General features: G+C 25.8%; 3 protein-coding genes across 6 annotated transcripts; 1 reads left to right on the top strand and 2 right to left on the bottom strand.

Annotated features, from left to right (window-relative positions):
- Positions 1–23,344: 23,344 nt before the first annotated feature.
- On the bottom strand, positions 23,345–33,390 carry LOC112598731 (synaptic functional regulator FMR1). Of its 4 annotated transcripts, XM_025345310.1 has the most exons (12): positions 33,094–33,381; positions 32,685–32,999; positions 30,907–30,959; positions 29,189–29,509; positions 28,722–29,109; positions 28,530–28,667; positions 27,891–28,034; positions 27,704–27,828; positions 26,079–26,203; positions 25,754–26,011; positions 24,351–24,491; positions 23,345–23,668 (listed from the first exon to the last, which is right to left on the bottom strand). In XM_025345310.1, exons 2-12 carry the CDS (start codon positions 32,733–32,735, stop codon positions 23,418–23,420), a joined length of 1,995 nt encoding a protein of 664 aa, XP_025201095.1. In that variant the 5' UTR covers positions 32,736–32,999; positions 33,094–33,381; the 3' UTR covers positions 23,345–23,417. The 4 variants fall into 4 exon arrangements, with proteins under 4 accessions (XP_025201095.1, XP_025201096.1, XP_025201094.1 ...); XM_025345311.1 differs by having other exon boundaries at positions 24,408–24,491; positions 32,685–33,384; XM_025345309.1 differs by having other exon boundaries at positions 32,685–33,381.
- Positions 33,391–40,408: 7,018 nt separating this feature from the next.
- Positions 40,409–43,999, bottom strand: LOC112598982 (ER membrane protein complex subunit 2-like). Its single transcript, XM_025345665.1, has 8 exons — positions 43,984–43,999; positions 43,793–43,906; positions 42,426–42,576; positions 42,157–42,300; positions 41,942–42,098; positions 41,618–41,713; positions 41,047–41,150; positions 40,409–40,979 (listed from the first exon to the last, which is right to left on the bottom strand). The coding sequence occupies exons 1-8, from the start codon at positions 43,997–43,999 to the stop codon at positions 40,898–40,900; spliced, it is 864 nt and encodes a 287-aa protein (XP_025201450.1). The 3' UTR covers positions 40,409–40,897.
- A 417-nt stretch (positions 44,000–44,416) lies between these two features.
- Positions 44,417–46,964, top strand: LOC112598981 (cell cycle checkpoint control protein RAD9A). The gene is made up of 6 exons (XM_025345664.1): positions 44,417–44,758; positions 44,975–45,186; positions 45,257–45,418; positions 45,562–45,715; positions 46,108–46,279; positions 46,358–46,964. Exons 1-6 carry the CDS (start codon positions 44,725–44,727, stop codon positions 46,920–46,922), a joined length of 1,299 nt encoding a protein of 432 aa, XP_025201449.1. The 5' UTR covers positions 44,417–44,724; the 3' UTR covers positions 46,923–46,964.
- The last annotated feature ends 25,125 nt before the right edge of the window (positions 46,965–72,089 follow it).

Here is a 72,089-nt window from a genome sequence, read left to right as displayed (position 1 = left end):
GAATTATGCATATTGTAATACTCTATTGAGTAATCAGTTCGTGAAAACAGTTTCTAAGATTATAAGCAATTTCAATTTTATTTATTTTTTTAGAAAGTTGTAAACAGTAAAATTTAAAAGTATTTATTTTAACAATGCTTACGATGTTGTATAATGTATTTTAATGTTATTTTGTGCTGTAAATCATAAATTTTTAATATTATTTGCAGCGTAAATAATAAATCATTGAATTTCTAATTTAAAATCTTGAAAATGGATATCTGATCGTCAACAAAAATGATATTATGTGAAAAGCTTAAATTTCCTACTCAGTCGTACTATAACGGCATCCATCTAAATACAGCGATTTCCCACTTGGGGATAATTACCCTCAAGAGATGAAACGGGATTTTTTGATGAGTAAATACAAGACAACTTTTTCGATTACTTTCTTATTGATTATAAAAACATTTTTTTTTTTATTCTAAATTAATAAATAGTCTCAAAAATGTTGGGAACCGCTGATCTAAAACTTACTGCAATTATTATATTAAATTAAATTCTGCAATATTAATGTATATAAAAGTAACGCCATATTAAATTCGATTGCTTTTATAGTAAACTTATAAATAGATAAAAATACTATATCTATATCCACATAAATCCGTATTATTATATTATATTATTTGAAAGAGTGAAAACAAAAACGTAACATCGATATTTACAATGAATCCAATACGGTGTAGATTTTCTATGCCTTTCCTTATCGACAACACTATCATATTGTTACAACTATACTTATATGTATATAATAAGATAAACCCATTTTTTCTTCAATACTAATAACTTGAAAAGTGTCCTGTGGAAATAAAAGCTACTGTTTTTCAAATTTATTATTGGAAGAATAGTTCAACTATAATTCATATAAGATCTAATGTTACATTCATATTATATTATTAAACAAACATTTTTTAAGGCTATTATCCTTGGTTTAAACATTTTGAGAAACTGCTCATTTGAATTTAGAATTAAATACTTACTTCAAAATGTATTAAAAAAAAAAATTATACTAAAAAAATATGTTATTTATTTTAAAAATAGAAGATTGTAGCACCACCCACTTTCTTAAAAAGTACAAAAAATCTAAAGAATTTTAAAATATGGTCTATAAGTTTGTTTAAAAAAATTAGGATTTGAATAAATGTATTATTAAAGCAGAAGTGGGGTTTGGCATGCTTAGTGAATCGTCCTGTATAATATGTATCTACATACGTCATTTGATTTAAATACGATGCCAAATTAAAACCACAGACGAAAGTCGTATAGTATAATAACAATGTTATTATTTTTGAACTATTTAATATTTCTCTTTCACGAAAAATAATATACATTTAATGGGCTCTAGTAGATATAGAAGTAGGTATAATAGGTACAGAACAGCTGCATATAATATAATTACAACGCAACGAGATGAAAAACAATGCACGTCGGTATATACCTAGTACCTACCTAGCTATACTATACGCATGCTATTTGTCGTAATATGCAACACACATATTCATAATATATACTATTAAATTTTATATAGATATATATGCAGTTCGTATATACATTACGGGTCATAGTAAACGGTACACTTATTAATTACCTATACGCCGTAATTATATTTGAAAATAATATTTTTGAATTTTAAATAATGAGACTCGTCGCTCCAGGTACCTGCGAATCGCGATTATGGTATAATAATATATAATAAATATTATAATGATATGTGTATATACTCGCAATGCTGTGTGTCTGAAGTTAATGATTGCACTAAATATTTTTTTCTAGAATAACCTTCAATCTGGATTCCGTATACCTATATGTGCATACGAAAATTTTTTTTTTATTTTAAATACATCGTCAATTTTAAGTAACTCTAATCACTGCTTAAAACACATTAACATTATATATAATTTAGATGTATATATTGAACGTTTTAATACTTAAATTTTTAATTTATAAACAACAATAATTTTTTACGAAATTTCCAATTTAAATTCTAAAACTGCTGACAAATAGCAGGTCGAAGTTTTAGCCCACAATTACTGATTGAGACTTTATAATACATATTAATAACATTTTCAATTTTTTTTTTCGATGCAAAAACCTAATTAAAGGTTTTTAAGCTCTAACGCATTGTCAACAATATTGGTAAAGACTTACACATTTATTTTCGCATGGAGTTAGACGCCCATCTAATAAAAATAAAATAATTTCCCAAGACGCGCATACATATATAACAAGTAGGTATATAAAAATCATGTTTAGTAGTAATAGTATTTCATTGACTTCGTACACGCGCTTAGACTTGATGCTCTCTTCTAATCGACCACCCCATAGCCAGATATTGGGGAGAGAGTTAACCCTCAAGATGTTTTGAAACATAAAAAATATTTTCAAAAATGTTAATAATTTTTGAAATAGTGTTATGTTGAATAGATCGTCTAGTCGGATACCTACATATTGTGGCTTCCATATTTATTTTGTTTATTTTAATTGCATTTAATATTCACCTATTACCTATACGTCGTGTTTGGTAGGCAAAATTTAATCAGTAAGTTGAAGACTGAAGCCTGCTTAATTTAGATAATGGATAAAAATGTCATTACAATCATCACACACACGTTCGACCGACTATTCATCAATCGACCACGACATGTCGGCGGGACAACATTATTTATTTTTGACTTTTTACCCGGAATCGCGATCAACCGACTGTAATAATATAACCGGTTGTACCAAATTATTCGATCGGACGTCAGCTTAACGCAAAATATACGCATATAGTTATAGGTGTTATAAATTTAATATATTTTTTTTTTATATTAACTACAGATATACAACATATACATGTACAGTATACACAATATTATATTTATCACTGATCGTCGACAAGAATCTAGCAGTACTGCACAATTCCGGGGTAAATACCGTTGTGTAGTGAAATCATAAGTTGACCTCGTGTTGGCCCCAACCCCATTTATCCAAGAAAACTACGTGGGATTAGTTTATTATTAGCGTTAGGTACTCAAAAGCACTATACTTGGAGATTTTCTGCAAAGTCTCCAAAAATTCAGTTATTTGTTACCCTGTTATAAAAAATTATTATTAAGTTTTTTTGTTTTTTAAGTTTATTTAATATTTTTAATACATAGTCTCACTATGACGGTCACGTTGTTATCAACAACATCAACTCTATTAAAATTAAATATTGCGACGATTATCTATTGTGACTGTAAGTGTAGACCCAATTTAAAGTACCTATTATCAAATCACTATACGAACACAATTCATGTTTAATCTAAGTAAGAGTCTCCAACTAGAGTTTTTTTAAATTTTATTATATTATACCTACTATATTATTTATTTACCATATAACTCTAAAGCTCTGAACACCGATTAACTGCAGATAACAATAATAATAATAATAATGATATATATATATATATAATACGATATTCACGTATTTTTGATTATAAGGGATGCGCAAAATAAAATATTTCGTATTTTCGAGGTATATGGACTTCGAAAAAGATAGCAATCATGTGAGATTGTTTTTATTATTGTACGTAAGACACGACGATAGTTTTACGCGCGTCGGCGTAGTCCTATGTAAGTATCTTAGACTTATAAGTAATATTATCATTATAGGCTTATTAAATAAATAAAACCAGTTCCCATATTGCCACATGTACGAATGCCATCGAGTTAACGTCTATATAATATTATTATTATATTCGCGTACAAACTCTCTCTCTCTCACACACACACATACACACACACATGTATGTCGGCATGTCGCCGTATATTTAATACTATGTCTTTTGTATTAGTATATAGTATTATATTGTAACCGCCCCACAGAATATCCATCAGACCGACTCGGAGAGCTTACTTATCCACATCAAACGTCGGCAATATTATTTCATGCGATTATAGTCGGGTACTCACGTTAGTGTATCGAAACGAAAAAAGTATACGAACTCGTCTGGTGTACGAGAATTTGAACGCCAAATATTTAAATCATTATCAATTATTTTTATTACATACTAATATAATATTATTATATTACATAGGTACACACTTGCATCTATATCAGCATACCTTATACATAGGAGGAAATCGGGTCAAATTATTAATGGCGGTGCCAATATTTATTAATACCAGAACTGGTACAAAAAAAAAAAAAAACATTCTCGGCTCTCTCGAAAAATTCAACATCGACATCATAACACGTGATGGAAATCCGATTAATTTTCAGGTAGATCTAATATTATAATATTAATAGCATCGATTAGAAACGTGTAAAGTATTACATACATCCTCGATAACTTAGTCTAGGCTATACAGCAGGGGTGGTCAACTAGAGATTCGTGTCTTATTCATAAAATCAAAATTTACTTTTAATTATTATGAATGTTCATTTTTTTAGTATACGTTTATAAAAATGTATACATTATGTAAAACTTATTTATAAAGATATTGACACTCGGTATCATATATATATATATAATATATATATATATATATATATATTTATTTATCCACGTATCTCACAATCATATTCATGCTGACTAACTCAGATGTTGTATAAGATATCTAGTTTGTAAGTTTCAACTTTTTAAAATACATTTTTGAAGTGTCGTTAGTGAACGGCTGCCTCCTCAAGTTTTTATGTGTATTTTATTTTTATTCCTCGTAGCTATAAAATTTGATTATTGTTTTAATTTAACAGATTGTAAATAACATTTAAATAAATAAAAAAAAATTATAAATTTGTAACTTAATCAGAGGAATCGATTAAAAAAAATACTTGTTGTGAAAACAACTATTTTATTTTTTATAAAATTCTAAACATATTTTCAATTACAAGACAACATTTTGAAAAATGTATATCAAGATTATAACCTAGACTCTAGATTAAATTCCACCCACCGTAATTCGCTTAGGTATATGAGTTAACTATAAAAATTATATTTTACTTATCACAGATAGATATTAAGTTTAAGTACTATAGTGTACTGATATCCAAACTTTTACCACTTGCAATCGTAAGACAGCTACCGTCGTTTTTGATATACTAATAATATACAATAAAATATAATGACTTTATTTTAAACACGGGGTTACAGTTTTGCTACATAACTGCAATTGTATACCTTGTCGGTTAGTTTTAAATTGTTTTCACTAATTTGTTTCATTCAATAATATAATATCTGCTTGAAACATTAATTAAGGCCAAACAACAATCTACCAAAAAAAAAAAATTCTAAAAGGTCATGGTGTAAGTGTATAACGCGTGTCGCGTATACTATAGAAGCTATCTATATATAATTTATATTATAGTAGCTACAATGCTATAGATATATGAATTAATACAACAGACGATTGAACCTGTTTGGATGCATTTGACGTATATAAATAGACCTACAAAATAATCTGAAAAACTCACAAATCTGTCTAAATAAGTTCTTGTAGCAAATATTTATATAAACACAAACATGCCTATTTAGGACAAATATCTTTTAGGCCGACTCCAACGCATATAGATAATAATACCTTATACGAGCATCTCTTAAAAATAGTACATTTTTTAAACTTTTTTTTAAGTTATGTGAGAGAGTGACAACCAGATAACCAATTAAAATGCAATTCCAGGTTTATTTTATAATAAAAAAACTGTATTCCTAAACAAAATAAAAACGTGTATTTAAATCAAAAACAGACAAAGATTCATTACCCGAAAATATTATGTTTGAAAACGAATTTCTTCACCAACCGGTTACTATAAATGTATATGTATTAAAAACTCTTACCAGGAGGTAATGACCTATTAAATCATCATATATTATTACCATTGTTATTTTCAAAAATTTAAAATTTCCACAAATATCAAAAACGATTTTTTCGGGACTCTGATCGCATTCTCCGATACAACACACACAGTACATGTATACTATAATTTTTACGTTAAAAAAAGGTCGATAAAAATATCATTCTGTAATATCATTCATTCTTAATATTTATAAACAATGATGATATTTATAGTCATTCAAACTTTAAAACGTTTGAGTATTCAATCACGTTCTCTTATATTTTTTAAAGTGTTAAAAATATTAACTATTTTGTATACACAAGACATTATTCAAAAATAGCTTTTTCTATCCGTGATTCCATCATCTGGACATACATTAATATTAATATATTTTTGCATACATTCTCAAAAATAATGTAATATGCAAGTTGTATTTAACATACAAAACTTTTCATATCTATTTAATAAAATAATAAAATAAATAATAAATTTTTTTAAATAAGCTATAAAGCTTTAATGTCATAGGTGGGTGTGTCATAAATCTTAAAAATATAAAAAAAATTAAATTTTTGGTCTAAAAAAAAGTAATTATAAATCATAAGTTTGGGTAGATGGATCCCTAAATTTTTGTCCACAATTTAAAAGCACACCACTGCAGATCGATATTGATGTAAGTTCAGTTGTTAGTTTCTACCAAGAATCACTGTTAGATCCAGAACGACCATAAAAAGCTTAGAAAAAAGTCATACAATTAAACAATTGCACTTCGATCGAATCATTGGCTATATTGTTTAACCATGTAGTATAATTTAAATCTTATTAATTATTCAGTTTCTTTTTGTATTTTTTAGAAATATATATATATATGCAAAATGTTTAACCATGAATCATAAGAAATTAAATTTTTTGCAAAATTATGAATTCAATCATATATGCATACCATCATATAATTATAATATACTTGATAAGCACTTAATTTTTATTGCGTTATAATTCATTATCAATACTATGAACAGAGGCACTGGCAAAAAAAGGTTATTTAAAAATTTTAAATAATTGATATTAAGTATAAAATTATGTTTTAGTAGAAGTCGAAGACTGCTGTCTATTCTTATTTTTAAACCCAATAATTAAACAACTATTAAATTAATTAATGAGTGACTCAGAGATCATGTAATATATGGCTACTGGTAAAAGTATATAAAATAAATTACAGAGAATAAAAAATAAAAATAAAATTGATGAAAGAAACGCTTCCGGGAACAAATATATTTTAAGCATCAAAAACATAAACTAAAACATATTATGTTGAAATAGAAGCTAAAAATTGTAATCTATATTTTGATATCTAAATCCAATAACATAACTATTATTTAATTATTCAAAATGATGGGACTTGAGGTTCGCCAAATTTCCAATTTGAACTTCAAATTTTTATAGAAAAAAAATGGTACATATTTATTGTAAATGGTTACTAGTTAAATATTATATGACTTATAAGATTATGAATTTGAATCCTAGTATAATAATATATCATATATGATTAGAATGATGATGTTTAACTTTTCATAAATTAAACAATTACGCAATCATAACTTTTCAGCAACAATAAAAATTTATTTCTTATGACTTATGATTTATAATGTACATTTCGTGAAAGTAGGAAAAAAAATTCCATTCTAAAGACTAAAATTCGTTTATTAACAGTCAAATATATAATTATATTTAATGGTTTTTATCTTAAAAAAAGATATTTTTTATCTTTTTTTCATATACGTAGGTAATAATATAATGTTATAGTATCTTTTAAAAATTAAATAACCTTTTATAATTTAAATTCACATTTTAGTTACCATGTGTTATTTATGTCATTATAATGTATTAGTGTCCAACAACATTTCTCAAGTATAACTTAATATATCATAATGAGTGTCGCTGAATTTCTCACGGTTACTATAAAATATGATTAAAATTTCGATTTTTAACATTTAAACTTTGATGCGAAACAGGTTACCACAATAAATTTCACGTAGTTTTGTTTCAAACCTAAACAAGTATACATTCACTACAGCACATGCCACTCGGTAAATGGCATCGCCTTTCGACAATATTGAAAAATTTAATACCGATGAAAATATTACACAAAATCTGAATAATTACTTTAAAACCAACATTGTTAAAAAACTTTCAATTTATATTCATAAATTTTTTATTTCAAGCAACAGCTTTTGAAGAGGCTTCAATTACCTTCGCTATGCATCTCGCGTGTCTTCTTATGTATGTTACGTCTATCTTATAAAAATATTTATAATATCTACAGTATGCAGACAACAGCAAAAGTATACTACAATTTATATTACATTAAATCCATTTAAAAGTATCTTAATAATATTTATATAAAGAGTTAGAATAGGAGATATATCTAATAATTATTGCACCATGGTACAAGGTAAAAGTGCAAAAAAATAAACAGTACCTATATTGTTTCAATCTGATATTCAACTGAGTGAGAAGAAAATTTTCTGATGTTGTAGGAATATATAGACAATAATATATATACGCTAAGGTAATATATATGTAGACTACTTAGAATAAACCAACCAAAATATTATATTACATTTTATTCCGAAAATATTTGCGATGATGGAGTGCAAACTTGCAATAGTCAATATTATCTTTATATATAATGTGTGTTTACAATAATATGCACTTTTCGATTTCGGTAAGCGACTATACGAGAAAAAAATATCAATTTAAAAATTATAAGCATCAACATTTTTAGAAAATAATATTTCATAATAATATCACGACTATATTACTATATTTCCGAAGGTAATATAAACTTATAATAAATCCATGTTTGTAAATCAGTTATCAACATTTTGACAGTAATATCACATTTTCTCAAAAATATTAGGTATTTTGAATTATACTAATAATATATAATAAAATATTTTACCTGTCATAAGTTTTTTACTCTATTTATATTTATATATCTCCTGAAAAATTAAGTTCTTTGACTTACATAATGCTACTTAACTAATAAATTAGATTAATCAGTATCAAAAAGTTTTTTTTTTCTTATTATCAAATTATAATTGCTTGCCATTTACTCGACTACAGTGCAGACTACTGCAAATACTTTCACTATATTAAGCACTTGATTTAAAACCACTCTGTCGAACTGAATAAATTATTTAGCATGCATTTATTAATTATGCATGAATATTAATTCGTTGAATCTGTTACCTATTCTGTTCTGTTTTAAAAACTTCTAATGTCTTATTTTTATTAACTTTTTCTTCACCGAATTTTAATATTTTTATCATCGCATAATTCATACAATCATATTTATTAATAAAATAATATTACATTAGTACATTACTATTGTGATTGTGTCTACAACAGTTTGATGCCCTATGATTGCAATAAACAAATATTATGTAACGTCTGCAATCTACTATTATAATATTATTAAATGACAAAGGTACTAAGTTCTATAACTTGAGTTCCTGTACATTTTTATCGCACGCTGAATAAATAAATCTAAGCTGTTTCGTCACAAATCGAATTAATAATAATGTAATTAACTACATATATACAGGCTGCTTAACAAATTTCCTAATTTTTTTTTTTTAATAGAAAATTTATTAAAATTTTGGTTTTTAGAATTTTTAAGTTTATGTAACTAAACTTCTTTTGTAAAATAAGTACTAACATTTTTATTTTAAATTGTTAAGCAGATGACTTTTAAAAAAATGTAATATATTCGAATGTACAAGGTATACTCCGACACCCACTGTCATAAATTTGTTAAATTTTAATTCAATGATAAATCATTGTCCTATTTTTTGTTAAACAAGGTTAGGTTAGGTTTTTATAATAATACTAAAATTTTAACATAAATATATTCTTAGGGTAGATACAACTTTTTTTCTGATCGATTTTTGCAAAGCCCGTTTTTATAACACTCGTCACTCTATATAAGTTTTTGTTACCATAACAAAAAAATAAAATAATAAGAATAAAAATAAGAAAACGTATAACTCATTGTTTTTCATTCTATAAACATATTTATGATTCATAGATTTTGCTGACAGAGGAAAAATATTAAGTAGCGTGTTTTGTTTTAAACTTATTGACATAAAAAATATTTTTTTAAATTTATTTAGTTGATAATTCAGACACAATAATTAATTTGAAAAACTACATTATTGTAAAGTCAATAGATATATTATATTCTTCGCACTGAACAGAATATTATCGTTATATCTGAATAATAATTTAAAATCGGAGATTTAAAAATAAAGTTGATTTTTATCACAGGATACTCATCTTGAAATAGTATAAAAAGTATAGATATTTGAAATATAGTCCTTAAGTAGTATACTTATAAATTTTAAAAATCTGATTCGAAAATATTGTGTGAGTATGTGTAATTAAAAGTACTACCTACATATAGATTTTTCATAGATAATTATGTAATTATGTTATTATTATTTATTAGTCGAAATAAAAGCAAATTCTCCCAGATTCATTTATTTCCCACCACGAGCAATAATTTCATACCAATATTTTTATTACGTCAAGTATCAAAAATCATAAATAGATTAATTAATTGTTTTCTTATATTCTTTTAAACATTTATGTGTGACATTTTAATTTTACATTCTTGTAAATAATACCAATGGTATAATATTGTTATTATTGTTTGGAGGTCAAGCCATGAATAATTATCAGTTTGTTATCGCAAGCCCCATAAAGCCATAACTGTTCATAGTTCACAAAAGTATATTTCATATGTTATTATTATACTATATCTAACTAATACACTTATTCATTCCTAAAATGACTAATGCATTGCAGGCGTTGAACAAGAACGGTTCGTTAAAATGTAAATAGTCATCACTCATCACCGTACCAAAAGCATATTTACATGTATTTACATGTATATTATAAACCTAAAACCATAAAAATAAATAATTTTTTTTAGAGAAAATTTTAATGTAGAAATTCATAGAACACTGTCCATTATTATTTTCTAAAATCAAGATACATTACGAGTGATAAGTTACAACTATATATAGGTTCTATGTCGATAATAAGTTTTTCATACGCGTGCCATGTTATAACTATGTGATATTATGTTTAATTGCAAGTCGGTCATGTACCTCTAATCTCTATATATAGGTATTCGTAGAAGTATATGGATATATTGTACTTGTTTATTTTGTACTATATGGTGAACTAAATAATAATTCTATGATATTGTTTTTTTTTTTTTTAAATGTTTTACATATAATTTCAAGAACTGTTAAATTAATAAACAATAACATTAGATAGGTATCTCTCTCTCGTATTCTAATCTTTTACCATATTTTTTACGATGAATTTGTATTTAGTATATTTTATTATTCAAAATTAAATGTAAAAATACAAAAATTGACCGAGTTAATATTATGATACACCAATATAAGTAATGCTCACTACCTTTTTTCTTCAATAATACAATAGTTATTTAAAAAACTGATTTTTGAAATTTTAATGTAATTATATCATAAAATCACATTCTAAAATTCTTTATATTGTTTTACATTATTCGAGTAATGTCCTAAAAGTCTTTCCTTCAAATGAAAACCACCTTTTCTATTCTAAATTGTTTAGCTAATATGTTTTCTAAATATTTTGACGTATTAAAATCAAAACTCGAACAACTAGTTTTTAAGAAAAAACAGAGAGGGGCTGAGAGGGGTGAGCATACTTGGTGAAATACTTGTATAGTGTTTATATAGTGTTTGCTGTTATAAAAAATCACTCTGCATAATATACCCTACATCCTATGCCCTTTATAATAAACAACGAATACTTACGCTATACCTGCTATGCATATTATATATTTTTATGTATTATAATTTATAATCATTATATGCTATTAAGTATTAATATTATTATTCCGTTTTAATCGTCTGTTCATCGTTGTGCGAAAATTAATTTCTCTAAATGTTTATTTTTTTTATAATACGCGTAATTTACGACGAAAATGTCTATTCAATGATGTCTATGCGTATAATATGTAGATATATATTATTATTATTCTACACTTAAAAAAGGATTATAATAACAATAATAATAAAAATAATAAATAAATAACAGTGTAGATAAAATTATCTACTATACAGACTCTACCAATAGTACTAACTATATTAGTAATGGTATTATTCGTATAATGATGTACGTATACGTAGATAGAAGATTTTATTTTATTTTTTTACTATGTTTAAGAAAATTGATTTTGCGGGTAATTTTTATCCACATACGAAAGCGGCTGTAAATTGCTTTCCAGTCATTAAACAGATAATGATGTATCATACATTACATTATATAATCTACAGCACAAGGTGTATACCTATATATATATATATATATATATGTATGTATGTATACGCATAAATAAGTAATAACCTAACCACGGTGATCGCGGTTTATACCAACAACTACAGAATAGGTAGGTTCACGTACATTATGTTTCCACTTGTAATTCGTATATGTATATAATATAATTTTGACCGCAATTTTATTATACTTACCGAATTTAATAAAAATAATTCCAAAATAGCTAGCACAATATTATATGTGTGCAACGTGAAGCTCTACAGTATATATCATATAAATAAAATATATATATATATTTATTGTACGCAAAGATTATTTGATTGAGATAAATTAAATTCTGTTAGTGAAGAAATCAGTACCCATATACGATAAACATATTTAACGTTTAGTTGAAAAGAAAAAAATATATCGATAATTAGGGAATTCAAATTGCAGGACACCACAGCATTTATTGCTTTAGAAAAGCAAAAATCGTTATTAAAAATTCACGTTTTTGAATGAGTTTCATGAAAAGTATAACGACCTTAATTTACGACAAACGCCTAATTTATTCTTATTGTTTGGCAATATTCACGGTTTTTAATTTTTCACAATCAATGTGAATATTTTGATGATACACTGGCCCACAGTGGTCATTTCCCAGCCATAAATGCATTTATTATCCTACACTATATAAGAGAGAGCGAGATAACGTTAGAACGAGTTCTTCGATTTGTATGTTCATAGTCTGTGTTAATATCTTGTGAATAATAAAGGTACTTCTATATGACCAATATATGATCCAAGATATTTATAGACACCCTATAAACAAATATATTATGCTTGTTCCTGTCCATATCAGCCTATCATCAATTACCATACGACATACAGACATACAATAATACCATTATCAAACGCTAATATATCGATCACCAACAAATCACCGTCTAGTGTCTATCAAAAAAACTGGACTGATAGTAAAATAATATACTATTATTGGATTGAGAAGAGAAGGATAACTACTAAAAATGCAATTAGTTTTTTATAATTTATTTTAAAAACAATGACAGTCAGTTGCCATCCACAAAGGAAAATAAAGTTTATTTTGTCAAAATATTTACCAATACTCGTATTACTAAGCAAATATTCTACATAAATGCATAGATGATTTTTTATTCATATTTTGGTAAATTTTTATTTTCATATTCAGAAGATCTTGAAAGATTTTTGTGGAGATTAAGCCCACAAGCCTTCACAGGTCTCCGCCAATAATACAAAAAGCTACATTGTAATAGCTGAGAGGACTAAGGCGTGATCTATAATAAATAAAACAAATTGCGATACGATTCGAGCGCACCGTCTTGATCGTATCAATCGAATACGACTAGAAAAGTATATAAAATATTTACAATGTTACCCACAAAATATTATATCGATCAACGCCGTCTACATAACTATTGATCGTATCTCATAACTCGTTACATCCAAAAAATATCGTTAAGTAACCGAACATTTTACACACACATTACCTATATTATTGGTTCACTATATAAAAATTCAATTATTTATTTATATTACCTATATATGTTCTGACCTACCTTCATATGCGCACACAGGCGGACTGCACTATACAACACAGGTTCACAACCAAATATAGCTAGCAATCACCGCGTATATGGCCGTATTAATGTAATGACAGAAAACATATTAATAAGATCCGACGAGTTGACACGGATATAGGTAGGTAGGTATACACGTTTCCTGTTAAATTTTTCTTCCACCGTTCGTTTTCTTTTTAAAAAAAAATCTCTCTGAAACGAGTTATTTTTAATACACTCGGGCACATATAGTATCATACATTATACATGTGTATAAATTTTCACACCATATGTCTTCGCGGCAGCTAGTTTAACTCGGCACAACGGGTGCTCGAAAGTGCCCAATGTGTATATACAGTATACACTAAACATTATATATATATTATACATTAGATATATGTAGATGTATGTTAAATTTTTTTTACGATTTAATATTATAGCTATATATAGATATGATACACAAAAGTTCCAATTCTCATACATTATTGCACCTATTATTATTATATTTGAGTTAACCGTAGTACCCATCATTACCGCATATTACAAAAACACATTCTATTATCTTAACCATTGTTTCAACGTTAATAATATTAATATATGAACACAAAATACATCCGAATTTCACTTTTAAATACCCACCTTAGCAACTGCGTGTATTATTATAGTTTGCGTACAGTAATTACACATACGTACTATGTACATTTGTACCTATATAATATGATATACTATATATATCAATGTACCATATAATAATTCAACAACAAAAAACAGCGGGCGTAACACGTTTGTGTACTTTTTACCTTTTTACCTGTAAAAAACACAACACGATTGCGCATAAAATTAATTTAATTTTATATTGTTGGCTTAAGTTATTATAGTTTAAAAAATCTATAGTTAAAAATTTAAACTAAGTGTTTGGTTGAAATAATTTTTTCTCTTAGTTTTTTACCCTCGGAAGATGTAGAAGATGTTTTTGATTAAAGACATTTCATGATATACCTAAAACATCTTTTGTTTTGTGTATAATATAAAAAAAAAAAACTAAAATAACTTGTGTGTTTCAAACATGATGAAGACATAGAGTGTTCTACTATACATCCAACCTGAATAATAAATATATAAGCGTCTATCATTCATTATAAGTTGTACGTATATACTGCAGGATGAGCCATTTGTTTTCCCGTTTTTCTACGTTACCTTTATAAGTAAACGAAAAAAACGGTTTCCTTGGTATCATGTATATGTATAAAGGTATAGTTACCACCTAGGTGACTATAGGTATCTCTACTTTAGAACTTCAAAAACGCTGTCATTTATCAAATTCAAATAAAACAATATAAGCAGATATATTCCGAAATAAGCAAGCACGTCAAATACAATATTTCGTTGTAATGTATTATGGCGGTTTGGCACGGGACCGCAAAAAAGAAATTTCATTTTCAGAGCTGCGGTCGTGATTATGGGCGCGCGAAAAATTGCACACAGTGTTCGTAAATCGTTTCATTATTCGTGCATCATATACCTACCTAAATATATGTGTTTTAGTAAAAGTAAGAATACCGAGAAAACCTAAGTTTAATAGGTAAAATCTTGATTTTTCTATTTCAAAACATCATCCATAAACTACCTATATCTTCATATTCTTCTGGTTTAATAATTTCGTTTTTAATTCTAACGTTTATTCATTATACTTACCTATTATTGTACACCTAATAGATCGCTTAATAATAATACACATATCTCTTAGTTTTGAATGATAATTTGATATACAATATTCATGTTAATTACATTCTTATATGAAATATTAAAATACAAATAATAACCACAGTTAGATATAATACAATTAACTCACAAACATGGAAAAATTTTATTTTTTAATAGGCATATAATAAAAAGTCTAATCTCAATTTCAAAAAAATTAAGTGGGTGTATAATATACTCTATAATATATATAAAATTAAAATTTGGTTAAAAATGTATTAAAATCTCAACTAAAAAAAAAAAAAAAACACTAAAAACTTAAAGTTAAGATTTAAAAAATTTAAAAATTGCTTTACTTATTTCACTTGTTGGGGAGACTACTGACAAGAGAAATATGCAATTAGGGAAACTGATTTTTAAGTAGGAAGAAAAATTGCAAATTAATGCTAATATCTAACTATACGTGTTAAATATTGGTATAGGAAAAAATTCTGGTATAAATTATACTTTTCTCCTCCCCCTCGTAGGAAATTTTTGATTTTATTCATAATTTAAAAGCTTATACCTACATATTACGAAAATTATTATTTTTTTTTTTTTGTAATATTTTAAATGCGAGGTGCAAAATTTTTATAAATTTTAAACCATTTAATCACACTGTGCATATATATCCTACCGTATTTAAACTTTTAATTTTCAAACTATTATCAATCATAAATAAGTTAACGGATACAATCGGTTGATCAGGGCCTATAATTAACCAATATGCTGAGTAGACTACAACCTATGGTGCCATAATCGATCAATGTTAATTGGGGGCGTCACAAAATAATTTTTATTACGAATGAAGAACGTTTGCATAATATATACTTCTATTAAAGGTAAAATTGTTTTTTTTTAACTTCCCAATGTATCAGAATTCAGCACATAATATTATTACATTTTCATTATTAATCTTAAATGAAATTTGAGGAAAAATAATAAATATAGTTGAAAATTAAATATATGCGATAACGTTTTATTACATCTAGGTCGTAATAATTGTGTTTTATCGTAGCCGATATTGAGTATTTCTGGTTTTACTATAGTGATAGGTAAAAATGAAGGCCCTTGCACTTTTGTTTATTGAAAGTGAATTCATAAAAAATATTTCTTTGGATGAAATAGTGAAGTTTTTTGCAACGTTAAAATCAAGGGAAAAAACTTTTTTCATGTAAAAGTGCAGTGTAAAACAAAAACTTAATTTTTAATAAATATAAATAATCAGTTTAATTATAAATTTTAAAATTTTAAATGCTTTTGTATATTATTTTATCAAATATAAAAAACGCTTATTTTAAACAAAGAAAGTTTGATGTTTAAACGTTTTCTATAGTTCTCCTCGTACCCCCTTCCCTGATCCTTCGTAAGGGTACCATATCAACCCTAGCCTACTGATGACCAACTCTTTAATAAGGCCCTGCGATCGACTTATACCGTTCGATATGGATACGTATTTTTTGATGGCGGACGCATATCGTAAATAACGATAAAACAACACGGACATATTAGGTCGATCGTACAAATTGTGCGGTTATTACGAACTAAATACTAAACTATGCATCAATTAAATTAAAGAAAGCGTGGTGTGTAACACGGCGGCGCACCAACGAGCAAATCCTCAATCACACTACGAAACGACAACAGCATAGGACGTGACCATGCACAGTGATACAGATATCGTCACATGTGTAGACCAATCATAGACAATAACAGGCGGTGCCCTGTTTGCTAAACAATTACTACGATTGGTACTCGGCACGGCTTCTCGACGCAATGCACAAGACCATTCCCATAAATACAGGCGCTGATCGCCAACTCGATTAAAACTGCACTAACACCTCTACAAGAAAGAACAACACCGACCGTTTTTCGGGAACGAAGGAACAACATACGAGGCACTGACCAAAATGGAATCGCCCAAACCGTTAATTTAGCTATACCTAGTACGTACTATTAGCGTTTCCCAAATAGTGGGTCGCGACCCCGCTACCTGAACTATGAAAATATAATACCGAGTCACAGAATTAATAAAATTCTCATGTTTAATTTTGTTACCTATTAATCATTTTGTTTGATACCTAATTTGGACTTTTTAGTAAAAATATTTACAAAGTATTTACAACAGCATGAATAATAATTATTGAGATTATCAACAAGACTTTATAGAAAAGTAAAACCCATTCATAAATCTATAAAGTATCTATAAATTCACTCAGACATATTTAAGAAAGAACGGCCATTGATAAATTTTAGGTTGTCTTCTCGTCAAGAGTATTCAATACGCATGTTCCTGAAGAATAAAAAAAAAAATCGGTTGGAAATCGAACCCGACTTATAAAAAAAAATAATGTCCTTTTCAGCAAATTTAGAGTTCCAAGTTAAAAATAAATAGCTTCATACTTCTCACTGATAGAAAGAGCAGGTAGTCAACTAACACACGAGTATAATTAGTTTAACTATATTATAATTATTACAATTTACATTGTTGTTACAAATGAACGCTTCAATTGTATGTGGACATTCAAATGTGTTTTATTTTGCCTTTTTTTTTACACAGTGATAAATGTAAAATATTTTGACGTGTCACAAAGGGGAAAAATATTAATTACCAGGTCGGCTCAAACAAGAGTTTGGGAAACGCTGAGCTATATATAGGTAAGTGTACTATGTAGATACATAGATTATTTTATTTTCACTGCAACTTAAGTTTTGATTAAATATCCTTATATTTAGACTCTGAGCTGAGCGATGAATCATGAACCATAAATGTATTGATTTTACAATAATGTATGCTTTCTGATATCTGTAAATATTGGCCACCACCTTTTGAAGCAATATATAAGTACTTCAATTTTCATATTTGAGGAAGGTTTCTAGTAATTACTTGAAAGAGGTAAATTTTATGAATAATTTATAAATTGAGAAAAACCTAACATTTTTCAGCAGTTGTAATTTTTGACCAATCAATTTTTTTCGTAATACCTAATTCAAAAATAAATAACTGTATAGATACTTCACATTTTCTTCCAGTATTTATATTATCTATTTATAGTATAATCTTAAAAATATTTGGACTCAATTTGAGCCATGTGTATTTAAACAGTTAAGATTTTGGATTTTTTTGCACTTGTAAAAAAGTTTGAACTATTAATGTTAAGTTATTCATAAGTTTGTTTTAATAAAAGCCCCTAAAAATATGTTTTTAAACGTTAAGCTAAAATGTTGACGAATTTTTCGTCAAATTAACGAGAGTTGACATATTATTTTGTATGGTTAAAAATAAATACAATTTTTTAATATTCATACTGTCGTATATATGAATGTTTGGAAAAATACAATATGGTACCCACAAAAAAATTCTATACAGAGCGGGGATCAACAAATGCCTAGTCAATAATAGTTTAATTTGTCTTCTTGCAGTACCTACTCGTTATCGTGGTTAGTTGAGAAATTATGCAATTTCGGATTTCATTTTGTCGAGGTTAAAGAAATCCCTCCCTCAAACATTCAGTACTCGTAAAGTATATACCCTGCAAAATCTTATTAAATTATCCTTTAGGCAGTAGGTACTTCCCACTGTGCAATGGAATATTTAGATTAATGTTTTTATAATATTAATTTGTAACTAGTGATGTTACATTTCATGTGACATTTACGTAGTTGTAATGTGTATGGGACTCCTTATATCCCGAGAATATAACTTAAATTGTAATATGAATACAATGCTTTATATTGATATTCCATACACGTTACTGGTAACATTCCATGAACGTTAAAAGTAATACGTCTAGCATATTACTAGTAACATGAAATTAATGTTACTAAATAACATGCATCTTAACCAATCCTTAAATGATATTCATATTATTTTTTTTATATTACTATAGAATTTGAAAAGGAACAACAAATTTATTTAATTCAAAAACAATAATTAATAATAAACTGTGATTTACTTTACTTCAAAACAATTTGTTTTCAAAAAACTCTGTGTAAACAGAAAGCAACCGATGAACCATCAGTTAGGCCAAAAAAAATTATTTTAAAAGAAGTTGGTGAAAATTATGAGTCTTTACAGCTTAATACAACTGACATAAAACGAATAAGAAAGAATGTATACGAAGCTCGGCGAAAAATATTACCAGCGTGTCCCACAAATTTAGAAGAAGTTCATTTATCATTGGAAAAAATAGACTTAAAAACTAAACAAGGTGAGCCTTTTTTACTTGTGAATGACCAAAAGAAAAACATCGTAATATTTTCATGTACATCAAACATTTTATTCTTAAAAGAAATTGAGACATTATACATGAACGGAACATTTAAATATTCGGCTCGTTTTTTTTTACCCAAATGTTTACCATCCATAAACTTAAAAACGGAAATTATATTCCATTGATTTTTTGTTTACTTCCAAACAAGAATACCGAAACTTATATTCATACATTTCGCTTGGTATTACAGAAATGCAATTCTTTAGGTGTATTATTATTGCCGCAGTATGTAACGACGGATTTTGAAAAAGCTATAATTAACGCAGTTTATGAAATTTGGCCACAAACTAAAATTATTGGGTGTAGGTTTCATTTAACTCAAGCTTGGTATTGCCAAATCCAAAAAGTAGGACTGGCTACTGAATATCAAAACCGATCTTCGGAAATTGGAAAATGGTTGCGCCACACTTTTGGATTACTTTTTCTAGAACCAAATAATGTTTTGGAATGTTTTCTTATAAACTTTATGGCTGATTGTCCTAAAGATGATAAAGTCATCAAATATGCAGACTATCTCGTTGAAAACTATTTAACAGTAAATTATGACTATCCTCTAGAAATATGGGCAACAGCAAGCTCTAGTTTACAACGCACGACAAATAACTGTGAATCCTTCCACACAAATTTCAACCGAAGTTTTTATAAAGAATCTCCATCCATCTTTAATTTGGTTGCAGTTTTAATTGATGATGTACAAACAGAAATTTATATAAAACTTAGAAGTATTCACTTGCCAAATGTTACTCAAGATCGATCAATTCGAGAGAGAAAATCGAAAAATGAAAAATACATAACAGATTATCAAAACGGACAACTCGACAGGTACAGTATATATAACTTATACTTTATAATTATCTAAAAGTAAATATTTGTATATTTTTATATTTGTAGGTATGATTTTGTTAAGTTAGTTTCAAATAACTACTTTAAAAAGTAGTGAACCAGCAACCTAACTTAAACAGTAGTAACAAAAGTGAGTAAAAAAAAATGAATTATAACAGGAATTGTAATTATTATCATACTTTTCTATATTTTTTTGACAACAAAAATTATTTTTATAAATATTATTAGGTATTCATTTATATACAACTTATATATTTTTTTATGATATGTATAACATAAAGACTTATGTGTAATTATTATCATTATTTTTAGTAACCAACATTTTTTCTACATAAATTTTCGATTTGTTACACTAATATTGTGTATTATATTAAACTTTTTTTTTAGTCGAAAAGTGAATCGGCCGAATAGGGAAGGGTTCGTTTTTGGTCGAAAAGTGTCTCACCCCTCGAATGATATTGGCCGATAGTCTATTCTCAAAATTGTTTTTTGTAAAAAATGATATTATCACAACATATTATGTACAATGATTCTTTCGACACCTAATGTACAACAGGGTGGTACCCATTCGCCCAAATTAGTCGGGTGTATTTTTTTCAGATTATGGTAAGTATTGGACTCTTTTTATTTTTGAAAGTAAAAAATAATAAAATATTTTTTAATTCAGTTATATCTATTTTGAATATACCTCATAATAATTATATTTCATAATAGTAAAATTATTTAATATACCAAAAGTAATATGATAATCAATCCAACATTAAAAAATATACATTAAAATATTTGGAATTGTATATAATTTAAATTAATTACACATTAATACAAAAACAAGATGTATAGATATTAAAAATATGAAAGTAACATGTCTGCTGTAATTAACAGTAAGGTACGTCCAAGAAGTAAATGTTTTTATTGGATATAGTTTAATTCTTGTGGGTCTCTTGTAAAGGAAATTTTTTAAATCTAGCCCTAGACAAAAACGTTTTAAGATATGTAAGGTTAATCAATACTCAATTAAATTCACATCAGATGAACCTAATATAGTACCAGTACAAAGGAGTAATGACAAAATGAAAAAACAAATTAACGTATAAATTATTTCAAAAATGTACAATTTATTTATTATGCAAAAAAAAAAAAAAAATTATAATAATGTATTTCAGTAGATTATACTATATAACTAATAGTATATTATGAGGATGTATTACCTTTAATATCTTATATAATTTATGTATATAATATATAGTATACACGTAAAATATATTAATACATTTATAAACATATATATAAGAGATAGGCATGTATAATTTATAATGATCGTAATATAATATATATTACATATAATAGTATATAATATATATGTATACATCAATGAAAGTCACAATATATAATAATGCTGGACAATTGCAGCAGAATTCACTAAACAAGGTGCCAAAATTACTCGAATCATTCACATAGTGAGACATAATAATTAGACATTTAAGACATAATGAGTGATCTTCTACTCGCAGATAAGTTTTACTTATTAATAAGACACGATCAAATTGTTGTCCTTCCGTTACAACTTTGACAAAATTTAGTACAGATTGACGTTAATCGTGTACTACGATTGAATAAATTGTAGCCTAATGACCAATTTTATTTGGACTGCACACCCTATTAATTCATACATTAAAAAAAATGCTATCAACATAATTATTAATTAAATCATTATAGAACTACTAATATTAGTTTTAAAAATAATAAATAAATAAGTACCTATAATAATAAACAAAACCAAATATGTTGGATTTGTTTAATTGTGTACACAAAAAATAAATGCATATTTGCATTAATACAAGTGAAAAAAAAACTATTTATTTAAAGATCATTTTTAATGGATGTTTTTGTTGTTTACTTTTTTTGGTTTTGTTTAACGTACATGATTTTGACATTGTAACTGTCAATTACTGCTATGAAACAAATCTAATTTACTATATTTTTGTTTAAGTATTAATAAATTCATTATATTAATAATTATTATTGTTGCATTATTATATTATATAATATTTATCAATAAAAAAGTTTATATTGATTTATTTTTTAAATTATTATTTAAGAATTTATTTTTATAAAGTGTCTACAAATATCAAGGATATAGTAATGAATATATTTTATAAAAATTGTTTGAAGAAAATTTTTATTTGAAATTAAAATTTCAAACAAAATTATATAGAACACATTGTTAATATAAAAAAAATTATAAATTGATAAATAATGTTTTTTTTTTTAAATTTTAATTTGTTAGAAACAATCTGTTAAGCCCATTTACTCGCTGACAAACATGATGAATAGATACTTAAATTTTTGCTAACACTTAATAAATCTCAATATCAAGGTCTTCTAGGGAAAAAACCTAATTTGTTGTTACATTTACATTTAGGTATATAAATATTTATATATTGTGTCATGCATTAAGAAAGCAGATTTCAAATAATATATCTTTTTTTTTTTATATTTAACATGACTATTTATACATTGAGAAAATAAAAAATATAAATATCTATAAGTGCAGAAAAGAATTCTAATACAATTACATTAATTCCCACACATTTTTAAGATGCTATATTTTGTTGTTAATTATTATTATTTCTTTTTAAATATTTTAAATAAAATATTTGTGGTTTGATATCTTTATACCACTAAAAATGTTTTTTTTTTTTTTTTTTAAAAAAGATGTTATCTAGATGTTGTAATAATAAGTTTATAACTTTAGGCAGAATCAGCATCAGGGGCAGAGGATGAGCCATTTACTATGACTTGCTGTCCATTAGCTGCTGAAGTTGTGGTATTGTTAGACTTGTTTTTTGTAGGAGACTTATTCTGTTGGCCTTTGGACTTTTGAGTTTTAGCTGGTTTCGAGTTTCCATTGTTAGCATTACCATTATTAGTATTTCCATTGTTGGTAGTCTGAGATGTGGTGATTGTTTCACTTTTAATGTCATTACTAAATTCATACACCCCTAAATAATCAAAATATCATTAGTTAAGAAGTATGTTTATGATCCACTATAACTATACTCAATTTAGAATAAAAGTATACCAGAGAAAATCTGTCAAGTTTGCACATTACATTATCAACCCACATTAAGGATTTTTATTGTGTGGATTTAGCTCAAGAGCACAACATTGTTCAAGATCTTATTTAATGTGCATAAAAGGAGCTGTACACTTATTCTATACTGAGTATAGTTTAAAATAACAGCAGTAATTAATTTAGCTATGTGTACATATATAAATGTTAGTATATTTAAATTTCTAAAAAGATATGTGATACAAAAGTATCTATGAGCAAGCAATTATTGTTTAATTTTATTATACTACAATTACATATGTGCTTTTGTTCAGAAGTTTGGTTATCAAAATACAATTTATGTTCAATGTTAATATACAAATAAATCATGCAACATAGGTATTTTTCTAATGCGATAACTGTATTATATTGAGTAATAAACAAACATACAGTTGCTACACAAATATTAATAAGTAGCTAATCTATCTAATAATAACAAATTTAACATGGTACTTCTGCAACATAGTCATTGAGTCTTTCCAAAACACAGTTTTTTTTTAATTCTTGCAACACAAACTTCTATCCGTGCTTTTATTATTTACAAGCTTTTTTTTTAGTAATGCATTACTTACAGTCATTAGCATTGTAACTATTACTACCAATGGGATTAGAATTGATTGATGGTTCACCTTGAGCAGCAGCTATGGCGCGATTTCTTCGTTTTTGACTGCTTTTGGACTTCGGTGCTTGCGCGTCCACACTAGATACAGACTCTAGCGCAAAATAAAATAAAATAGTAGAAAAAGAATGATAAGAAAAAATAATAATAATTAACAAAAATATTATTTCAAACCCGTTTTAATAAAAGAAATATTATTAATTTTGATTAAGGACCCTACTCTTACGCAAAGTGTTATACTTATATAAATGTAATTGTTATATGCAATTTAAGTTAAATTATAATAGAGGTATTAGTAATAAAATTTTAACAATTAACTGAAAAAAAAGAAAGTCATAAAATTTACATAAACACAAAAATGAACCAACTTCTTATAAACTAATAATATAAGTGACCTTTTAACAGCCATATTTCATAATTATACTATGAAAATTGTTTACAGTGAACGAATTATAAAATGAATAATACATAAAATGTTAAGCAAAAATAGCATTATGAAACCAATCAATATTGATATATTATAAAAACAAAATTAAATCTTTAGCAAAAATCTTTTATTATAAACTACTTTAAAATAAAGTGTACATGAAAAAAAAAAAAAAATATGTTATAACATTATGAAAATGATAATTTAAGATACTTCATTATTTGGAAATCATTACGAGAAATAAAGTTAAAATAATTATTTTGATTTTTTGCTTGGTTTTCAGATTAACTCAACTGTTTGATTATATCTTTTAATCATCAAAATACTTTGATATAAAATCAATAACAAGATTTTTTTCGATTAACTATTATATAAAATTTTAGTGTTAACTGAAGTTAACCTTAAAGTTTATTTATAATATTATTTGGATTACTCATATGAATGTCCAAGAACATTGATTGTGGTGAAATTCAAATTCAATTTAGTGTTGTTTTAATTATAAATCTCAAATTGACTGAGAACTTGAGATATATGTTTAATCTCTTTAACCATAGTTATAAATAAAAATTTATTTATACTTTTAGGTTTAAAATATATATGATTTTAAAATTTTAAATACTAAACATTCTTAAGACATGGAATTATTTAAAAACTATGACAAATTGTTTAAATTAATTAATTATGTTGCACTGGATTTATACCTAGTTAAATTTTTATGTAAGAATGTGCATTAATAAAATATTGCCAAAAAGTGCAAAATATTAAAATTAAAGCAATCTAAATCTACCTTATTTCAAAAGCCTTATTCTAATAATATACTATACTCATTATCATTATTATTTTATAAAATGAACAAGCAACACTTTTAAAAACATCATTCAAAACAAACAAACAAAAGCACAAAAATGTATTAACAACTTAATTTTTACCTCTATCACCACTGTCTTGAGCGTTATCAAGAATTGTATGCTCATCATCAGCTGTTCTTCTTCTATCATCCATTCGCCTGTTTCCACCACCCCTGGAACCACCTCTAGGAGCCGAATTACTACTACCACCACCACGACGTTCCCTGGACAAGTTGTTTCCTTGACCACCTGATCGGTTATACTGGTATTGATTAGAACGTTGAGAAGGTGGTGGAAGTCTATCATCAACTCCATCTGGATGTTGATTTCTACTACCACCTAAAAAAAAAGTCATATTTATAAATAAAAATTATACTTTTGTTTGTTTATAAAAATAAATACATACTATTGGCATAAAAATCATGCCTTGAACCTCGACCACGACCTGAGGTACCTCTGGGTCTGTTACTTCCTCTTCCCATAGAGTTACCCAAGCCATTATTCATGTTTTCGCTATCTGCATTAAAGTTACTATATAAAAAAAAAAATGAACAATAAAAAACAAATATTCAAAAATTATTGTTAATTTTTTTACAAACAAGTTTCAATTTAGTGAAAAATTCTCAAAATGTTTTGTATTTATTATTTTATATTTAACAAATCTATAAAGATTATGAATACAGTAAAAACAAGATAATTACATTTATTATAATATAATAAAAATCTCTTTTCTTATAATCTATTATTCTGTAATGTTTATGTAAATAGTGTATATTCAAAATTTGTCAACCTTATAACTCTTTAGATGCCAGTGGCCAAAGTCGCCAAAGCTTATTTTTAATAAAAAAAACAAAAAATTCTATTTTAATTTTAACCTAACCATTCAGTGTAAGTTAATTATAACAAAATATTTCAAGTTAACTTTTAATTTATTTTTGTAAGTCTGATACTTGGGGATCAAGTTATAAAGAAATAATGTGTGTAAATTTTGATTTTTCTATCAAAAATATAAATTGCAAGATTTTGTATTTATTTTATCATATCATAATCAGCTGGAAAATAGACCAAAAATGTTGATGACACATTAAATTTCTAGAAGCAAGTGACTTAATATTTATTTTCTGACTCATAATTAAAAACCAAGGCTGGAGCATATTTTAGTTATTACAATAAATTACAAAAAAATTGAATTTTTTTTTTGAAAATTATACATACTTTTCATTCTATTTAATAAATATTGTAACTTACATCAAAAATTTACACTGAATGTGTTTTATCAATTAGTTCTTCTTATAAATAATTTGCATATTTTAAATTGTAGGAAACTTAACATTTGAAAATGTAATCCTTACTTAATCAATAATGTTTAAATTCTATATTTGCTAGAAAATATTATATTTAATTAATGTTAATTTGAAAGAGTTCATGTAATTAATAACAAAAATTATCTCTCAATCAATATTATATCTGTTACATTTATATTAAATTGTGAGCAAAATGTATTTTAATTGTTGAGAATAACCAGTTTTTAATTTTTTTTATGAATATCTAAGGCCATTAAAATAATATTTTGGTAAAGTTAATGTAATCAAAAATAACTTTACCAAACAAATATATGTATACAAAAGAAATATAACATTACCATTTCTGTAATACTAGAACCTAAGAAGAGTTTGTATGTATTTTAAGCTAACAATAAAATGGTCAATTAAAAAACCAAATATTCCCTTCCCAACTTTTGATAAGCAATGTTGATAACAAGAGCAACATTAGCTGCACTAGGTATATGTAAACACTAAAAAATTATACAACCATATAGCTAGTCATATAATGATTGATAGAGGAAATTAGCACTTAGATCATGGATGTAAGGGCATAAAATAAAACTTTTTGTTCCTACTCACTCCAAAACTTACACTGAACAGTTAATTAAATATAAAGAAATAGTAATTTATAATAAAGACAGTTTTTGTACTTAAATAAACTTTTAAAAAACAAGAATTTCTGCAATATAATTTTTTTTCTATTTACCGGTCATTTCGCCTTTGCATCGTATAATTGGGAATCATGGTATGTGGATAAGCTGGTCCAGTACTGTGAATACTACGCAACTCTTGTTCCATTCCCATTTTTTCTTGCCTAATTTGTTCGAGTTCCTAAATAAAAACATTTGTATTTAGTTTAAAAATATTTATACATAAAGAGATTAAATAAGTACTTTAAGGTGTTCTAAATGATATTCTAGTAGAACTTTAGCATTAGATATGCTTTCTACTGTGCCAACAAACACAAAAGGAACTTGACCCTCTTCACGAGGAATGGTAGGTTGTGGCTCATTATCACCTTCAATTTTTACTCTGATCTACAATAACAAAAAATTAATTATATATATATAACTGATACTAATAAAAATAACTAAATATCTAAAAATAAACTAACACTATTTAATAATGACAAACATATTTTGTTAAAATATCTTGATTACAAAAACTGGCTAAAATAGATAACTATACTTACTAGTATAGTAATATACTAACTAACAATAAAAACATAAATCATCTTATGCTAAAATATAAATTATTGAATATATTTTAATTTTTTTTTTTAATTATATCCTACAGATATCAATGAAAGGGAAATAATGAATACTAAATATAAAATCATAGTATTCTTCAGAGATAAGTAATGTTTTGTATACAATTTTCTTAAATGCATGATCTTACCACTGTCTTAAAACTCAAATTTCTGTATAAGAGAGCATTGTGTCCAAGTAAACGAAAAAATTCAATTCAATAAGTTTTGACTTTAATAAGTTAGCAATACTAAAAATAATACAAGAATCGATAAACTAACTTACCACTCCACTCTTGTCAACAATATCTTGGATGTTTCGACCATTTTTACCAATAACTTTTCCTATAAAATCTCTTGGAACTTGAAGAAACTCTTCCCTATACTCTAAAATTCCTCGAGCTTTCATTACTGCATCTTTATTCTAAAAACAATAACATTAGATATTTTTACTAAAACACAGTTAAAACTAACTTACTTCTCCATAAATTTTAAAAACGCCAGTATGTTCATCTAATTCAATATTTGTAATACCGTCAACCCTGCGTGCTTGTTGGATGTTAGTGCCGTGAGCACCAATAGCTAAACCCATAAGATCATCACGAACATTAAATTCATCAGTGTAGGATGATGATGTAATTTGTAGCTTGGAACTTTCCAGTTGCCTGGCTAACTCTTCAGTCTTCTTAAGCAACATAACCTTTTGATTCAGGTTTCTGAAGTGCATGTCAGCTAACATCTGTGCTCTTTTACTGGTCAATGGCGATCGAGATATAACACTCAATACTGATTGATCAGGATTATATAACACTAGAGATGCACCAATTGCTTTCTGCAGATCTTTATGGATACCATCAATTTTAGCACTAAGATATAACATAAGCATTATTTAAAATATTTTTGTTGCATTGTAAAATTCTAACTATAAAAATAAATTATACATACGACTCTCTAACATCTTCTGGTACATCAATATCGAACTTATAAAATGTATCTCCATTAATGTGAGGATTTATGTTACTGCATCTAACTCGCTCTGGAGAAACTATTTCTGTCACTGTCGAGTTAAAATATTGGACAACAAACTGAGATGGTGGGTTACCACTTATAATTTTTATCACTGCTTTTACCCATCCATAACAAGGATGAGGTTCCCTAATTGATTTTACTTCTATTTCTTGATTATCACTAAATTCTGTACTGCATTGTTCATCTGACAAGGGAAGACGAACATTGTCACAGTTGAATTTAGTTTCAGGATACCAACTAAAAATTAATAAAAATATTTATTAAAAAACTGAATATTAGTTTAATTTTTTACTGCTAATAATGAAAAATCTATAGAAAGTATAACATAATATATGTAAATTTAATACAGCCCATTAGTCTAAGAGTTAAACACAGAATATATTCATTATCTATATTACATTTAATTTTAAAAAATAAATGCAATATTTAATATTTGTTTATGATTGATAACCATAAATTTAATTTAAGAATCAAGAAGCAATCAACAAGTGTCGAATTTAAAATAATTTAATGTTAATAAAAATTTAAAATAATTATCTACTTATTTTAAAATAAACTTATTCAGTAATAATAACGGCATAATAAATTGTTCAATAGCATATTTAGATATGAATAGATTATAAAACTTTAATATAATATATTTTAAAACCAGTTATTAAGCATTTGGCGATTGATGTACCTTATTGTATAAACTCGTTTTTTATTGATAGTATATAGAATGGAACCTCTAATTAAAAAAAAAATAACTGCATTTTTATACAGTAGTAATATTTTAATGCAGTATTTGAAAGTTTAGAATTTTAAATTACTTAATACAACATTTAACTTATAAGAAAACAAATCTTTGAAAATTAAATACTTTTTAACTATTTATTTACATTTAATTAATTGGTTATTAACAAGGAACTAGACTATACTAACATATTTGTGTTTGTAAAATATATAATAGGTATATAGCTGAGCAATTGGAAAATTAATGATAACTAAAATAAAATTAATATGGTTAATACAGAGTTGCACGGGCAATCACTTAACATTTGATAAATCAAGGATACCCAAACACATGAATAAATGTTTTATGCAACTTGTTATAATAACATGTATTTAAAATTAAAAATGTTATATCAATTAATGCTTTACTGTTATTAAATTTAATTAAAAGTTAAACCCACTACTAACTAGCATTAGGGATACTTCTTAACCATACCAACATTTAATTATCAGAAGGAAAATAATTTGTAAATATATAAATATTAAATACCTATAATCTATATCATTTTAGATAGTTAATACTTAATGACAAATAAATAATAATTTTATATATTAAACATAGGTAAAGATAGATAATAACAATTTTTAAAATAATCAACCATATTATTCAGTAAGACAAAAAAGTATTTGATCATAGCAATACTCTAATAGAATAATTTTAGTATTTAACTGAATAATTTATCAAAAAACTACTTTAAACAAGACATGTTTTTTTAAATTCTCAAATTTTGTTTTTTAAGTACAAATTATTTATGGAAAAAAAGAAACAGATACTTAACAGTAAATACAAACACAAATAATCAAATTGTAATTTTGATTATGTTTTAAAAAAAAATGTTAATTATAAATAGATAAATACTCACTCATTAGGAAAAGAAACTAGAACTTCATTTTCCATTACACCCGTGACAAAACCCTGAAATAAATAATTAAAATTAATTCTACATATAACACAAAATCAATTATTTAATATACAATAGAACTTCGATTATTCAGACTAATTATTGTCAAGAGTGGTCCGGATAAATAAATATTTGGATGATTGACATAATACGACATATAAAAGTTATATAATCATATGAATATATTAAATGTTACATTTTAACACAGAAATTCACTCTTTTTAATGATTGACTGACTAAACGGTACAATGATTAAACGACAACTGACATATTAAGAATAATATTTATTCTTTATCTATCAATGATTATAATTATGAAAAACAATGAAATTCGATTATGATTTACGAGTTATTAAGACTAATTTTTTTTCTTGTTCAATTGATTGGCAATCAGATAATCGGAGTTCTGCTATATAATAGTATTATTAATATACTATTAATTACCTATACAAATATCAAATAAATTCTATACAAGAAATAAAAATCAAAATCAAAACTAAAAAGGACATGATACCATATTATTAAATATATATTACAACAGTTTTAAGTACATAGATTACCATATTTCTATTTACATGTCCAATGAACTTAATAAGTACATATAACACTGTACGAATCTACAGATGTTAAACCGTTTTAATAGTAATAGGTAAATTGTAGGTGAAATAAAATATAAATCAGTATAGGTCATCACGACTTGAATCTAGCAAAAATGTTTGGCACATACTATTAGTAAGAAATTCTTACCATACTTGTAACATGAGTTTTAATCAGCAAGTATATTATATAGTAACATGTATTACAAGTAGGTACTTACATTGATTTTTATCCTATATTTAGGAACAAAAAAATAATTTTATAATGATGCAAAAGCTTAATCCTATTAAGGTTTGGTGAAAAATAGGTATAACTAAATCTAGGCATTTGCATATATTAGTTGTAAACAAAGTTCTATAAAATAATAATACCTACATGAAAATAAATTAAGTGTACCATCATAGAAACTATATTATATTTGTGTAGAGGTATTAAATTAAAAAGCAATGTAAATAGTCAAATTTGAAAAATAATTTTCATCAGAGCTCGGTTACATCATGATCACTTACACTTCAGATATATTGTAGCTTGTATCAGGTAGATTATTCAGATGATGGAATTAAATTAACTGATTTATTTTAATACCTAACAATATAGTATAATAAGTATTTTCATATAATTGATAGGTAGTTAAGTGAAATTTAAATAGATGTATCTCATAATGAACGAAAGAGACAAAATCGTTGGTGCACAACAAAGAAACAATGAAAACAGAGCATAGGTAGTAGCAAAATACCTAGAATAGTTCTAACCATAGTTATTATATCCTTAAGCGAGCTGGCAATGCACAATTAATTGGTGAATAATTAAATGAAATTACAGGGGTAGGTATCATGCAATAAGAGCCAAGTGGTTATGATGATGGGTGGGAGGGGAGAAGGGCGATGAATAATTTACAAAAAAAACTCGAATAACCTCAAACATAGAGGAGAGCTTTCAAAAATTGGACGAAAAGACTCGTCCGAAAAGGATTGAAGGAAGTTACAGGCGTATTTCGTCCAAAGACTCAGTCACACACCACCGACTCAACGGGGAAAACCGGTGGCGTCGGCGACCATAACCTATTAAAATCGCACACGGGTGCGACGACGGCAGACGCTACGGCGACAGCCGCCCCTTGGCAAACTCTCAACGGTAACTCACCTCGTAATAGGCGCCATTCTCGAAGAGCACCTCGACCTTAAGATCGTCCATTGCTGTGCACGGTGTGTGTGCGGGTGTGTAACGATGTTGAAGACTCGTCGTCGCGTGTCTGGGTGGTGTGCGATTTATGGCGATGGCGGTGGCGGTGTCGGAGCGGCAATAAAGCGTTCTCGGCGTGCCGTTGGTGGCGGTTTCGGCGGTGCGCGTATACGGCGAGTGACGACAAACGACGTGACCACGACTACGAAACGTACGTACGGTAAGGCGGCGCCCGTGCGTGCGTGCAATACGGCTTCGGCGGCGTCGCGGTATACACTATACAGTAGTAATAATAATAATATTATTAAAATAATAAAAAAAATAACAATTTATCAATACAAATAGGTATAAAATTAATAATATAATTAACCGAAAACGCGTATACGTTCTGTGCGCGTGTGTGTGTATAATGATACGCGGGGATTTTCGGCGTTTTTCACACTGTACAATATTATTATCCGCTGCTCTTCGTTCGGTCGGCGAGTGAGTGGTGCTGCGTCTGTGCGTGCGTGCGTTCGCGATGAGTGTTATCGGGGACGCGCGTGCAACGGCGGCGCGGTGTCAGTGATGGTGAATGGGGGGAAAAAAATTAAGAAGATTTGATGCTCCTCTGCCAAGTGCTGACTGCTCGTCGTTCGGTTGTCGTGTAACGTTTAGCGATTCGCGATTGTGCGTTGATGCTCTTCGCCTTTCGGGCTTCGGCCGTTAATCGTTTTCAGCGATCGGTGTATTAACGCCGAAACTGACTATGAAAAAGGAAGTTAACCGACAGTCGTGTTCTGTGCGGCTGCGGTTAGTTTGTAATGTTTATGTCTGTAGAGAAAACAGGGATAGTGTCGTCAATCTAGAATGATGTTTGTCGCTTCGACAACAATTTATAATATTTATGCTGTATTATGTTTTTATATACTATGTGGCCAGTATGTGCTCGACTGTATTATTGTGTTACCACAAGCTGTCGTGAGTGGTTTGTTTCGCGTATTGCGTATATGATATAGTGTAAAATATCTAATTAGCATTAAATAGTGAAAAACTACTCATTACTGGAAAAACGATATTGTAAACTTCTAATGTAGGGTGTTTGCCGTATTTGTGTGTTGTATTCCGTGGGGGTGAGGGGAAAACAAACAACCATAAAGAAAAAAAATTGCTCTTACTCGTCAAATCATGCGTCACAACGATTTATTATGCGATGTATACGCTAACGGACCAATGGTAGCGAGCGGAGCTGTGTGCAGTGTGACCGGTAACGGAAACGTGTGAAATTCCTTTGACCGGCGACATTGTTTTTACTATATTTTTATCAGCTGCTGCAAACTACCGCCACCGGCTAATCAAAATAAATAATAATAATTATTAAATTTTATTATTATAAAACTTTGCAGTTTGCATTAGGTTTATGCATTTTTACTGCAACGCGGTACAGGCGCAAAATTTAAACTAATCATATATTACGTATAATTTGATTTTAAAAAAATACATTAAACCTGACTAAATTTTGCGTGGTCCAGTCCAGAGTCGCTTAAAACCTTAGAATTTTAAGTTAGATACTTTAAATATTCTATGATATAATTTGGTTATACTATTTAAAAATTATGTTGAGTGCAAATTAGTAAATATTCTAAACATCTGATGTATTTTGAACATCGCGAATTGTCATTTTTTATTCAGTCTACCGATAAATTTACTGATATTGGCCAGCACAAAATGTTACAATAAGTTGTGCATAATTCATATGTTTTCCAACAAAATACATACTTTTTGAAATAATCTGGATTAAATTTAAATAGATACTGCCTATTACCTACCAGATCCTACCTACCTTATAAATTTATATGCACATAACGTTAGCAGGATACCATATGTGTCATTAAATCATCGAAATAATATTTTTAATTAAGAACTTTTATAACAAAATATCTTTTGAACTGATATTTTAAAATCTTAAAATTGTACTTAATTTAATAAATGAAAGGCCAATGACTGATGAATATTTATAGATCTATACATTATTCAATAATAATCAAGCTATTTACAATTGGATTTGAACAGCTATCCTTTGAGAAATGGATCACTTATTACTTATTAAAAACTTTATTCTACACTTTCAATCATTTATCATTCATAAATTTCAATTGTCTATAAATAGTTAAAAAAATCTAAATATTTTGAAACTATACTTACTATACATAGAATACAATAATATAAATACTTAGTGAAAATTTCAAGTTTTTGCGGTTATTTGTTTTTGTATTATAATAAAATATAGTAGTCAATTTAGTCAAAATCTGGTTTAGCATTAAAATTTCATTTTTTCTTTAATGTTTTGGTTTTTTTTCGATTATAAAAAAAATATTGAGAATTTTTAATTTTGATCTCTTCAAAGTATAAACTAGATTCAAATTTTCTATACAAAACCAACCTTAAGTAAAAAATCGAAACATTTTTCTGTAATCTGTATTATAACGTATCGTTTATACACAAATAAAAACACATCATTGAAAAATCAATTTAAAATTTGTAAGTTCATATTACTCATTACCGCGACTAAGGAGGTGCACAGAGGACTTGTGCACTCCCAAAAAAATAAAGGCCTTTTTTAAAAAAAAAAAATTTATTTTTGATTGAGATAATAGGTATCTACTTATTCTATACTTATACCTATTATGTTCCTAACTATATACATATTTATGTTTATATTTATATGTATACTAGCTATATAAACTTATAATATCTAATTATTCTAATGATTGCATAGGTAATATTCAAATATAATAATTGTAACTTCTAACAGTTCTAACCGCCACATAAACGTAGTTGTTTGTAAAATAACAATCATAAATATATCATATTTTATTTATATAATAATTAGGTATTCGTATATGGTATACCAGAATTTGATAATTGAAAATTGAACAAATTTTAAATAAATATAAATTGCAATCGAGAAAATTAATGTTAAAATACGTAGTTTTGTTAATTTAATTTTGTTAACCTTTAATTGTATTACAAATATTAAAACAAAGTATGCAATAGGCATGTATGATATCTACATTAGCAGTTATTGTTTTTATAAGTTTATTTTGTAATCTAATGGTAGTTAGAGGCGTGGAGGCTTTTAGCTTTGTCCCCATGGGTGTGTGAGCTCTTCACTATTTGTGAACCCCCAAAAGTATTGTTCTAGTTGCGCCTATGATATTACTAAAAAAATTAAATAATAATGAAAAAATTGTAATGTACAAATGAAGTTATAAAAGACTCAGGAGATAAAGATAAACTTGTGGGTATACAGCATGCAATTTGGATATTCCAAATTATATTTATTTTTTTGGCATCCAATTCGGATGCACGATGCACCGTTCACACGTACCCATCAGATAGTGCTGAACTTGCTGAACTCGACTAAGGAGAATTTACCAACGATATAGTCATTAAAATCGAGTACCTACCTATTAAGATAAAAGTGATTACATTTGAAAAACAAATTTTGTAATAATTTCAAAAGATTTTTAACTCTGAGCACTGAAATTTGCATCATGATATCTTCGATATTTTTATTAATTAGGTATGTAGACAAACAGATATCAGTTACTGTGCGAAGAAAATAAACGAAAATTACTTTGTGTTCTTAATTCTTATATTCTATTTATTCACAAACAAGTATTGAATATTCTCATAATTATGTGTAGGGGCATCCCTACTCCTTGGATAGTTTTCTAGGGAAGGGAGGCGAACCCATGTCTTAAATCAATAATTACTCTATGCATATACAAATAACGTAAAAAAGTATTGTTTGAAACATTCATCTTTAATGTTTATTTAAGTTTTATTACTGTTAAAATAATTAAGTACAATGTAATATATTATATAGTAGTAGAAACAATGAAATAATTAATAATAACATAATTATAATTTATAATAATAATAAATAAGTACAATTTATTATACAAGTGCTTATCACTCTGATTATCCGTAGATAATAATTACTTACTATCTTTGTAGTAATTAGTTTTTGATTTTTCTACTTATAATGGTAAATTAAAATTGTTATCATTATTAATTTGTTGACAATGAGAGTAATTTTGTACATTAAAAATTGTTATGGGGAGGGTCGAATAAATTATAAATTTTAAGTAAAAAAAAATGACGTAGATATTAGGTAAATATTTTCAGTTTAACTATTTTTAAAAATTAATTTTTTTCCAGGACATAACTCATATACCCCAAAACACAAGAGCTCTTAAATCTTGTATCATTGCTAATTGCTATACAACCTGTACATCAATAATTTCATCAAGACAATTCATTTACTGTGATTTATTCATAGAATAAATCACATACAAGTACTAATAAAACTTAATACGTAACGATTAAAAAAAAATTATAATTTTTAAGTTTTTTTAATATCATATATTTTTAACTCCACAGCATTTTATTCTTAAATAGTATCTTTTTGATGATTTAAAGATACGTATACAAATAAAATTTAAAAAGAGTATATTTTAAATTATTAATAATTTGTTATAATTGTATAAGAAGTTAATTACATACTATTTAAATGAGTGGATTATTAAAATATACATCCTAAAACGTCAATGCTCTTTGAGAAAATACTCATTGCTTTTAAAAGAATCACCTTATATTTTTAACTGAAATATTTAATAAAAGATAAACTATTAATATAAATAATTGAAGTTTAATTATTCTGGGATGATTCATGATTGGCTAAATGCTATCGGAACTCCACACCAAGACATATTATATATTATTAAAAGTTTCTAAACCGGTTCTATTCCGACTGAAGACAACTCTAGAAGTTTACTCATTTTTATTAATTGCTTGTGACGAAACTATGAAAGACATAATGAAAATATTTGTTGATAGCCGTTCACCAAAAATAGCTAAATATTACTTATACAAAAATAACTTTACTATCGTCACAATTCACAAGTGACACAAGTCACAATTCCCAACTCCCAAATATTATTAAGTATATTTTATCAGAAAAATAAAACAATATATATTTAATAAACCGTGCAGCGTGTTCGTATTTGAATTTATAAATTATAAACAGTACTTGTTCGATATTCAAAATCCACACAACTCAATATCACTAAAAAGTAAAAATATATTACGTTTAGTACACGTTTGGACTCATGATATCCCAAATCAAAATGATTCAAAATTGTCAATCAAAAGTTTTTCACGTAAAACAATAGATTTACTGTTGAACAAGGCAACTCTCGCCCCTAAAGCTGGTTGCTGTGGTCCCCCGATATAGTGAACTAACTTTTACAACGTTAGTATCTATAGAAGATAATCCTCATCAAATTCCTGACACACTATTAGCTACCTTTTTTGATGACACAGTTATATTATCTAATGAATAGTGACCAGTATTCACACACAATTTTTTATTTATTTTAACACTCTTTGAGTAAATTATATGGCCTATGTGTATAATATTTTAAATTTAACTCTCCATTCAAATTTTAAAATCATTTCCAATGAATCTAAACCATCATATCATTAATTTCACAACAAACGTGTTGATTTGTGATCTAATGTTCATGAGTCTACTCATATAAATTAGAGTTGTAAGAAACAAATGTTCTTTCAGCTTTGTTTTCGACTCAATTTTTTTAATTTATGTATAACGTAGGTAATTATGTAAAAAAAAATAGTTACGGAGATAAATATTTTATCGCATGACGTTCAAAATGATCACACAAAAGCAAAAATCTACTTTACTCGCTGTATAAAATATAGTAGGTTATTAGATAATAGATACCTACCGTACTATAACTATTGACTACTATGTACTAGTCACTAGTACACGACCTATTATTCTTAAATTAAAATATTAAAATTTAAGAAACACTAAACACAATTATTAATTATCACAAATCACAATAAATTCATAAAAATGTAAATTAATTGTTTTAATAGATCTTGACGTACACGCTAAAATGCTAAATCATCATAACTTAGAAGTCATTGAATATTAACAATACATTAAATAAATTGCATAAATAATTTTGTAAGAAGTGTTTTTAAATAGTTTCGCCTTGTCAGAATCAAATTTTTCTGTCAATAGATAAATATTTAACCATCGTAATGATAATTTTAGTTATTTTTAATTATAATACCCAATACCCACATTTATATTTGTATAATGATACAATTTAAATATAGATTGCTACTTAAAATACAATCATCAGATAATAAAAAATAACAAAATATTAGAAAACAGTTTGAATGCTATTTTATAATAATTGAAAATAACGAAAATAAAATTTCCATAGTATTAATTGACTAATAAAATATTAATTAATAGGCATAGTAAGTATATAGTATATCTTATGGTTTTCATAATAGACACTGCATAAGTCAAAGATAACAGAGCCGTAATCTTGTTAAATATTTGAGTAAAACTATTTAAATGCTATACATTATAATAGTATATTTACTACTATCTATAATACTTTTTAAATAAAATATTTTTTAATTACCAAAGTAACTATTTGACTTATAATTTCAAAGGTACGAAGTTATTTGTATTTAAATAGGTACGTACTTTACACAATTTATCTGTCATTGGCTTTGTTTGCATTATGAATATTCCTTATTTTCTACTCAGAAATACAATATTCATAAATAACCCACTATAGGTGTAATAAACTCAAAACATTTTTAATTATTTTCATCTTATATTAATAGGTAATAATATTTATATTTGTCCATTTATATTTTGTTTAGGTTAGGTTAGATTATTCTTATTTACAACAATTATTTTGCTATTCTGATGGGTGTATCTATTATTAATGAATATTACTTGATTTCACCAGAAAAAAATGATAAATTATAAAATGCAGTGTTCATCACTTGATGTTATTTGGTTTAAGAAAAATAACTAAAACTTCATGAGCAAATCAACTTAGGTGTAACTTTGCCCACACATATGAACTACTAATGTGTGCAGCGCCATTTTTAACTTAACACAGTCAAATGAGTGATTTCGTGTTTTTTTTTTTTTGAGGGGGGGGAGGACTATGGAGTATTAAAAATTTAGTACTGAGTACCTACTAAATTTTGGATTGGAGTTTTATCAGAAACTTGATGGGACTATTGGACCAAGTTGTTTATTTACATATCTAAAACGTATATTGTACATGATATATTATATTATACTATTAATAATAAATAAAAATATTTATTAAGTATAAATCTATACCATATAAAATTACAATGTTGTCCCAAATGACTTAAATATTATGAAGTTTATATATTACATTGCATGTTGATGTTACACAGATTGTTTTGTTCTGTTACAATTTATTCATTAACAATCATCAATTATATAAAGGCTAGCAGGCATTGAATACTCATTAGAATATATAAACATATTAAACATCAGAACATAAATATACATAGAGTGATTAATCAGTATCCTAATTAAATTAACTAAGATTAAAATAAAGTAAAATTAATTATGAAGAGAATAATACTGCAGAATTTTACTCCTGCTTGTATTGGGGAAATGTAAATAGTAGTACAATATGATATTAAAATTAAAAACATTTTAAATCAGTTTTATTTATTTTACTAAGTATGTTGGAATAAACAAAAATTTAAAAATATGTAAGTTTATTAAATTATACAATATTATTTTCTTAGAAGTAAACGCCACATTTTTCAATACTAACTAGAAATTATATAGCAGCTGAAACAAAATATTGATGAAAATAAAAACCTATTGTCTAATAGGTAGTTTAATTGTTGTATGAAAATGTGGCCGTAGGTGCTATATTTGTGGCAGTTATTTGAATTTTATCGACACTATATTTTAGTTTATTTGTTCTTGTAATTTTTGTATTGTTAATTAAATAATAATAATACAATATAAAGTGGTAGATACAACTTGTGGAAACAACAATAATGTTGGTCACAAGAAAGCAGTAATATTAATACTATAGTGATATTGAATAGAAACTAAAAACAAATGAAATTCAGAAATTGTCTTATCCATTGGTTGAACATGTTACAATGTATCAAATAAAATTTACATTATCATATAGAAGTTTAGGTACGATATAATCTTAAAAAATGCCAACATTTTTTTTTATGAAGTAAAAATAATAAACATAAAGTTATATAAAATATCTAAGACTAGTTTAATTTAAGCTCAAATGCAACGATCCCATTAATGTTTCAAGTACATACAACTGATTTTTTTTATTTAATTGTTTTTTCTCACTGAAAAATCAATAAATAATTTTATAATTAATAAAAAATATTTGAAAAGTTGAGTTATACTATTTACCTGTACATGTGTTCAACTCGCTTTAATGATAATGTAGCAATTTTTTTGAAGGTATTTTTTTTTGTTTGATTATTTTTTTGTGATGACATCAAACTGCGAGCAGTCTAAAATATAAATTTTGTTATACTTTAAAATCAATTGAATAGGATACTTTATATCAATTTATTAAGATAAATTAAATTTTCGTGAGATGTGAGAATGAAGATAAATTAGAGTTAACTTACTTATTATTGCATAGTATATAGTTGAAAGAAAGATTATTCATTATCTTAAAATTATGGTCACACAAAGTTGATATTTAATTTTGAATTAAATGATTTTAAAGTGATACTTATATACATTAAGTCAGTGAACCCATAGTAAAATTTAAATAAAATAACTCGAAAATTAATCATGCATAATATTTTTTTCTTAAAATTGATAATAGGTAAATTTAGCCACTAATGAGTATTCTATTTGTCTTATAAAAAGTAAATATATTGTATTAATGTTATCATTATGTGATTAATAACTAATGATTAAACATAAACTATAGTAAATGTATAAAATAAACATGATAATATAGTCTTACCAAGTATAATCCATACAAAGCTCGGATGTTGTTAGGGTTAAGAAGAATAGCATATGAATAATGAGCACGTGCTAATTCCAAATTTTCTGTACCTCCCTGAAAAATAAAATCTAATGTTTAATTTTAGATATATATACATACATAATAATAAAAGTAATTATAATTGTTTATTTTATTCAAAGTTTCAATACCTAACAATTTCATACAATATAGTATATTATTAAACAGTAATTATAAAAAATTTACTAATTTCTTGAATGTCCATACATATTATACAAGAAATAATACAATAATTTTACAAGTCTGTAATTAAAGTTTCAATACTTGTGTATATCGAATATCAGCATTTCGTTGATGATATAAATGATTCTGAGAATTATGTAGAATCATTTCTTCCATACAATATGCAGATTTTGCATATTCTCCTTCCAACAAGTATAAATTACTTAATTCTTGCCAACCTTCTTGGTCTACCATAAACCTGAAATTATTATAATATAATACAGATAAATTATCATTATATTTTATTGTTCACATACTTTTTAAGATATTCAACAAGTTCTTTTATGGCTTCGCTAATCTGACATTTAGCTTTTAATATTGCTACTTTATGTCTTCTGGTTTGAGCATTGGTTTCATCTGCCTTGATTAGTTTGTCAAGAGATTCTAATGCTTCATCATATCTAGTTTGTACAATATAAGTTGAGGACATTAAAAAATTATAATATAAAATAAGTAATACTTTTTTAAGTAAAAATATTGTGTAATTTTGAAATACAAATTTTTAAAAGAAATATCGTTTAATTACTTTTCCTCTGCTTCTAGTATAGTTATTGCCAGTCTCCGCACTCTAAGACTATCGGGAAATTTATTAAGAAGCATTTGTAAACATACTTTGGCAACATCAATACGGTTACAATCACATGCTGCTATTAATACTTGTTCTAAAACTAGGTAACCTGTAATATTAAAAAAAAGATTTAATAAAAACATAGTTAATTGTCATTAGAAAAATAAATAAATTGTTTATACATGTCATACAAAGAATAAACTCAAAAATTAAGCAGGTACTAACATTTATTTATTAAACCGGTAATGATCAATTTATTGGTTTTCTTGATTGATCAAATAGAAGAATATTATAATACCATTGATTTTATACTATACTTATATTATACTTCATATCAAAAAGACAAAAATCACTAAATGGATATTTTGATTACATTTTTGATGTATTAATATCAATCAAGTATAATTCATTTTTATTAAGCATTTTAAGTAAAATTATCAGAGCCATAGCCCAAAGGGTAAATCACTACTCTTTTCATTTCAATTTCAAATAATTTGTATACCTAATTGTTAATTTTTTGATACTCATACATTACAACTTTAGAAAAGTATTCTGTTTTTGATTATAAGATAAAATACATAAAATGTTGTTTTAAAAAATGATTATGGTAATTTATTTAAAAAATATGATGCAATAGTAATATTATAAAACATTCCAAGGTACCTTCCAAAAAATATTTTTTTCAAAATCATAAAAACTAACTATACAAATTTAGGTAACTTAATATATAACTAGAAAGCTATAGTTGTAACTAACCATTTACAAACATTAATTTTTATTTAATTTTACATTTCAAAATTAATTCATGCTTTATTATGATCATAGTGAATTTCAGCTTAACATGTGTTTAGACAGTATAGAATGATAAAGAATACATCATACACTTGTACTCGAGTATGCCAATTCTAACTTAATAATTTATAACTATATTTAATGTTCAGACGAAACCATTTTATAGTTATTTTTAACATTAGATTGAACTGACCTAATATTAAAGGTTTTATGTTGTTTTTTGATACTTTAATTTTTAAGAAAGTTGAATAAACATTTTAAAATTCTATCTCCAAATTATAAATTAAAAAACTTTTTATGAACTGTTATTATTTGATAGATTTTTTTGTACATTTTTTATAACCCTGTGTTATTTTATTATATAATATGCTGGTTATGTTGGAATACACTAATTTTAATTACCTACAGTTGGCTATCATTAAATAAGAAATATTTAGAATTTAAATTGACATATAAAAAAAAAACATAAAAGACCTGTTTCTAAGTCATTGTTTTTTCTTTTATGGTTGTGGATACTACAACAAAACACTTACGATCATTTCCTAATTGCTTAATTTTATGTTTGACAGATGAATCCCATAATTCTAATACTTCTTTACTCTTACGTTCATTGTCTTCTCTATATTTCTTAAGTTTTTCTTGAGCTTCTAAAAATAAAATAATAATAATAAGCCAATAGGACCAATTATTAATCAATCACGAGGTACATTAAATTAAAACTTACCACTTAAATGAACCATGACTCTAATTATACTGAAAATTAAATTTTAACAATATTAACAATAAAGAATGTGATCTGGAAATTTAAATTGCTTAAAAATTGGAATAATAAACCAACAATGATGGTTAATAGCTATTGATTAACAGTGCACAGTAAAAAAAATTAATTATTGGAATATTCTCAACGTAGGTATCTTAATAAATTACAATTATAATTAATATTGTATTATTGTGGAATGAGTTGTGCATTAATGGAAAGGAAATGATAAGAATTTTGCATTTTTCCGCAACGAGACACTGATAACGAGCAGGAGGCTCCATGGGCGTAGATAATTAAGTACCGTAGTCGTTGGACTTGCAATCGTGCTCATCAGTTCGTGATAATAATCACTGATAATATAGAAAGTCAAGATTTGACTTGATATTAAATAATTGATAATTAATTTGTTTTTAAATTTTCACCACAATTTTATAATTTTGCTTTTATACATTTTATTATTTTAATATAAACTCCGAAACTCGAGTCGTCGACTATCAACAGATTTATAGTCGCGAGTTCACGATTGCTTGTAATTTCTGATGATTCTTGGAATAGAGTGTTCAGAGATGACTAAATTTTGTTTGGAATGGAATGTTCAGAGATGACCAAATTTTGTTTGGAATGGTTTATTTAGTTCATTGTAGTTTTATAAAAATAAGTATGAAATGTCCTAAACGTAGATGACCACAACAAACCGTTGTCACTATGAAGTGTGTTATACCCAGACAGAATTTGAAAAGTAACTATGATTAATACTTATGTTTTTGAATTTTGTAGGATCACCTTAAAGTGAAAATATATCTGATAATAAAATCCCAAATAATTTATTATTAATTATATTCATAATATTGTATGGTTTTAAATTATAACTGTTAAAATATACAGTGATGATTATTTTTTATAATTATTAACTTGCAATTATATGAGTAATAAAATATTTTGTTCATGATTACAGTTCTGTCACGAGCATTAAACACAATGTGTCGAATTGGGGAAGATTTATATATTGAGCCCAATTCATCACAATTAGTCATGCATACTACCAATAGTTGGCACACCGTATATGCATGGTTTACATTTGATTCGTCATTTTTTTCTAGTTATTATTTTACTGAAGACGACGAACAAAACAGTGAAAATTCATTAAAATGTAAAATATCTCTCAAGGTATATTTTGATTTATCTAACACAAATTTAAATTCTTCAAAGACCTGATCATTTTATGTTAAATGTTTAGTCATGTATTACAATATTCAAATCTCCACATTTATCCCGTTGCTTGGAATCATGTCATATGGAAATTAAAAGTAATGCTGATACAATAACTATTCAGTTACGCTATTCAAATTTTTGTGTTAAAACTCATTTGATACCAGTTCTAGAATACTCAGCATTACAGGTGAGTTTTTGATTGGGTTGTATTGGAAATAAATAATATTGTAGCATTCTTGTTCATATGCAAACCAAAAATAAAATACATATTATCAAATAGCTTAATTGAGAATTTATTATTTTTAATACATCTAATTTTGTTTTAATTAGGTAAATCAGAATGTCGATACATGTCATGTACTTTGTATTGACTCCAAAGTGTTGTCAGCTGCTGTTAAACATTTTCAAAACAGTGAAACAGACATTACATTAATTGTGACTACTGAAAAAGTGATACTAAAAACTCATCCAGAATCTTGTCGAGGTGTTTGAATTAAATCTTAAGCCAGTCCCACTTGACTGGTGTACTTGGCTAAAATTTGTCACTGGTTACCATTGATCAGCCGTGTGGAAGGTTTTACATGTTTATTGTTGGTCACTGACTTGTTTTAATGGATTTTTGGTAAATTTAACACGAATCAAAGAACTACTTATATTTTGGATATAATGTGGCGCTATACTTGTTTATGTATACTAGTTAGTAATTGTGTGGGAGCAAGGATCAATAAAGGTCAACATTGGTTATAAATCGCCTGTGACCAATTTTGGCCAAATACACTAGCTGCATGGGATCATTTCTAGTATCATAATAGCAGTTGATTTGTCATTAAATTTAAACTTATCAATTATGACTAATATGTATGTATTTTAATATAGATATAAGACAAATGTTAAGAACTGAATTAAATTTGCAATCATCAGAATTTGATGTTTATGATGTTGGCAAAGGCTGCTGTATAACATTTTCTCTTAAAGAAATACGACCTCTATTGGCTTTTGCAGAGCACATGACATTACCAGTTATTATTCGTTTTAGTTCTCCTGGAATGTAAGTATAATGATTATTATGAGGATTTTATCTTATAATTTATATTAATACTAAATTATTTTTATTTTGTTTCATTAGGCCCATGGTATTTGGACTTAAAAACGGTTTAACATTTGAAAGCCAGTACATATTATCAACAATGAATGATAGTGCACTATCAGGAGATGCTAATTCCATACGTTTAAATATTAATGCCATTGATAACACTCAGAGTAGTAATGGGAAATCAGAAAATTTATTATCCAATATAAATCATACTCAAATAGCGAGTTCTAGTTTACGAACTCCAATGCGAGTACAAGTTGAGTATCCAGATAGTATTTCTAGAAAACGCAAACATCAGTCAAGTAATCAACAACAGTCAAAAATAGCCAATTTAGTCAGTTCTAATTCATTAATTGAACAGTTCAGAGAAGAATGTATAGAAGAAGATGTTTTATTATCTCAGGTTGCTGATTTTCATGTTGATAATGAGCCAATTAAAAAATATGTCAATGAAAATAGTAATTTAACACAAGAATTTTCTGACACAGCACTTGTGTTTGCCAGATGTCATTCGTTACCTGTTAGAAATTCTCCTATTAAAGGAAAAGGGAAAGTTCTAGTGTATGATTCAGATGGACTTATAGATGATTCTGATTAATTATTGTACCTACCAATTAAATCGTTAAAAAACAAACTTTAATTTATTTATTTGTTTTTTGATTGCTCAAGTCTTATGTTAAAAATTATATTTAATAAACTAAAAATATTAATAATTATATTGTAAATAATAAATTTTATATATTTTTTTAAACTAAACATTACATGCTCAATGAAGTCCCCAAGTAAATTTTAAAATTTTCAAATAAATGATAAGTAAAAATAGTTGTTTTTAGTTATTAGGTACTGCAAAACTGTTAAAAGAACCACAGATAGTGATGTGTTAGAATGGCTTTCATAAAAAATGTGAATCCTATGCTATTTTAACGTAGGTACTTTTATGACATATTATAAAGATTATAACGTAAATAAGAAATAGTTTTAATATTTTTGTATTAAAACTTTAATACTATAGTTGTATAATTAAGAAGGGACAAAAGACAGTTTAAAATAATAATAAATAGGGCTTGCAAGGTGCAGAAGTTGCATATTATTTTATTTAGTTTCGATTTATAGTTGAACCAAGCTAGAAATTTGAAATATATGATGACAAGGTTAAAAATTGAAAATTGGAAATGCATATTTTACATATTTCATTAATTTTACGTAAAAAGAATATGTTCATTGATTTTCATATGCAAATTAACCATATTATTTAATATTTTCTAAAAAAAATTTTTCTTCTTACTTGTGAATTTGAAATAATATTGAATAAAAATCTCAATATTATTTTTTGTAGGTGTTTATTGTCATTGTCATAATAAAATATTAATTTTATGATAACGATACAATGTGCATTTGATCTATATCAGGCTAATATGCCAAAATATTATCTTATTGTTTATAAGTTATCAACTTATAAATCTATTAATTGTTTATTTTTTGGTGAATCTGTACAAATCAACATTTTACAGTATTTTTTAAAATATGTTTTCAATTTAATATTTTGCCTGTTTTAGTTACTTTAACTTCTAAATTCTAGTAATAAATAACCTTATAAATGATATTTAGTAATAATTTATTTTTATGTCATAAAAGTTAAAAAAAATAAGATTAAAATAATACCTTTAGCCTTACCTAGGTAGTAGATAGGTACTCATACTCCCCAAATATTAAATGAAAATGATGTATGTAAATGTGTCGAATAAAACTAGGTATATATTATTCAAGTAAATAATTTAATAAAATATTTTTTTTCAAAACTATAAAGTGTCCCATTTGTTTGTTGAGTGAAATTGTAACGTCTTCTGTACGAAAAAAAAAAACGATACTTTTAAGATTCATAGAAACTGATGTTGTATTCTCTCATATATTATGGATAGCTAAACATATACATTTCTTATGATAATATATATATTTTTTATTCATTGTATAGGCTTCAATGATATAGATAATAGCCTCTAGTATTAAATTAAATATATTTTTCAGTTTTGATTTATACGTTTTTACCCAGGTCTATAAGTTAAAAAAAAATTAAGTATATTTATTTTAGTGCTATTGATTAAAAGTTTATTATGTGGTTGTTGGATTGTTAGGAAAAAGACGAGCAATATTCATGACTACTTGTCCTTTTTTGATCGAGTTAAAGTTATGTGAACTTGCTCATATGACAATTGTTTTCTTACGAATATTATACCCTGCACACCTATATGATACTATTATGTTCAATATTAATTATTATTTCTAAATATTTTTGAGTATAAAAGTGTATAGAGGTGTGGGTGTCGAAGTTATTTGAAACACATTTACATGCCATGTGACAAAATATTAAATATTAAGTACGGAAGATCCAAACCACAAAACTCCAAATAAAGTTAAAATTCTTTTATAATGACATGGTATGTAGGTACCTGGTACCTATTAGGTATCTAATTAATTGGTATACATTATTTTGTAATCTGTTTTAAATGTTTTAATGATTATCATTAGTATTATTAGTATTATGAAAAATTCATTTTCACAAGTACACCAATATTTCAAACGGGAAAAACAGATTTAGTAAGAAGAAAAAAACAAATGACTTAGATTATTTGCCAAATCAGTGTGGTCGGACAGACAATTGCTCCATAAAATATACGCGTCTTAGACATATAAAACACTTAATCTTATACATTACATCCTATAGGTACTGTTCGTACGCTTTTAGTGGAAACAAAAATAATAAAACCAAAACACAAAAAATAAAACCCAGGAAAAACGGTAGAAAAGATAATATTATAAACGTATATAATATGTATGTATAACTTATTTATATTTTACCTGTACACACATATATATATATAAACATAAATATATAGTTTTAACGCTGCGAAATGCGCTCGGATCCGTTTTGCTTGATATCGAAAGTGCCGCGGGTTTTAAGCTTATTAGCAACGGCCATTAATATTGTCACCGCCAGCTTAAACCCACCGCAGTATTTTAGCGGGCTTCCGGTAATTTATGCGTACAAATTCCGAAATATACTCAAAAAAACGGAAAAACAAAAAATATACCCACTTATACTACCGCATATATATACACACACGTATAAATGCATACTTAAATAAATAAAACGGGACTATATAACGTTGGCGTTTGTCAACGTATGGTTGCGGTAGGTTGGTGGGGTGCAGCGGTGTTAGTTTATAATATAGGTACCTAACAATAATGTGTAGGTGTGTGCTTTATATAGTACACGGTCAAAGTCCTCGGCAAGACCGTTTTCGCGATTTGTGCACGGCCAGCAAACACGAAATATATATATTTCGCGATTAATTAGAGAACTACGATATATACGCCTATAATATAGGTATTGGTTGGTAGGTACATCATGCAAGGTAATACTACTTTAACGGACAAAATAGCCACGCGCGTGACTGTGCCGTTGACGCGTACAAATCGTTGTTGGGAAACACCATGTCGAAGCGTAGGTAAACCTATATATATATATATATATATATATATATGCTTAATGGCTGTATGTGTTTAAATAGGTTATTACTTTGGATTTTGTTATACACCTATTTAACTATATATTATACTTATATGCGCGCACATAATATAATAGGTACCTATAAAATATGTATACATGTACAAGAGTAGCTTTAGTGTACCTACTGTAATTTGTGCAATTACACAGAGAAGTTCTTTTGTACAGGTATTCAAAAGCTTTTAAAAACCTAGAATATACACATACATTCATAGTAGGCAATCGTGATTAAAATGTTACGGATGGGAATAAATACGAGTGTATTATATTAGTCCTGTCTCGTGTGGGACCGGCCTTTGATTTTAAAACAGCGAAACCTATGTCATCTTGATGATACACCGTTATGTAGGTACAATACACATAACTTTACTTACATAATTGTTATCATTGTTCACAATATTCTGTGCACATACGAGTAATTCTAAATTTTAGAAATATATTAATATGTGCGGAAAGCGCAAACGAGTTTCCACAATTATATGATATCATTATGCCATTGATTAAAATGAAATACTACTGGAAATACTACTATATTCTTATATCAGGTAATAAAATGTTTAGGGTTATAAATAATAATAAAAAGCAAAAGATTTATTTTTGTTAAAAGTAAATAATGTGATGTTTTTATTTTAACTATACACACAAGTCTCAAAACGTTTATAACCACGAGTAAAGATTAATAATATTTGTTGGTTTTAGCCTTTAAGAGGTATACTATGATTCACAGATTTTGAATGAAAATTAGATTAACATATATTTTAAAAATGTACCTAAATTTATTATTGTAAATTTGGAACGGCGCTATCGGATAATAAAAATGTAGAAATAATATGTGTCATTTTAGTTGAAGAATTTTAATTTTTAGCACAATATGAGATAACAAAAAATATAATTGAATTTTATATAATGATTTATCTTTGAGTTCTTAATGTTGTTTTTTTCATTAAATTGAAGAAAAGAAAGTTGACGTAATTATTCGGATGAGTCTATATATAATTAATTTAATAAAATCATTAAAACTAATAACTTTTTTCGTGATTGCGTAGTATATGTTTTCTGTTGTCAGTATGTATAACTAGCTGTGTAAGTATAAAGAGGGGAGAAATAGATTAGGTTAAGTTATATTAGGTCTACTCCGTTGTACATTAAGAGTCAAGTGTATCTCGTATTATTGAGTAGGCCACTATAGCAATGGGTGTGTTAAATTTTAAATTAATGACGTTAAATCATTATACCACGAATAATGTTTCTGAGCGGAGTCGGTCTATCAACGTATATTGTCATATAAATATATTGAAATTCAAAGGTGTATGAAAAAAATTATCATTTTTAATTTTTGAAATTGTGAAATATAATAAAAACCTACGAAGAACTTTATATAGATTTTTAAGTTTTTTGATTCAGTTAAAATCATTTTATTAATATTTAAAAACTATAGACACTAGAAATTAGATAAAAAAAGTAGAACAAATTAAAAATTAAAAATACCTTTAAATAACATAAAATAATTAAAAATATTTTGAAAATTTTATGATGTATAGAAAATGTTAATATAAAACTTTTGTATGTATTTGTTATATTTAAGGTATTAAAAAAAAAAATCAAAAAAATAAGATTTCGTCAAATACTGTGGTTTTGCGTAAAATTTTCAATTTTTTCTTAATTTTTTGTTGTTTTTTCAGTTATTTTAAAAAATATTTGAAATTTTCATTTTTAACATATTTTAAGTTCCAACTATATCTAATTTTTTAAGTGAAACCCTATTGAATTATTACATTATATTTTATAAATTCAACGTTTGGCAGTAAAATATTTTGATTTTTCTATAAAAATTTTTTTGTAACATTTTGCCGCAGTAGGATATTTTTCAATTTTATTGTATTCGACCAAATGCACTAACTTGGTATTGAAAATCGCATATTGTGTACAAAAATAGAATACTTATGTTTAGCTAAATGTAGTGTAGTAGGTTAACATTATAATAATTTTTTTTGTTTCAATAATATAATCATTTTTTAGCATATTTATTAGATAATATTATAAATTATTGACTAAATAATGTTATTATATGCTAATCTGATTGAATAAAAAGGCGTTGTCGAATTTTAGGTAACAAATGTTTATACATACATATAAATTTTAAATTATTTCACGAAACCTTTTTTAAAAAGTTTTTTCATCTCAATCGACTTATTTTTTTCTCACGTATTCAAAAGTTTGGTTTCACATCATTTTAATTCAGCAATATTATAATATAACTGTAAACTGTGGTGATATAGAAGATTGCCATGACATCTTGGTTAATTTAAATATTTTCAATACCTATATAGGTAATATTATTTTAAACTTACTTTTAATGACAAATGTATTCATTTATGTATTATAAAATTATATGATGACTTAATAATAATAATATGTGCGTTTATTGGTTTTAATTAATGTATGATATAGATAATAGTTGAAAAATTTTATCAATAGAGTTAAATTGAAAAAGGTAAAGTATAATAGTTTAAAAAAAAATGTCAGTCAAACGTACACCTAAAAATGAAAAAGTTAAATAGATTTAATATTGTAACAACATTTAAATACATATTATTTAATTGTCTTAACTGGCGTAAGAAGAATATAAAAATGGAACGAACTATTGTTAAAATAATACAAGAATCAGTTCTTTAGAAAAAAGGGTCCTAAATGCAATTATAATTATGTCGTTTATTATAGTATCAATACCGATTGGTTGGTATTAGTAGTATTATAATATAACGTTGTTGTAATCGTTATCATTGTGATGTTTGATTATATCAGACGTAATATTGATTTCTTCATTTATAATTGAAACGTCAACCATTTAATTAGTGACATACTTTGATCTACCGAGGGAGGATGGCTTAAATCTTGAAGTTGGGTGATCAACTAAACCCTTCAAAAAGGCATTTCAGAAAAAATTATCATGTCCAATAATGTTTTGTTGTTGGGAGAGGTTATCCTCTAAAACTTTGTTAGTACACTATAGTCGATCATTAATGAAGAAAAATTTCTATATAAGATTATTCAGAATGAGATTGTACCCTGGCAGGAAGGTATACTTAACAATTTATTTTACTAAATATTACTGCTGCAGTTATTACTACTAAAACCACGTAATTTTTCCGGCGTTTACTTTGTTGACTTTTATAAATGATTTAATAAAGTTTAATCCTACTCAGTTTTACCAGGTGATATTTACTTTTTATTGGCATTAAAACAAACAAACAAATTATTAAATAGGTAGGTAGTAATCAGTACCTAGATACTCTATTGATTTTATACCTATTTTAACTAATCCACATTATTGTTATTATTTCAATTTAATACCAAAAAAAAAAAAAAAAAATAAAATATTTGGCAAAGTTTTTTTTTTTTTAATTTTATCAACTAGTTTTAATATTACAAGCTATAATATGTAGTTTTTGTATCAAATTGTTTTTTCCAAATATAATAAAAATTATTGATATATTTTAGATTCTGAATTAACTGTGAGATCTATTAGTTTTAAAGTAAAGTTTGTATTTTTTTCTAGTTCGGGCAATTATAAGATTTACAAATGCTGTTGTAGGGATTTTAATTTGTACAAATAAAATTACTGTAGTTACTTGGGAAAGTTAATTATTTGAATTATGCGAGAATTTTGTTAAAAAGTATGATGATCCGTTCAAATAGCGAATAAACATAGATCTACAGCACAATATTATTACATTGATTGAATTTTTAGAAAATGGAATTTTGCACAGAATCGTTTATAAAATTTAAGTATTTGATATTTTACCAACGTAACCCTGTGAGATCCAGCAGTACATCATAATTTAGTTTTTTTCGTAGCCTGTATGCTGCATCAGCAGTAAGTTTTTAAATCGTTTAATATTCGGATAAATATTACGGTATTATAGAAATGTATTTAATATAATACTTTTATGAGATAGTTTTAATTTGCACGCTTTACCTAAAAAATATTCGTATTTTAAAATAGAAAAGAATTTTTTTTTGTCACACATAACGCTGATCTGCATTTTTATTCCACACAGTATGCGAGTTATATTTATATTATTCATTAGGGTTTTATACAAATTAAACGCATGTTTTAAAATGGAAGTACTGAAAGTCTTCAGTAGACAAAATCAAATAATAATATACAATATATTCTTTTTTCAGGGTAACGTGGTTATTTTCTTTTACAAGTTACGTAAAACCTATGTACTACTAATAATAAACACCACAATGGGGCAGTATAAAGTGCAAGTCATGTATTATTGTAGTTTTTGTTTTTGTTGATCTAATGGTGTAGTGTATATATGTGATTATGTGAATGTTGAAAACAATTTCATGTAGACTTTAATGGTTTAATATAATTTCAATATTTTTATATGAATACGTAAGTATAATATACTGTTGGGAATTTATACTTACTGTATGGATATAATATCGGGGTTCTCGACTAACAATAATATAACTGTAATAGTATAATTATTCTTTTAATACTTTTTTTAATTTGATTATTTATAATAATTGTTTTACAAACATAACTTATTATATTATATGTACATCATGTTATTATTATTATTATTATAGTATTACAGTTTGGTACCGAAAAAAAAACCAATAAATTTAACCAATGCCTAGTTCAATGAAATTTTTAGATAATTTGTGGTATTTAAGCATACATAAAACACGCAATCAATTAGTTTACCTAATTAGTACCTAATTGGAAAATGTTAACGTTTCATTTTGTAAAAATTTAAGCAGCAAACATACAATTTACATACAAAAACATAAGCGTATGAATATTAAAAAATTCAACAGCTTGACTGGTATATTATACAGTATTGCATTAATAATAGGGTGATGCACAGTATGAATATATTTTATGAAACGTTTATATAAATAAACGCCATATTGTTCACCTATATAGATTGTCATGTTGTCTGTTATAATAATAATATATGGTACAAATAATACAAATTTATATACACCAAATCGGTGCTTAAATTATAATAATAATAATAATAAAAACGCAATAATAACACGTATGAAGTCTTGTCGATCTATATAAGTATATCAAAAAAGTAATATTAATTATTTTATTTCATAATACTAGTAAATATTATCCCTAAAATTGTTTTTCATTCAAAAGTTGAAAATAATATTTCGTATTTTTATGTATATTTTTCAATATTATAATATTTATTTAGTACATTTTTATTTTAATATTTAGTTGATCAGTAACTACTGATCGTGTACCAGCTTTAGTATTTTAAAGCTTAAATTACTATATTATTTTTTTAAACTATTATATAACGTCGTTATGTATGGTATAAAAATAATTTCCAAATTTTGGTTATTTATGTAAACACTCTTGCATTTATTTTAATAATTTATTACTGAAAATTTAAACTTTTATTTGTTATTTTAGATAACAATTAGACTAGGTATATCATTAGATGACTGCAATGTGTATAGAAAATTAAATTCAACGATATTATATTATTTTTATAACGCATATCGAAAAATATATTTTGTATTAAATTCAAACATACTTTTTAATTAATTATTACGGATTTGAGTAAATAGGATGATCATAATTAAAAATCTATTGATAGTTTTATAACTATCAACTAATTATGGCAGAATGATGGCTTTCACTCTTTAGCTTAAAACAAACATTATTAAGAAAAATTGAATGATATATTAGATTAAATGCTTGATTGAAATCTGAAACACATATTTTTAAAAGTAATCATATTCCTGACTCCCACAATTTAAACGCTATATTTTTAATTTTTCTTAAAACCAGAACACTTATAATTTTTCCAGTATTTTTTGTGTTTTTGAGAAAAAATAGATAAAATTTAATATAAAGAAATTTAAATTAAATGTATTATAATCTACTTGGGATACTTAGATTCTTAATTGTATTTAAATACGATTGCTATGATTCAAAATTTTTTTACAAACATCGTATTATCAAATGTTGTAAAACCAATAATTTTGTTTTTATATAATATTTATTTAAGCATTTATTTTTTAATAGTTTAGATTGAATGTATGAAGTGTGTAAAGTTGGAGTAGATATAATAATAAACCATTAAATTTAACTATAACTATTCAGTTCTATTAACCTTTTAAATGTTTTCAAACAAAAACAATTAGTTCAATATTCGTTATTTTATAATATATACATCAGAACTTCCCCAAAAATATTCTACTTTTGTGAAAGTATACGCGTTTATTATAATTTAATGTTTTCAGCTTTAACTTTTGAGTCGCATGAAAACATTTTTACTTGAAACACGTAGCGTGTTACTATGAGTGTATTTTGTGTTGGAGTAATAATAATAATTATTTCATGTCTAGACATATAATAAGGTTGGTAAAAAAAATACAAACACGAACATAATGCGCAGCAATAATAAGTCTTTCAGCCATTTCGAAAGTATTATATCCGTTTGATGCATATTACCTTATGTTAAGTATTATCATAATAATATAGCAGGTAATAGGGATAAAATTTATTCTTATTCTTTTTTATCTCAGAGTTGTTTACGTATCTGGTTTGTTTTCAAATGAATTGTGGTCCGTTGTAACTCGCATGCTCGGACGGTTTTATAATATATTATTGTATAAGACGATGGCAGTATAATTTGATTAGTTTGCGATTTCGACTCGACAAAGGCCAGCTGACGATCTAGGATGGCTACGAAGAATATGCATGCGCATGCGTCAGGGTTCGATTATGATGTGCAGTTGTTTGTCTCTGTTTATATATTACCCCGCTTGGAAGAGAAGAGAGGGGGTTTAAGACGTTTTTCTATTCGAATTTTGCTAAGATACATACACATATAATTTATTATTATATATATAAACGACAGGAGAGAATTGATAGGGGGACATGGGTGAACAGAAGAACGAAAATCGTATATATATAATATATACATAAAAAGAAATAACATCGATAGATTTAACGAAATAAAGGCACGCCCTTTAGCTCCGTGCACTTTTCTTTTAGTTTTTTTTTTATCTTTATTTTTTTCTTTAACCGATATAATACACCACCCGGCTTCTCTTTTATCTGATTCTTGCGATTTTTTTGTACGTGAAATATCCGACGCGTTTCTTACTTGAGTAGGTATTTCAAGTATTATCTGTTAACAGATTTTGAATAACAAATAAAAATAAAAAATATCACCTTTATAATAATATGTGACAAAATATTGAAGAATATAATATAATAATATCTGTTACAAAAACAAAGGCTTGGTAACTTGCAAATTTTGGTTAATGTAAAATATATTGTAATTGGTAAATTTAGTTATATTTATCTGTTTGATATCAAGGGACATTTTTTTATGAAGGTCTTAGTTATAATTATTTAATATTTTTTTATTCATAATTCATAAAGTCATAAATGATGTTTTCCTTAAACTAAATAATATCGTTGTTCTTAAAATTACAATTTGATTATTCAATATTAAGAATATATGTGCTGATATAGTTAGGACCTTAAAGTTGAATCACACACTGCACTCTTCTAGCTTCATTATTTTAAGATTTATAGATAAAGAAAGAAAATCGATAGCTTTAATGAAATAAAGACATGGCCTTTAGTTTTGTGTATTATTTTAGTTATTTTTAGCTTAGTTGTCTTCTTTTTTAACTTATGTAATACACTACCCGGATTTTTTTAAAATCTAATTTTAACAGTATTTTTATATGTGAAATACCCGTAGTGTTTTTCGGTTAAGTTTGTTATAAATCATAATAGTAATTTATAAATAGTCGATATATTATAAAAAATATGTGTTTAAACTTCAAAGTGTTAATAAAATATCCAATACTGATAAATTAATAAAATAATTTAAACTAAATGTGTTATAATGATTATTTTAAAGACACGAATTTGCTCCCATAATTACTTTAATTAAAATAGAAAACCTTCTCAATAAAATTAATAAAACTAATGTTTAAATTACATCAAATCAAATATCCACACTCTCTGTTATATCATTAGTTAAATCGTTTAATATTCTTTAAGTTTATAATATGTTACTCAACAAGTGAATTGATTTCTTAATTCAATCGGTCATATTTTTCTCGCTAAGAGAGATTTAAAAAGTATCTCCGACGGATGATCAGAAATGAAATAACCCAAAAAACTATGTTTTAAAATATCATTATATGAAGCACGAGATGAACATCTATAATTCCTCTATCGGGTTCCACTGAATTTATCAAACTACAATAACAGTTATCTGGGTATTCTGTCGAAAATATTCCAATTGGCATGTATAAATCAAACCAATACACCCTACAAAATCATATTATTCTCCATTTTCTGTTCAAAAAAATAATTGATTATTAAAACTATTTACTGAATATCATTTTATATAGTTTTATATTTATTTATTTAAGTCTTCTTTTATTTTGATACAAGATAATCTAATTTATGTTTTGTTGAAAAAAATAATGTAATAAAACCAAAACGTTTCTTTGATTTTGTGGTTGCATATTATTCACAATAAGAGATAAGATATTTAATGTTAATGTGTTGAGATGGTTTTACTTCAACTTCAATTTGTTGAATATATATTGCATGTTTTTTTTTTTTTTTTTACAGTTCATTGTTAATTTTCAAAGAATAATAACAAAACTGTATTGGATCAAAAGGGTTCAAAGAAAATGTACAGCCACGGGTGGAAACAAATTCCATGATAGCATTAGACTTTGATTTTAATCTAATATCGGTTCAAATAACTAAGAAAATAACTAAGAATTTTGTAAAATTCATTATTGTAGATAGTTTAATTTTCAACATTCATATAAGTTTGATGATAATACGATGGTGCAATTTATTGCACAAATACATCATACGATTTATGAGAATAGTTAAAGAAGTATCTCTATATTATTTATAGTGTAGAATAGTAGTACAGATTTAATCTATTTTACCGTTATGATATGAAAAATAGGACATAATATCTTCTATTTTTTCGTCTTTTGATTCCAATTATATGGGTTTGGTAACCTTTGTTTTCTTTACATAACATATAGAGGAAAAATATAAAACATTTAAACTAAATTTGTATCCATCTACCTATAAATCATATTATTAGAAAAAAAGTAATTTATTAGACTTAATAAATAGTGTTAAATATGATTGTAATCAGTAGCTTAATGACTTTGTGTTTGTTATATGTATATTTTGTGGTTGATTAAAATAATAACTAATAGCATAAGTAAATGAAAATATTGAATAATATTATTAGATGTTCAAAAACAGCACTTAAAACTTTGTATTCTTTGATTTCCGTAAACGATTATTAATGTCATCAGTAATTTCCCATATTATACTATATTATATAAGTAATTTTGTGAATGTATTATAAAAAAAAAAAATTTAATGAAATCATTTTTTTTTTTTAAGTTTATTTTTACAACCATTAGTAATTTTTTTATACTATGATAAACGTATTTTATATATTTCAAATTGACAAATTAATATTAAACATGAACACATTATATTAGTAATAATTATATTTATAAATTAAATACGAATAATTATCTGGATATATTTTCTACCAATAAAAGTGTCATATTATAATATATGCTTATAATAATAGCTATGGTAATTATCGACAACAATACTATAATTGAATCGTAGTCAATGTTAAGTAGTTTCTTGAGGTAAAAAGATATTTTAGTTTAGTTATAAATAGTTAAAAATAATAACTAAATAAGCTGATCACAAAAGTTAATTCTGTATTAAATCAAAAATATTTATGTATAAAGAAATTTAATGTTTCCCGTTCTTGAAAAATATTTCTAACTTAAAATATTTAAGTATGAATTCCTTGGGGCTGTCCGGAACCCATAATAATATTTCCTCTATATTTCACTAGTAAAAATTATCTTTTCAATAAAATTAAATATTAAATTATAATATATCACTATTTATAGAAAGCCTTACACGTAATAGTAAATCTCAATGAGTTGAGCATACATCAAGTGATAACACGGCGTAATGTATAGGTAAAATAGGTACATTCCTGCACTGAAGTATTTTTGAATTTTATTTAATATTCTTCGAAATATTATTATTTTATTATTATTATAGTATATAATTAAAACAAAAGTATAATTTTTGGATTATTTTGATATATTTGTAGTGAAATTGGCAAACAATTAATTTTATTAACACATTTATGTGTCTCATGAAAAAAAATGAATTTTAGACTTACGAGGTATTTCAGTATCACCGACGAATATAATATGACATGTATTTACGTTCATGATTCTAAGCAGTTTTCACTTTATTTTAACAATAAATAATATAATATATAAAGCGTTAAATTTATGCTGGAATAATTCTGGATCTATGTCAATTGACATGCCGGTGTTGAGTTCAATGCTCTGGAATTTCATAAAATGAAATTTATTAATTATAGTTTGTAATTTTCAAATTTTTGAATGGTTTAAAAACCCCAAGAAACGTATTTGGAAAAATATATAACAACGAATCGCAGTTTTCCACTTGACTTGAATTAAAATCTATTTTTAAACTTATCACACAAATACCTAAAAATAACAGTTTTTTAGATTTAAATCAAAAGACAATGAATATTAGAATTTAAATAAGTTGTAGTTAAGTTTTGAAAAAAAAATTGATTTTACTGAAAAAATTCTTGAAGAACTAAGTGTACTATATAAATATAATCCAGGTTTATTTTATTGAAGGTAGTGGCTAATATTTGAAAAAAAATGTTTGATTTATGCTTACTAATACTGGAGCGTTGTAAAAATTCTTAATGACGTAATTCACAAATCAGTGTATATCGGATCGGTTGAAAAAGAAATGAGACAAAAACATAAAAAAAACTTCTGTTAATAAAATTTATACCATATCTTAAAAAAATTATATTAAGTGGTGTTACGAATTGATAATTAATAAAGAAATTAAACCAATTTCTAAGGAAAGAAATCAGAAAAAGTTTTTTTGATGTATAGTATAGGGTTCAAGTGTATCTCAATATTGAGTAGTTAATTGTAATAGACACATTAAAATTGAATTATATGATAAGTTATTATATTGATAGGAAAAATAATTCTATTTGTAAACGGTTTGTTAGTTTATACTCTATATTGCTAAGGGTATTTTATTATGTTAATAATAATTAATTTTTCCACTTCACGGTAGGCTGGAATAACTTTTGATTTAAACGAATCAAATAATATATAAAATAATTGTATTTTAAATATTTTTAAATATAAAATTATTATATGTTTTTACTTATGAATTATCGTACGTTAAATGGATTAGTCAATATTTTTTGAAAATGTTATTGCATATTAAAGAAAATAATAATATCTATATAGTGTTGAAATATTTCAAATTTATACCAATAATAACATAACACTTATAATATATTTTTTTTATTGAACATTTAAATATTTAATTTATTAAAATTTGAATTAGAAATGTCTATGAATGAATTTTGCTTATATATTTTTAAGGTTTTTAAACCATTAAAATTTTTAAGATTTTTGACAGAGAATAAGGTTTCACTCATTTTAATCAACGCTTAAAAAAGAAAAATTAAAAAAATTGTAAACAAGTTTTTTTGATATTTTACTGACAAAAAAAAAAAATTGTATCATACATAAATTGAAAAATAGATTAAAAAAGTAAAATATTTCAAACATCTATGAATAGAATAAAAAATTTAAAATATTTTAAAATAATAAATTAACTAAAAAATGTTTTTATAAATATTTTGTGAACAGCTTAAATCTTTACAGTTATTGATTTTTGAATTACATCAAAATATTAAAACCAATTTTTTCAAAAACTGAATTTACGTAAAAATTTTTGTTTTCCTAATTATTATTTTGTTTTTTCTAGATCATTTAAAAATAGTACTTGGAATTTCTTTTCTTAAAACACACAGTTAGACTGAAGCATTTTTATTTTTTACTGCTCTTCAGAGTGATGACCGATAACAGACAAAAAAAAAAACACACGTACGCACATCATTGTAAAGTTAATGCACTTATTGATTGATCAATTCAGAATCTAAATTTATAAATTCTTATTTATAATTTTTATTTATATCTTCTGCTTAAGCATATCATTTTTTTCTGTTTGGAATCACTATACAGGATTATATTGTTTTCACAGTAAGCTTGCCCCATGCAGCACTGTCAATTGAAATAATAAAAATGACAGCATTTTTTAAGAGGTAGACGAAAATTACTAGCTTCAAATCGTTTGTTTGGTTTTTGGTTTAGTTGACATATTCTTGGATTGATCAGACTTCACTGTCTTAGACTTCACGTGGTTAATGTACCTCGGCCAGTGGCTTTTTTTCTGCTGTTTTTTATTCTAAGTAACTCACTCATTTATAAACTACCTCTCAACTATTTATAGTTTCCTGGCCCTATATGAATCCCTACATCAATATATATCTACTCGTACATATATAATTGAAATAAAGATTACGTTTTGAACGTTCCTGTTATACGTGCGTAAATAATTACACAACTCTTGGTTATTCGTTGTACGATGTTGTTTAATGGTATAATATTTTGATAATTATTTATAGTAGGTAGTAAGTTTATAATGAAAAACTTTACTGAATGTTCATATTTTAAAAGGATTGGAAGGGAAGAAATAAAATTAACAAAACGTGTAATATGAGTATGTATGTTGATGGGGAAGGGGGAGAGATGAAGCAACAAAAAAAAAAAAAAAATATATATATAATTAAATGTTTGCTAGGTCAACAGAAACGGGAAGAAGATTATTTATCCGTTTTTATTTTTATTTAATTCCGATATTATAATAGTTTCGTATTGCACATAATATATTTTATACCATGGCTGAGATTTAATCAAATTTCTATTCACTGAAAAAGCATTTCGAAGATAATTTTACTCATCAAACTTTATATATACGGTAAAATTACATTTACTATGTATTATACCTTTATATCAATAATGCTTATACATATATACGTAATATTTATTTGTACACAATTCAAACTTAAAGAAAGATCATGATGATGATTTAATACGTTGAATAAAATAAGAATTGTAACAATAAATACCTATATCCGTTGTAAATATCATTAATGTGGGTGTTATTGTGTCTTATATATTGTACTATTATATACGTGAAATTTCACACAGCCGTTACTTGTAGCTATTTTCAGGGTAAAATGGAAACTAAAAACTGATAATTATTTTAATTACTTAACTATTTGATCTTTTGATTTAATCAATATTAAAACAAAATGTGATTAACCGACAAACTGCATTAAGCTGGAGATGTTTTTTTATACTATATAAGCAAATCCTACGATTATTATTTTTATACGCAGTCTCTGTGTAGAGAAATTATGCAAAAACCCACATACATAAAATACAAGTTTTCCAGTCAAAATTGTTGAGAATCATTTCTAATGCTCCATGGTTTGTATGTTATGATACGTTTCACAAAGATTTTCAGTTACGCATAGTAAATGAGTATATACAAACATTGGAAATTAACTTCTTCAACCACATAAATTCTGCTCACAGTACAAATTATTATAGTCCAAGTGACCTATCTCCTATACGCCAACTCAAGCATAGACGCTCTCACGACTGGTTGTCATATATATCTTATATTTAATTTTAATTTTCTTCTGATTTGTAAATATTTAAAAACTTAACCGATAGTATCTTGTATCACTAATATTTATTCTAATTATTACTAATTGTTATCAATGTTACAAATTATAAAAAAAAAAAAATATGTATTTAATTAACAATAAGTTGAGATAACATACGTCAGTAAAACTTTATTTAGTAAAAAAAAAAAAAAATAATAAATAGAGTCCTTGGTATTACTTTTAGGATTAATTATTAATACTTTATTATTAATAATTATAATGACATTTTTTTTTATAACTATTTGAACTTGGGTAAAATCAAAAAATACTTCAAATCAGCATAGTTATTTCTATAGTAAAATGATAATTTTTCTAAATCATATTTACAACATTTTTAATTGTAATAAAAAGTTATTGACGTTATCCTATACCAACATTTTTGATTTTAAGTAAATTATGGAGCTTATAACCAAAATTATTAGGCAAATAAGTAAAGTAGGTATATTACAGAACTTGATAATAACTCATCGTTGAAATAGTTAACTTAATTTGTCTTTTAGTTAACAGTAAAAAAAAAGTTTATAGATAAAATCACTAAAAACCATTTACCAACAGCGTCACTTCGTAGTAGTACGTAAATGAAAATACAAATATAAATTAACAGTTTTTATTTATATAATATACTCTCGTTTTATAGTTGTCAGATGTTGGAATAGTATTTTTAATTTCAAACTAATTAAACGAAATTACATTTTAATGTAGGTATGCACACAATAGTTAAGTTTGTATAAGTTGTCTAACCCAACAAAACCCTAATAAAATATCCTACCTAGGCACGGACTATGGTATAATAAGAGCAATAATTATAATTTATTTAACAAGACTAGTATGTAAGAAAAAATAAATTGTGTTATTAAAATAATGACTAATTAGTAATTACACTATGTTTTATGGTTACTTATCAATTATCATAATTAATAACCAAAATACTATGGTTTTTATCCCCGAGAATTGAAAAAAAGCCAATTCCAGGTATAATAAACGTATTTGCAATCGACCGATCGATATGATTACTGTTCATAGATATGTAATATACAGAGTGATTCATAAGAAAGTTCATTTTTTTTCAGAAATGATTTGTTGCAAGTCTGATATTTGGAATTTTAAATATATTTAATGACCATATTTTCAATTTTTTGAGATTTTTTTTTTGTATTATTTTAGTAAAACAAGGAGATAAAAAATTCTTTTTTTTTCAAATTAGAACCCTTTCTTCCTTTTCTATTGTAAATTTTTTATAAAATATTTTTTTAGAAAATATTGCCTTATCAAATCAATCAATATTTATGATTTGTAAAAATGGTCCAAGAATTAATTATAGATCTAATAATAGTAATATTACCTATATTTTATGTTTTTGTAAAATTATTTAGGAATTTATCCTTAAAATAATTATTTTTATAACTTTAAAACTACGCGTTTGAAAAAAAATATAGTAAATATATTAGTACCTATATTAATTAATACATTATTTAAATTAGGTACATGTATATCAATAATTTCAAAAAAATTATCCATTAAATAATTTACTGTAAAAAAAATTTGGAGAAGATTAATTTTAAAAACAGAAATTTAAATTGTCACAAAATACTGTCTAAGTATCACAAAAAAAATAAAGACTACGTAAATAAGGTCTTAAATTATTTTTATAAATTCTAAAAATTAGATCAGAATATTTTGAATAAATCCATTATGAAAGAAAAACTTGGAAATGAGTATACTTGGTTAATCACTCTGTATAAGTATAAGATTAGGTCTTATTAGATTTTTATATTTTACATTCGACGAAAACTGACAAAATAGATAAAATAGACATTGCACGTTATACGATGTTATACGATCTTCATGCATTGATAATAGTATGATATAATTTTGTAGATAATGATGGCTTAGGTGAGATTAAAAATAATTGATCATAGATCGTTTTAAATCAACAAAATTATTATTTTACTGTCTGGCTTACCAACTCGTTCCTAACATGTTCGTAGACAATGAATATGGTTCCAAATATAGTGTCTGACTCTAAAAAAAAAAAGTTATAAAGGTATGAATAAATGTCCATGAAATGACCATCTATGGCTGTTGCCTGTTAGGTAAACGCACAAGTGTAAAAATAGATCTCTAGCTTTGGGTTAGATTCATTTTTATATCATATTATTACAATAAAGTTAATAATATTATTATTAACAGTTTATTATACAGTTTATAAAAAAGATTGATTATCTAATATCAATTGAATTATGTTTGAAAATAACATAAAATAAATAACGAGGAAATTATTAAAACTTTTTGGTTTACGTTTAGAATCAAAAATTATGTCAACAGTTTTATGAACGTATTTTAAATTCGCCTGCAATGTTATAAGATAATATTATAATATTTCAACAATGCTTGGATGTTGATAAACATATGATTTTTATATAAAGTTTAAAAACATAAATACAATTAAAACTAATTTGTTTTTTCGGAAAGAAAAAAATAACAGTTTTTCAACTTGAACGCGCCCCCATCCTGTCAGAGGTAACACATATATTTGTGGACTTGAACAGTGTTATCCCCCGAGACCATACATATATACATTTTAATAGAACGGTTGCAGGAATTTCTGCCTGCAGCATACGGTGGTTGCAGGAGGTCAAATCCCACGAGTCTGTCTTGTAATTACACGAGTTTAACAAATAAATCGACAAGTACTCTATAAAAACTGTGGTTGATTTGGATTCCGATTTTATGAGTAAAAAAATGAACGTTTTGTACGAATTTATCATTTACAAATTATATATTAGGTAAACTTGTAGAGGTTTTGTTCTTCTTACACTGAAATTAAATTTAATTATGTCTTTAAAACCTGTATAAGAATATCGATAAGTTTCGAAACGATTTTTTTTCACTAAAATAATACGATGATCATGATTTTTGTGAATTATGCAATCAAGTATAAAACAGTTTGGATAATAAATCATAAAATTATTCATAAAAACGTTATGCTATATTATTATGCTATACATTCATTCAACCTTTGGATTTTGCATACTAAACAACACAAATGTTTAGTGTTGATAATAAATATTTCTATTTATGTTCTATATAGGCACTTGACGGCTAACAGATACCATTATAAATTATAATTATGATTCATGATTATTGATTCAGTTGGCAATATAGGAAAATTAATTTTAGAATTTAATATTTGTATGCATATTACATATTATTATTATTATATCGCGATCGAAATAACTGCTGCAACTCATTAATTAAATGTCGTGTATCATTTCAATGAATAAAAATATATTCGGCTATTTATAATAAACAAGTTTTAATTGGGTTAATTTCTCAAGTTTATATCATTAAAACTACATAATGGTCAACTTTACTATGACTATGTAAATTAAAATCAACAACTAATACACTGTACAAGTATAAGACCGTGAATGGTGATAATAAACTAATAATATAATATAATGTTGTGCCGAGATTAGATATCATATACAATTATTATAAATTAGGTTATTAAAAATATGAAACCAAGCTATATCATTATTACGTTATTCAACACAACACCACATTCATGAATTTTGAGATTCTGAGCGGAGTGATAAATGAATTGATTTTATAATGATCTGTTTTTGTGTGTGTTAGTAAAATAAATTATTCGATTAATTAAATAATGTCAACAAATATATCAGGGAATATGATCAGTGATATATGTTGTCAAAATTAGAGTTTTTCGTATACAATGATATATCATTGAATTCAAATTTAACATATCTATTAAAATGATCCATTCGACATACGAGTATAATGTACATTGTACAGTACTGTTTATTATTTGATAAATTCAATAAATCAGGTTAGAGTAAATAATTATATCGATATAAATGTTGCTATATAATTCCTATACTGCAGTTTATAGTATAAATTTAGCTTATTTTTAATAATCATTTGAAGGGCGAAGACTACGATAAAGATAAATTAATTAAAAAACGTGTTTAAAACGTATGCGTTTAGAACGGTTGTTACGATGTAAACTTTGATACAATATTATGATAAATTGAACAATTGTAAAATAAATTGCACACCTAATTGTGTGGTTTTACGTGAAATAATTATTGTTACATTAAAAAGTTGTTATTATATACATACAGTATAGTACAATTTGTTTTATAGCAATCGAATTTAAAGTTGATATTTGTATAATCAGTCACATTCAAAATAAATTTAATAATATAGTAAATTTGTGTTTTGGTAATTATTAATTAATAAAAAATAAAATATAACTGTTGAAGTAAGTTATGATAAAATATTATAGTTAATAAAATTTAATTGTGAATTCATTGTTTCAAATTTTTATTACAATGAATTAAAAATAATTATTAGTCATATCAAAAAAAAAAAACAAAAAAACACCAATTTATAATCCAAATAATCCGAATAATTTAGAAAATCCGCATAAGAATTTGATTCAAATCCAGTTTTGAATATCCGGATATTCAAAAAATTTAAATATTTGAATTTTATGCCCATGAGATTATTGTAGGTACAGCAGAACGGTGCCTTCCCACACTTGCATAGTTTTTTTTTTTTTTTTTTTACTTCCCATATAATCTAACAAAAAACACTTTTATAAAATATTTTTAATGGCTTAAGAAGTTTTTACGAAAAATTCTTAGAAAAATACTAATATAGTAAGTGTGTAGCTATCTCGGTGTTGTTGAACTCATGCTATTTATTGATCAAAACCCAATTGTACTATTTTGCTATTAAAAATTGTTTTCATGTTCTTTATTTTTGAAGACGAATGGTTAAACCAATTTTGTCGAAACTTGAAACAAAAGGCCAAACTGGTAGAGAAAGAATAATCTCTTTTCCAATCCTTATGATATATAGGTATATAAATGTTTGTTTCATATTTTTAATCTCGTATTGTTTAAGATATGATATAAGGGAATTGGTTAAAATGTTCAATTTATATTACATTATTGACATATGTACAGTATTATTGTACATATATTTTACTTAATATTAATTTGTAATTTATTGTAGTTACTAAAAAATATTTTACTAATTTATACATAATTATATTACGTACTATGTTGTAACAAAAATTAATGAATTAATAAAACAAGTTATCAACATATTATGTTGACAAATACAATTTAAACTTGATATGATTTTTAAGTTTAAGATCAAAATTATGTATTAATATGTATATACATAAGTACCTACCTATACTAAAATATATGAAATATTATAAAAATTATATTTAACTAATATATAGAAATTTATCCGACAAAATTAATTGTTATCAAAAAATATTTGAATTAAGTAAATATTTTATTTATAGCTACATATTACAATTTTTACTCATATTTTGTTATTTTGCTTACCATAGTATTTTTTCATGTCCATAAAATAATATTATGTGATATCATTATCTATATAATCTTAACATATTTAATTATTTATCTAAATTTACAAAAATGACATTTAGTATAGACTGTATTACCATGTTCGCTTAATAGTAAATTACAATGGATATACGTTTAAAGTATGTATAGCGTATTTTAAGGGGTACATATACGTATCGCCAATGCGGAAAAAAAAGAAATGGGTAAAAAATTAAAAAAAACATGTGTTTAAAAAAGTTTGTTTATTGTTATTAAAAAGAATATTTTGTTGTTAAAATACAAAAGTAGATGTAAGTTCGCATAATATACAATATATATCAGCGTACAATTCTCGTAAGACACGTTTATATTATTATAAATTACAATGCATAAATAGTATAAATTAAATAGAAAAAATCGATGTAGAATTATAGAGTAAATGCATACAGAAAAATAATGTTTGATTAGCGAGTGGGTTAAGAGATAAATTTAATGTATAAAACAAATACGTAAATGGAACATGAAGATATTAAATTGATTTTATAATGATGTGTAATTTTTTTGTATTGGGAAGTAATTGTATGTATTATTAATGTTATTATAGACTGAAAGTTTAAAATTACTTATATATCATGTCTTGACCTATCGTTGGTTGCATGGTAAGATCTCACTTTGGTATTATTGAAGTTACCTTTGTCTTAGTATAATTATCGATTTATTATTTTAAGAATCTATGTATAATTCTAGGTAATTGAATTATCCGAATTCGCCCGTGTGTATTTTGTGCTTTCTCGAAATGACTGTAATGCCAAATAAAATTAAACTGTAAATAATAATATTTGGTACAGCCTCGTGAAAAAAAAATTTAAAAATGTTAAATAGTGTCGTCACAAAATGGAACTTAAAAAGGGCTGTTCTTTTATATATATAAGGATTGGTAACATGACATTTAAAAATAATTACACATTATTGGATATTTTAATTGACTATCGATTGTCAGTATTTGTTTTACGTGAGGTGGTGTTTGTACTTACGTATATAGTGAGAGAAATTGTCAATAAAAAAATTAATAATTATATTATAATGCTCAATGATTACGTTTTTTAAGATATTTATGTGAATGACAACATGAATATTTAAATATATAAATTTTAAAGTGATCGTAACTAATATTATAATCGTATAATAAATCTGTTTTGATGATTTATATATAATAACGATTGAGAGAAATTTTCATGTGATGAATCATGTATAAAAAATATTCGAGATCAACAACGGGTTAAATGAGTAAACATTGAATAGAATTTAATGGTTTTAAAATTTCTTTGTTATTTTCGAAGATTTAACGTAAAAAAAAATGTCCAAGTTTAAATAAAACGACATACCATATGCGTGAAATTAAATAAATGTTCACTTAATGTTTCACATGTAAATAATATATTATTATACAATATGTAAATGTGTAATTGTAAAATTAAATGTTTGTTCTTAATTATAAGTTGTAATACAAGAAATAATAATAATATCATAAATTATTTCACGATCTTAGTTTTTTATTTTTATGATTTATTATAATTGTGATTTACTACTCAAAAATGAATATTATAGTTACCAAAGTCTGACTAAATCAACTGATATGTTGTTTAGATTTAAGAGATTGCTGCAGTAAACATGATATTTTTTGTAAATAAGTACTGCCAAAGTACTCGTACGCCGTCAATTCAATGACAATAATAATTACGCGGATAATCAATTGACTACAGACCTAACTGATACTATACACCAGACGTTTATTTGAAACATTTAAAAATCATAGTCGATAAATTAGTTATATCGTTGTATAATAATATAACCCTCGATTCAATGAACTGTACTACATATAGTTTTCGCCGCACTCTATCGAAGAAGAAGAAATTAAAATTAAAATAAAAAAAAAAATAAAAAAAAAAAATAAAAAAAAATGAAACAACATTAAAATTCATTATACTATTCATATTATACCGTCGGCAATTAATACAGGATATAAACCACGTACACTGCTCCCCTCTTATTTTGTCATCAGTGATTAGCAAATCGACGAGGTGCCGGTAATGTTATTTAGTCTACGGCGCACGGTGCGTTTATATAGGTACCAATTAAACGTCGCCGGCGGCGTGTCAACTATATTTACATAGAAGTACACCGTTTATCCGTGTATAATAATTATTATTATTATTTATTATATATAGTAAAAGCGCCGCGGTATAATATAGCGTGTTGTCGTGACGTGTCGAGGGAGGGGGTCGACTGAGAGGTTTGAGCTTTTAGAAACTTTAGCCCTCAGGATTGATTAACCCACCGCGGCCCGTAGCTGCTGGATGATTGCCTGTTGGAGTTGTCTTAAGTTGTTCGACAGCGCCAAAAGTTTTTACGTGTTATTAAAGCCAGAGCTGGGCCAGTACAACGAACTTCTCCACACAGAATCTATACGTATACACACATATGTCTCCCTCTTCGATGTTCCTTTTCGATCACTCACTCATACTTATTGTATGTGTGTGTGTGTGTGTATGAAATTAAAAACAATCGAAAACAATAAACTCCCTATTCCTTTTCACCCAACCGAAATTCAGAAACACCGCCGTATGTCCGCCGTCGAGTGCTCCCGAAAGTAAAATCACTCGATACGCGTGTATTAAGCGAAAAATGTTTTTAATCTCTTACCTTTCATATAAACCCTCTTTTATTTAATGATTATTTATGGTCGAACTTTTTCTCACTACGATTAAACGGTCTCTCGTAATTCCCCGTGCCGGTGTAGGGAAGTAGCTGCGTCAGCCGCGAATGGTTGGTATGTAAGGGTAGCGGAGGTGATGCTGCAGCAGGCTCGACGATGGTTGGAATAAAAACGAAATGAAGAAATTAATTTTTTTCGCCAAAGACAAGACTGTTTTTATATATAAAACGGCTTTGAGAAAGAATTATTATTGTTCAGTTTCGGAATAAAGTTTTTAATAAAATATAATGTCTCTCAACCATTGTAAAGGTCTATATATATGTATGAAACTCACTTTGCTTGCGTCTTCTTACATGAC

This window comes from Melanaphis sacchari, unplaced genomic scaffold (genome assembly GCF_002803265.2).
Source record: "Melanaphis sacchari strain LSU unplaced genomic scaffold, SCAv2.0 Contig4_pilon_pilon, whole genome shotgun sequence".
Lineage (NCBI taxonomy): Eukaryota > Metazoa > Arthropoda > Insecta > Hemiptera > Aphididae > Melanaphis > Melanaphis sacchari.
The sequence above is the reverse complement of the archived record's forward strand: the minus strand, read 5'-3'. Positions and strand labels throughout refer to the sequence as shown.

What these genes read in the sequence shown, in the direction of transcription:
- LOC112598981 (XM_025345664.1), top strand. Translation starts at nt 44,725, where the DNA reads ATGAAGTGTGTTATACCCAGACAGAATTTGAAAA. An exon ending in ACCCAGACAGAATTTGAAAA is followed by an intron (nt 44,759 to 44,974) that starts GTAACTATGATT and finishes TCATGATTACAG; the next exon opens with TTCTGTCACGAGCATTAAAC. An exon ending in TAGAATACTCAGCATTACAG is followed by an intron (nt 45,419 to 45,561) that starts GTGAGTTTTTGA and finishes TGTTTTAATTAG; the next exon opens with GTAAATCAGAATGTCGATAC.
- LOC112598731 (XM_025345309.1), bottom strand. Translation starts at nt 32,735, where the DNA reads ATGGACGATCTTAAGGTCGAGGTGCTCTTCGAGAATGGCGCCTATTAC. An exon ending in TTTTTAAAATTTATGGAGAA is followed by an intron (nt 28,668 to 28,721) that starts GTAAGTTAGTTT and finishes TATTGTTTTTAG; the next exon opens with AATAAAGATGCAGTAATGAA. An exon ending in ATCATTTAGAACACCTTAAA is followed by an intron (nt 27,829 to 27,890) that starts GTACTTATTTAA and finishes GTTTTTATTTAG; the next exon opens with GAACTCGAACAAATTAGGCA.
- LOC112598982 (XM_025345665.1), bottom strand. An exon ending in TAAGCAATTAGGAAATGATC is followed by an intron (nt 42,577 to 43,792) that starts GTAAGTGTTTTG and finishes TTAATATTACAG; the next exon opens with GTTACCTAGTTTTAGAACAA. An exon ending in CTGATATTCGATATACACAA is followed by an intron (nt 41,714 to 41,941) that starts GTATTGAAACTT and finishes TTTATTTTTCAG; the next exon opens with GGAGGTACAGAAAATTTGGA.